Raw genomic sequence first — 70,117 nt, 5'->3', positions numbered from 1 at the left:
GTTGTTTTGGGACCAAACCAGGTGTCGTAAGAGTGCATGCTCAGGGTTAAGTGCTGGGAGATTTTTATTGGCAGGCAGCATCCCAGAGTCTGTTTTCTTCAGGTTTCTGTCAGAGAGGGGCCACATTTCCCTTCTCAGCTTCTTTCCCATAGCCCGGTAATTGTGTGCCAGAAGAATTCATCTACCCTGCTGTCCTCTTTCCCCAAGGCTCTCCCAGCCATGGCAGGGAGTAGGCAGGATTGTTAAATGATTAATTGCCTTTGGTGGAGTTATTTTTAACCTGAATCACTTCAGTTACTGAGTTCATAGCACAGCCCCAGAAGCACTTCTGTTGTCCGACCCCAGAAGGCTGAAGCGTGGAAGCGGCCTGGGAATTGGTGGTCAAGGGATAATAGGAAACTTCTTCAGCTGGCTTCGCTGCCAAAGCCAATCATCTAAATCCCAACACTCAATACAAAGTTTACAAACATCAATAAATGGCTTGGCTCTGACTTTATAGGGAAAGGGGGAGCAAGGGAAGGAGCTTCCGCCACTGAGGTTGCCCAGGTCCGCATAACGGGATCAACAAGACGCGGGGCAGAGCCCAAGTCCCTTGCGTCCTGGCTTAGCTCTAAGTGCTAAGCAAGGCTAGGGAGGAGTGACCAGCCGGCACAGGACCAAGAAACGTGCAGCTTGTTTAAAAGAGAGGAGGAATATCTTTGGAATCTCTCCACATGGAAATAAATCATTGCAATCCTCCCCAGCTCACAAGACAAAAGAAACTTTTTTTCGTGATCGTAATTAGCAACACATTGTACTACCACAAAGGAGTTCTTTTGTTTGGTATTTTGCAACAGAGCAGAGCAAGTTTTTTCTCCTCCTGTGCCACCCACTGCCCCTTTTGCCCTTTTGTCTCTCACCCCCTGCACCCCAAAAAAGGTGGAGAAATGATATTCTGAATTCCTAAACTGAGTTTTTCTACCATTCTTTGACATAATAGGAGCGAGAAATAGGGAAGGATTTGAAAGCTTTGGCCCAGACGAAAGATTCTCCTAGACCCCAGGGAAAATATTCTTAAAGGTGAATTCTCTGTCACTCTGTGGCAGAAGGATGTCAGTTGACAGTATCAGAACTAGTTTAATATATTTTTTTCCAGATTTTTTTTTTTTACAAACAAATCTAAGTGCTAAATCAACTGCCTTTGTTGCTTAGAGGCTTCTTACTGGTATGCCTACCCAGGGCTGCATTTCAGGTAACGATAGGCTCGCTTTGTGGTGGTTTTTGATGATCAGAGCTTCAGCTCTTACAGAGAACTAGTTCGTAGTCCTTCTGAAGACACACATGCTATTGCATGTACATCTGCCTGAGGCTGCAGGGACCCTGAACCAGGAGCTCCAGGCAGATACCAAAAACTGCTGGTCACTCCAGTGAGAAGAGAGGCAGTGCTGCAGCCTGGCCAGTTGAGCTCTCTTTTAGAAAGTATGCTGACCCCGGATTATCTAAGTCTTCTCTTCAGTTTGTCCTTGAGAGACAGGGAGTTCCAGATCCATCCTCTGAGTGGCCCTGCTCATCGATTCCCTTAATCTGCAAAGTGGGTGAGGGCTCGCTCTTGGTAGCATTGCTCTTTCGAGCTAAAACCCCCCGTCTTTGCCTTAGGAGCTGAGTTTAATTTCAGGGTGAAAGGAACTGTGCACACACTTGGTAATAGGTTAAGGTTGTTCTTTGGGTCCAGGAGTGATTAGTTGCATGAGAATAGAAAAATGTTTTTCCTGTTTGGTTTAATTAGCATAGAGCTTACGTTTCACATAGAAATTTGACAGAGGACAACAAATGTTCCTAATTGTTGGCCAGTAAAAACAAAGTAAGATGGCTTCAGCCATTGGTTTGATGTTGTATTGCCCAGGGAAGGGGAGTTTGCCGTCAAACCCAGCAGTCTGAATTCCTGGCTGAGAAAAACAAATCAGTCCAGGAATCCACAGAGCAATAAGTCTTCAAAATCTGAAAATGGCATGTACCTTTCAGAGTGCTGAGGCTCCCAGAGCCCCAGAGGAAGTCCTTGCCTGCCAGATCAGGCCAGATTTGTACAGAAATTATTCTCAGCCATAAAGTTTGCTTGTTTAAAGGGCCTGATCCCAAACACCTTGTCTCTGGGTCTGCAGTGTGGCAGAATGGAGGTTGCCTCTGCCCTTGATGGTTAGCTCTGTTCCGCTGTTTGATATTATATTAACAAGGCGGAGCTGGGCTGTATGGAAATGTATGTATTTAATTTCAGCCTGAAGTAAAGCTTACTTGTTTGCTCCTCAGAAGAGGAGTCCTGCCTGGAAACATTTAAGAAACTCCTGCTAACTGCCTTTCCTGTTACCTAAGCCTAACATTGCCCCCACCCTGTCTTCAATTTTACTCCAGTCACGTCAGAGTTGGGTTCCTTTCCCTAGAGATCTGTGAATTTTAGACTTCTTGTGGTGCAGTTAGATTGAAACTCCCCCTGACAGAATTGTAGAACCAGGAGTTCAGGGGCTCTGAGCTGAGCCCTGCAGGCATATTCTGGCCTGGGTACGCTGGTGCTGGTCCAGGACAGCCTGCCGAGGTCGTGGCTCATATTCTTGGGCACAACACCCTGCGAGAGTGGCTTGCTCGCACTGTGTGGGCTACTAGCTTGGGACTCTGCTAGCTCAGGCATCACTTCCCCAGGCTCTGTTTTGCTCCCTAAATTTAAGAATTGGATCTTGTGTTGATGGATGTTCTGCTTGTCCAGCAGCCAAGTACGAATTACTGCTGCTTCCAACTGCAGTCTGCAAGCCAAGAGCTAGACCACATTAGCTAGGGAACCACTGCGTTTCCTGCCAGTCACTGAGTGCAGCCTGGGGCATCTCATGCCTGAGATGGATAGGGTTCAGCTGTTGAGAGGAAGAGCCCTTCCAGAAAAGCTGCTTATGAAGTGGGGCTGGATGGAGGGACAGAGAGTTCACAGTTTTGAAGTAAGCGTTTGGACACTCTTCCGTTCTGTGATCCAACCCAGCAGAGTGGTGTGGGATCTGATGAGTAGCTGCGGGTGGTGTGTGAGGTCAGATGGCAAGAGAGGGGCTGTGGTGATGTGCCACAACCAGAGAACGTGCCTCCAGCTGGGCCCACACTCGGAGGAGCCCCGCTACAAGGCACGCTCCTCAGCTGCAAGCTAACACCATGGTCCCTCCTCATTGTATGAGCCAGCCTACGGGATATCCTGTTTTGGGGGGAAAAGAAAGCAAGGAGGTCTGCAGAATGAAAGTGCCTGATGGTCTGATGAATTGTAGGCATGTAAGATTCTGCCAGAGCAGGAGCACAGGCCCTCGGTCAAAGCAAATATTAAGGGATAACAATGAGAATGCAAATCTGAAAACGCCCTGATAAATAAATGTCAAAATCACATAGCTCTGAGTTTGGTTTTGATTTTCCTGCTGGATCTACATTGTACTGCTCGCTTAAAGAGTAACTAATGTTTATTTTTGTCCTGCAGTGTGTATTTAGGGAGCATCTTCAGAATCCAGCCAACAATTAGTAGCATTTTGAATGCTCTGGCACTTCGAATGGCAGCAATATAATAAAGTTCCGCTCTTTTTATGGTACAAATGGGTCCTGATGGTCATCTTTTTCTGGAAAAAAAATCTCATAACTGTATCTGTCTTCCTCCTTTTTTAGGTCAGCTATGAGATCCTGGCAAAAATCCCCATCCTAAAGAGTCTTCGATACAAAGAGAAACAGACAGGCAAGGATGTTACCCTCCAAGACGAACATCCAGACTTGGCAAACGCCAACAAGTCAGCAGCGTTAAATGAGAAGGCAAGGCCTGGAAATACAAGACCGCAGGCTGCAATGGGCTCGGCTCAAATGGGACAACAGTATGTTGAAAGTGATTCTTTAAGTCCCAGATTAGAGGGATCTGGCACGATTACTACTGTGTATGTGGGGAACATACCTCCCAGCGTAAGAGTGAGCGAGCTGAAATATGCTTTAAGGGAATTCCATGCAACTCCTTTAAAAGTGAATTGGCAGGGAGCGCAGCACAGGGCTTTTCTCGATTACAAGGATAAAGCAGCCGCGGAGAGTGCTGTATCCTCTTTGAAAGGCTTGAGCCTCGGGGGTAATACTTTGCGAGTTGAGCTGGCCAAGAATCAGAGAAACAAAGGGCAAGTAGAAATCAATAGTTAGAAATTAATTTGAATAGAGGGGGAAAAAAAAAGGCGTGTTTTTATTGTTTTGCAAGAAGCTGACCTAAGTTTTCAAGGTTATTAGTATAGGCTCTGATTTCTGCAGGCTAAACAACAAAGGCAAAGCCAGCTTTTGAAACAAATGAGGCATACATCTCACAGCTGACTTGCCTGCCCCATTCCTGCAGTTGTACGTGCAAAGTGCATTTGTCAAGATGGATGACAGAGGAGCCTTTTCTCTGAATGGTTGTCCACAAAGTACCCACGTTCTGTGCATTTGTTTTTCATTGGCCCTGGTTTGATTTGCTCTTCAGAGTGTACATCTGTTAGGCCTGGATCAAAAACCTACCCTTTGGTAGCTGCGCGCAGCCACATGGAGCGAGGTGGTTATGTGCTGTCATCTACAGATTGTACCTGCAGATTCGTGCTTGTGAGCTTTAAAGCCAGCTGCAGAAAATCTGTCTTAAAGGTTACAGCTATGTTTACTAAGAAACGGTGTTTGCCTGATGTGAGTTTTCAGCATATTTTTCGTAAAAATGGGGGAAGGGACCTTGGCCTATTTGTGCTCTTAAAGAACTGCTGTAAAAACACTGGCTCAGCCCCCATGTTCTAGTAATAACTATTAACATAAGGTGGAAGAGAAGGTAGCCCCCTTCTCAGGTTTGTTTTGTTATTTCAGCCCTCTGTAAACTTTGTATGTTTTATTTCAGTCTGGGAGAGGAAACTTTCTCTCCCCTACTCCTCCCCAAAACACTTCAGGTGCCTTTTTGATGGATGTAGATAATTATAAAACAGATTATTTTCCTGATTGTCTTGTCTCTTATAATGTGGTGTGATTCCATTGCCTCTGGGAAATTACATTAATAGATAATCATTGTAGTGGAAATGAAAAGCAGACAAACCACAGTCAAAACTTGTTGATGATTAGTCCAGTTCTTTGAAAAGTTGCTGGAGATAGCGGCAAAGCCTGTTCTTACTGTGTCTTTGTCACCACCAGTGTGGTCTTCCTGCACCCACAGCAGCAGACAGTGATGAGCATTAGGGAGCAGCACTGACAAATCTTGTTTGCAGAAGTGCTATCAACTACTAGCTTAAAGTAAGTTTTTACACACACATGAACACTTACAGTGTAGAGGAGAATGATGATTTATGTGGTATGGCTTTTATTATATTTTTTTCTTCAGTTCTTCATTCCTGAAAAACAAGCTGAATTTTGGCTGAACCATCCTTTCTAAACAGAAGCAGTTTTGCCATTGATGCTGGGCACATAGTCAAAGTAAGCATCGAAATGGATTTTTTTTTTAACATATAAGTTGGAAACATTTTTAGCCTGAGGGTACTGTTAAGTATATTTTAAGTACATTATTATGCCTCAAGGGTCAGACATTTCATACAGTATTAAATAAAAAATTCTGTTATCATGAGCTCTGCCCAGGAGGGACTCAAGGAAAGCATTGCTTCAACTTCCTGTAAGGTCAGCAAAGGAGAGGTTTCTGAAGAAGCAGGGCTGTGCTCTTAAATGCTCTCTTTTCCTCCAGCTCAAAATTATTTTCAGTGTCACTTAGTATGAATTCAGACATGAGCACTTCAGGGGCCTCTGCATCTTGTTTCGGTAGTTGTGTGCTTCAAGGATAGGAGTCAGGGGTTATGCTACTACTAAAACATACTCATTACATCATTGGCTTAGAAAGCAGGGGAAAGAAAATCAAAAAATAATTACACATCACTGCTTTCCCCTTCCAAATGATGGCGAGTTAAGCAACATGATCATGTGATGTTTTTTTCGACTCTCGCAATACTGCTTGCATTGGTGATGATGCCCAGGTGACCTCAGCAGTTAAAAAGCATTATTCTGCCAGGGAAAACTTCAGTCGTCTCTAACTTCCCCTGTTATATTGCAGGTTGAACCAGCCTTCTCTGGTTTGTGGGAATTTCATCCTCTGCCTTATTTCTGTGTTTTTAATCTCTGAAGTTTCAGTGCAGATAAGAATAACCGCTGTTGATCTCATAGGGTTTTTTGGGAGGAAAATAATGGTTTTTTGCTTTCACTGAGGCAGAATGAGTCAAAAGAAATTTATAAGTGATAAATTATTTGTATTCATGTGTAAATACATACTTGAAGGTATTCCTAATATATTTTTTTATGCTAACCTTGGTCATCTCTGTTTTTTGATTGCCAGAAACCACAACATATAGTTCCAGGTCAGCTGACCTCCAAAGGTAATGAAAAAGAGGCATTCATACCGGTTTTCTCTGTCTTCTCCTAGTAAAATCTTACATTATGCCAGGGGAGTTACGTTTGTGGTTCCATAGCCTGAGCTGTGCTAGATCTATATCCGTGTAGCCAATCTATGTAATTATCTTCCAGCCTGTCACTTTTTTCAGTCTTATGCTTTGTGAGGTCACATTTCACAGCAATACCTAATAACCTGTTACTTTTCCCAAAAGGCAATTAACAGTCCAAACCACGCTGCTGGGAAGATATTAACTAGACAGAGATACATAACTGCAGTTAGGCTCTGAAAAGAAAAATAATTACTATACGCTTAAGATAATGGACAATTCATTAGCATTCCGAATGAACTGGAATAATGTTGACGCTGTGATAATATCCAATTTAAGTAGTCCTTTTTGATCCAGGTTGTTAAATGGCAAGGTCCTCTAGGCCTTGGCATCGTAAAGTCATTAAAGCTTGTTTTTAATTCAAGGTAGCAGCTGCTCCAGGTCAGAGTTTGGCAGCCCACTGCAAACCCATCTGTATCAGCAGCTTCAGCAAATCAGTAGTAACTAGTGTGGGTACAAGTTCACTTGTCATCTCTGCATCAAGAGCAACATCATGCAGGAACGAATTAGTACAGGCAGCTGCTGAAAATAGAACCTGAAGCTACAGAAGGCTCACCAGGGTTCAGAGCCTCTGCGGAGGGTTTAGTAGTAAGAGGTTATATGAAGGCAGAGCAGTAGTCATCAGAAATCAGGGGTGGCTTCCCCATACTCCTGCAGGTTTAGGGTGGGTGCTTTACTTTCACCAGGGTTTTCTGTTGGCAAATATGACTGAAGAACGTAACCTCTCCCTTTTCGAGATGAAAAATCATAACAAGTCCTAGCGCGTTTATGGATTGATATAGTATTCCCACAGTGAGAACCAGAAGTGATGTTGTAGGAACTTAAGTATTTACATTTTGAAAAGAAAAAAAAAAAAAGCAGCATGACTTGCAGCAAAGCTGTTCTACAAGCTAACCTGTGAGATACACCACTGTATAGCTCATACTGTCTGAAATGCACTGTATATTAACACATTCAGTAGGAGTTTGACCTTGCACATGCTGAAGTCAATGTGATTTCTGTCTTGGCCAGCAAGAGAAGCAGTGACAAGGACGATGCCCTTACTGCCGCTTGGGAAGTTGCTCATCTTTAGCTAAGAGACATTTCAATGCAAGATGCTAAATTGCTGTTTAATTAAGTAATGCAAGACTGCCCAAGGCACACGCCTACACGGTTTTCTGGCATCTCTAGCTGTATGATGTGGATTTTTTCTTGCAGGCTGACCAAAATTCTACTTGGGGAGACAGCAGATTTTGAAGAAAAAGTGAATGGGGCAGTTTGCATCTCTTAGATCTATTGTTTCAGGCTCTCTGCACGGTCAGGAAGACATCAGTTATACATGAGTCACTTCTGACTTTTCTCTGAATCCACAAAACTGAAATATAATGCTTTTTAGTGAATCCTTAGACTCTGATCTCATAATGAAACTCGAGGAACTGAAGCCTGCTTATGTTTCACTTTGGCCCAGATCAGGACTACGCAAGATATTTTAGCAACAATCAAACCACAAAGTCCGTGCCCTGAAGAATTTACAGTCTGAATTAACAAGCTTTAAAGATGCGAACTTTTACTAAAATAATAACTCTTCATTTTCTGCTGGTTGTATTTGTGGCCCTGGTGCTAGCACCTAGGATGAACTTGGCTATATATACATGGATAAGGTTTGTGCCTAATCTCAGGTGGATATTGGCCCCTACAGTCCCTCTTTATTGCTGTGACTGAAGCGCTAGTCTAGGACTGTAGAAGCCTCAGTGCTTCAACCCTGTTCTCTGTAATTGCCTTTTGGTGACCGCTCATGCCCAGAACAATGGAGAGAATGTACTTCTAAGCACTTAACCCCCAGTCTCCTTCTGTATGAATGGTGGGATATCCTTGCTTTTTACGACTCTCATGATAAAAACATTTACAATGAGAAAGAAGTGCCTGGGTGCTGAAGGAAAAAAAGAGGTCTGAAATGCCTGTGATAGATGTGCAGTCTGCATTTAATAGGAAATGAAGTGATCCCTAACACAGACTTGATTTTGGTTCACTTGCAGCAGCACAAGAGCCTGTGTTTCACTGCTGTGTGATGAGAAGAAAAGTTCAGCAGTACAATGGGAAATACTTTACTGAGCCAACTTTGTTCAGAAGTAATTAAAAATGAGGTCTTTCTATTCTCTGTGCAGCCTGATGTCCTCGCTTGTCATGTGGTTCGATGCATTCTTTCCAGCTCCTTTCATGGCACAAACAAGTTAGGATGTTGTTATTGCATGCCCCTCTTTTTAAGGGTTCAATGGGGAAAGATGCTGAACAGCTCCGGAGGCTGGTCAGCGTGAGCAAACCCAGCTCAACTTTCATGGCAGCTGAGAGGGTGCAGAGTCCGGCAGCGACCACCCTAGGTGTTACAGCGTGTGTGTATGAGCTTCCCAGAGTGCTTCTGCCCCCTCTGCTCATCTTCTGTCCCCACTTGTGGGAGAGATGCAAAGAGAAAACTATCGGATGAATGGAGCCTCCACCAGCTCCATTAGGCTCGAGAACATGGTCACTTTGGAGGGGATTTTCTTTTGTTGAATGATATTAGTCACAGCGTGGTGTGTGGCACAGAGCAGTGAGGCAACATTGTGATCTGCTAACAATAAAAACGAGGTGGCTAAATGCCACTCAGCACTGAAAACTATACAATCATGAGGGTTTTCCTTCAGACAGCTATGTCCATGCATTTCCTGGAACAAGGACAAGGCCACACAGCTTCAATCCACCAAAGACAACAGCGAGTAAACAAGCCATCTTGCTGTGTAGTCTCCTCTGAGTGACAAGAATCAGAGATTGTTTGTTTCCATGGAGAGAAAAAGGAAAAAAAAAGTCTCAACATCAGGGTGGGAAGACAGCAAAGCCTGCTCCTGTGTCACAGCCAGGTCCCCATCCAGCCCTCCAGTGCCTCCATTCACATTTGTCCCTGGTTCCCTCCCAGAAAGCAGTCTTTAAGGACAGAGGACTTAGCTCATTATCATTGGAGACCAATAAAATATCTGGGGAAAGGGATGGTTAAATACTGGCTTCAAGTCATGTCTTTTTTTTTTGTCTTAAATTTAATCGTCTTATAGTGCTCCAAAGGGAGAAACAAACGTTTTTAAGAAAATGCTTCCATTGAAAATCTAGCACTGGCTCTGCATTTTTCTCTATAACTGCAGCAAGGGTTGAGGAGGGGGAGGAAAAGCATGCGCTGGGATTTCTCTCATTCCGGTTCCTTAGAAGGAACAGCCCCATGCAGCAGTTCTGGCTCTGGAGGAAACATCTGTGACTGTGACCATGTTAGTCAGGGAAACGTACCCGTCTGTGAGGTAGGCTCTTGTGTATGAATGCCTCTATTTCCTCATTGCCATCTATTAAAGATTATCTCTCTACAAGAAAAGTGCACCATTTCCCATGTTTTTATGTATAATGTCTGCAATGCCTGCTGTAAACATCATGAAAAGTTTCTCTGCCCCTCCACTGACATAGGTAGAAAAGTCACTGCTTTTCATCTTTCAAAGCACTGCAGAAATGTTTAGGGTCGTGTATCCTGCCATTGTTCTGGGCTGGGCATTTCACTGAAGTCACTGGGAGAAATGACTTCAGGATACGGACCTATCTAGTCAATCTTTATGGTGGCCCCAGTAACATCCACGTTTTACAGATGGAAAAATGAGGAAGGTGGAACTGGCTCCTGCTAGACCAGATGTGACTGGTAATTCCCAGCACTTGAGGAAACAACTGGCAGGACAGGTTAGAAACTCATCAGAAGCTCTCTCCCTCAAAAAATAAAACCAGCAGGGTGACCTTTTGACATTTCTATGTGACAGGTGGGCATCTTGTATCTTCCCAACGGAGCTGCAGCGTCGCAGCCACTCTGCCTCCTCACAGCCCTGCTGTGGTTGGGGATCGTGTGATCCTTTGGATCCTCCTGCTCCAGGAGAGCCTTCTAGTCAGTCAAAGCACTTAACTGCAAGCCTCTCTCCAGTCCAGGGACATAAATCACGGCTCTCTTATCCCATGAGACAAGATGGGGGACAGAAACTGAGCTCCTTTCCCTGAGACGTGCCTCCTCCAGAGGTCTAGCAAGTCAACTATGTTGTGGTCCACCCATCCCATGCAGAAACATGTGGGGCTAAAACGGGGCAATTTTTTTCTTTGAGGAATAAGGCAAACATTCAGGACTGTTAGATGAGAGGAAAAAAAGGCAGGGAAGGAAGTGAAACATTCATGAAAGGTTGCAAAAACCTCTGCATTTCCAGGCATTAGTGTATCCACTCCTGCCACTCCTTAGTATCTTTGAGCAATCCGTTAGAATAAAGTTAATCATTCAGACAAGAGTAATACTTAAAGTTTTTCCAGAGGGATATCGTGTTTTCAGAGTCTTTCCAGGCACTTGCACTGCTCAGATTCCAAAGTCTGGTGTTTCCACCTCTCTGAAGGAAGCGATTACTCAGGTAGTTGATCTGCAGCGTCTTTTTCTTTACCACCGTATAGGAACACAATCGCTGTAACAAGTCCAGCTCCAAGTGAACTCTTGGTACTCTAAGTCCCTGCAAAACTTTCCAGGCTCTGACATACTGCTTTCTCAGGTGTGTTTGCTTATTTTTTCAGTAATTAGCCTGAAGCTGAGCTGAGCCACAGAACTGCACTTTCTGTACCATTCTGGGTCTTTCAACTCCCGCTGCCTCAAATAAAGAAATGACTATGTCCAGTCTCTAGTATTCATGTCACTGTAAGAAATACTGAAGTGAGGTGGCACTGCTAATGTCCACGCATCTCGTTCCTTGATCAAGCAGATCTGATCTCTTAGATTGACATTTGCTCTGATCTATGTTCCTGTGACCATGAATTTCAACCTCTGACCTGCAGGCTTCTTGGGATCTCTCAGAGAACCTGCAGGAAGTGTCTGAGAAGAGGAGATTCATGTTTGCCTCAGATAACGGGGAACTGGTCTCAAAGAACCTCTCATAAGCCTGTGCAAATAGACAGCTCTCCATCCTGGAAGATCAGTAACAATGAGCTTTATTCCTTCTTTTATCGTTCCTTAATAATATTCTGATTTTAGTTGCTTACTGGGCAGGATGAGTACTGGCAATGAAAGTTCTTTAAAAAACAACTGAGTTGCATGCCTCTCCTCACGTCTTGAGCCAATCTGATAATTGTTGCTATGAATAACATCAGCTCACAATTGCGGAGCTGCTGCTAGCACTCTGGGCATCTCCTGCTCATCATGGGGGTCTCCTTCAGCCAGACGCATGCTCCCCTGCATCAGTTATGTCGCTGAGGTCGAATCCCAGTGCCAAAGACTTTTTGGCACAAACATGCAAATGCCAAGCCTGCAGGAACAACCCTAGCACTGTCTTCCTGCAGAAATTGGTATCAGGCAGGAGTTGTGCTTGTAAGCACGCATGGAAAGTGAGCAAATGTCCAGGTTTGGTCTTCTGAAAGCGTGTGGTCTTCCAAAATAAGTCAAAGTCCCCTTTTGAAAAAGTTCCCTTTTGAAAAAGTTCACTTTTGAAAAGTGAAAATTACTGTAAATGAGATCCACTGACGCGTGTAGGTCCCAAACTTCTTGGATTCAACACAGAAGTCAGGCACCCAATTATCCTGGTGAATCTGAGCCTTCACCTGCTAAAAAGTACAGACCAAACTCAGAACTTGGCCTTCTAAATACCCTTTAAGATTCAAAGGATCTATTTCTACCAGCAAAGTGTCCAAAGTGCCTAGTTTGCTGCTAGTCTGCGTAACCAGCCCCATCCAAGAGCATCACGTGCTGAGTATACATGGGATTCTCTATGCAACCCCATGCCACATATCCCCATCCATCCCACCTGGGGGTAGAACAGGCCTAACCCAGAAGCATCCCATAAAAATGGTTTGTCCGACGTGCTCAAGCGCCAACGTTTCGATGCTAAATTTGAAGATGCAGGAAAGGGCCGTTCACCTTCGGAGCTCCGGCTACCAGAAAGCGGAAGGAAAAAGAAAAAATAAATAAATAAATAAATAAATAAGGAAAAGAAAGGAAAAGAAACCTCAACCCCAAGCCTGCAGCACCCACCCCAGCAGGGCGCACGGAGGAAAGGGTGGACGCCTCCCGGAGCGGTGCGCGGTGCGCGGCACCAGGTGGCGCTGCCGCCAAGGGAACGGCTCCGCGCCGCCCCCGGGCCCGCTCCCCCTCCCCAGGTGCCGCCCCCCGACCAAAGGAGCCCAGCATCGCCCCCCGACCCCCCCCCCCGGCGGGGACCTCAGCCCCGCACCGCCTCTCGTGGGGTTCCCAAGTGCAGCTCTCGCACCCTTGGGGCTTTCCGCGCCCTGCCCGTGCAGGACCACCGTGTGCCCCCCCCCAAAGCAAGCAGCTGTGCGCACACGAGCGTGCAAGGAACAGGGCAGTGAGTGTGCACATCCAGCTTCGTGGCAGGGGAAGGAAACGCCCGGGAAGCATCAGGGCCACCAAGGCTCCTTGCCACCCGAACGCTCTGCTGTGGCACCACCTGGCCCTGCTGCCTGGTGCCTTCTGGGTCCCCTTGTGCCACATATAGTCGGAGGCACCAGGCCTGTTTCTTGCTGTGCGTCGAATTTCAGCACAAGAGCCCTGTATAAAGCTCACGGGCCACCGCAGGGCATCCGCAATGGGAAACTTTCCTATAGTAGAAACACCAAAAACAAAGAAAACCAGGTAGTTTTATCACCTATGGATGGGGCAGCGGGTGATGAGTAGTGAGCAGATCCCTGATGCTCAGCGGAGCTACATCAGCTGACTACGGCTTGGAGCTGGACAAGGGGAGGCTGTTGCGTGAGCAAATACCGTATTTCTGAGCAAGCCTACTTCTCCTCTCCTCTTACAAGGCTCCACCAGTGTTTCTGAACAAGCTTATTTCTCCTCACCTCCCAGCAGAGCCCACCCGACCGCACAGACATACACGCAGAGCTGCTACAAAGGGGCCGGTTGTGATAGCAGCTAGGTTTTTTGCCATCCGCCGGGACAACACATGCAGGGAAAAAGCAGGTTTGTCTCGTGCAGAACAAGGGCTGGGGGCAGGAGCCCGTAGGGTTTCATCCTCTCCTCCCTGGTGGAGGTGTCTGAGATGGAGAGCTGCCTGTTTAGACTGCGCTCACTGGCTTGAGGAGTATGTGGCGTCCACGGTATGCGGTGGTTCTGTTTTTCCAGGTTTGGCGGCATGGGGCAGGGGAACCGATGGGAGGGAGGAAAATGAATCACGCGAACCTTTGTTGGGGACCAGATATCAAACTTTGCTCAGGCTGGACCCGCGGATTGCAAGGTGTCTGCCTGCCCTTTCCATCCCCTGCAGACACCAAGCTGTGAGCGGATCGATAATACACACAGAGGAGCAAGTTCAACGTGAATCTGAAGGATGAAACGAGTCTTAGGAGTGATAGTGAGATTTCAAGGAAGGAAAAACCACTTGGCAGAGACTGAACTCCTCACCCTGAGCCTCTATCTCAACCACACCTAGCGCAGATATGTGCGTCGGGAGCGAAACCTCAGCCTTCAGCTTGTACGTTAAAAAGATGGTAACAACACGGCTCACCTCCAGCAGGGACGGTCAACAGTGCAGGGAACAGAGGGAAGGATCCGTCCAGAAAGGCGCAAAAACAGGGGAACCCCAGTAAATGTTGCACATAGTTCGCCATTAGCCTAAGCAGACCTACCCTTGAAAAACAAACACCCAAAAATGATAATAAAAAGAAAAAAATCCCGGAGAGAGGCCTCTACCAGCTCTGACAAAGCCTTTCCCACCTGCTTTAATTAGAAGAGCAATTAGAAAGATATTTTGTTGGTTTGTTACAGGCTGAGTTTCCTTTTAATTAAATTCATTACATTAAGCTGGGCTAATTAGCGCGCCGTAACCTAATTTGCCTGTAAAAAGAGAGAAATACCCGACGAAGGAATCAGATTTAGCCGTATGCATCTCATTTTTTTATTGTTTTTACTCTATGGCTGGCTTCGTAGCATGAGCTGATGTGGGCACGTTGGCCTCCGGGTATCGTAAAAGGGGAATTGCCTTGGGAGAGGGGGTGACAAACCCCACTCGGCAGCCACCGGCCTGTCCCCATCCTTGTCCCCATCCCCGTCCCCAGCCACCCGCTGTCCCTCAGGCACGGAGGGTGCGGGTCTGTCCCCGCCGAGCGCAGCGCGGTGACCCCGCGGGAGCCGCTCCAGCCCCCCGTTCGCCCGGTTGAATTTCTTATTTTTATTTTTTTTTAATTATTTTTAATTTTTTATTTCCACGGCGAGGGAAAAGCCTGCGTGCACCTCCGCGGCGCTGCCCCAGCAGACGCGGCTTTGCCGAGCCGGCCCGCGGCCGCTCTCCCCCTGCCGCGGAGGTTCCCCGGGTGCCCGAAGCCGCCGGGGTCCCGGCCGGCCCCGAGGAAGAGGAGGAGGAGGAGGAGGAGGAAGAAGGAGCCGAGAGCTGGGGCTTCGCAGCGACCCGCCACGTCCCCCAGCAAGAAGCAAATTGCTGTCGGGCACCGCGTTTCGCTTTCTCCTTGGGCAAGGCGATAACAGCAGCAAAAAAAAAATTGAAAATCGCCTCCGATTTGCCTCCCCTCCTCTCTTTATTCTTCTCGGAGTTTTTTGCCCCAAACACCCGAAGGTTTCCGCGGCCGGGCGGCCCCTCCGCGCCCCGCGGAGCCCCCCGACTCCTCAGATATAATTACGCGTCTTACACCGCATGCTCGTTTATTTGCTGCTCATACAATCGTGAAGCCCATGTACAAATAACATACATGTTTTATTTCGGTTCGATTTTTTTTTTTTTTATCCTTAGGGACGAAACGTACACAAAAGGGCAGGGCGGAAAAAAAAAATAAACCAACAAAAACAAAATCAAAACCAACCACATAATTACAATTTTATACAGTGCAGAAAGAAATTAAAATAGGTGTCACCGAACTGTACAAAGGGCAAAAAAAAAAAAATAGAGGGGGGACGGAGGGGAATAATCCTTCATTATATATATATTTCTATAAAAACATATGGAAGATTGTCTTTACACAAAGACCATAATCGGTTTAAAATTTACAAAGGTTAACTAAAAAAAAAAAAAATCTATATGGCAAATATTGCCAACAGAGCTCCACCGCTTTAATACTGATCAACTGAGACTACTCGTGTCTCGATTATTAGCAACAACAACAAAAAAAATGTAGAATAAATAACAGAATGAGCATGGCTGTCTCTTTTCAAAGTGCCTTATTCTCTCTGCATAGGGTCTGATCCTGCAGTCTTTATGCAGGCAAAAAAAAAATTATATATATAGTTACAAAAGAAAAAAAATCCCTCTGAGAGATTTTTGCCCGCTGTGTGTTTGCCGGCAAAGAAACAAAACTAAGAAGATATTTCTCGGAAGTAGGGGCTCGAAGTGAGACGGGACCGAAGGGCCGGGCCGGGAAGCCCGGAGGCGACCGAGGGGGCAGCGCGGAGCGGCCGCGGGCACCGGGGGGGTCCTTGGAGCCCCCGGCCCGAGCCGGCTCTGTCCCTACCCACCGGGGTGGTGGCATCGCTCAATGCACTGACTTAGAAAACGTGGTTAGCAAATTCTTTTTCTTCTTTCTTTCTTTCTTTCTTTCTTTCTTTTCTTTCTTTCTTTTTTTTTTAAAGGAAATAATCAAAACCTCATTTGTCAAACTCTTAACCCAAACTCGCAGTCGGGGATTTCGGGTGAGGAGGCGGCGGTGGGTGTTTCGGGGGGCTGCTTTTGCTTTTCCTCTCACCCCAAGCCGACCCAAGCGGAGAAGCAGAAGAAGGCAGAGACCGTCTCTGATTGAAGACACGTGTTGGGGCCGGGGCCGGTGCTCGGCCGCCGCGCACGGCGGTCCCCGGGGCTCCCGGTCCTTCCTCCCGGCCCGGAGAGACCCCCCTGCACCCCCAGGGTCCGGGGGGGGGGGCTCGGTGCCCGGGTCAGGCCTCGACGGCCCCGGGAGGTGGCTTTTCCGCCCCGTATCACATAACGCACGGCTTGATGTCCTGGTATGTCACTTGTTGGTGGTAATAGGAGCCGCTGCCCGCCGAATGCATGGAGGAGGAGGCCATGGCGTTGAAAGAGAAGACGAATTCCTTTCTGTCGCACATGCTCGGAGACTGGGAGTGATACCGCGGGATGCCTGCGGGACAGGGGGAAAAAGAATTGTCAGCCGTCGTGGGTACAGTCAGTAAAAGAGGTTGAGCACGGCGGAGAAGCCGCCGCCCGCGCCTCGCAGAGCCCGGTTGGGAATTTGGGGTTTTACACCTCAATATTGGGGCAGGTGGCGACGAGGAAAGCTCCACGGCCTCGGCTCTCTCTTAGCCGGCCCGAGGAGACTTCAAGGAGATGGTTTGGGTTTTGTCTCGGGTGGTTTTCATTTTATTTTAATTTTTTCCCCCCGCTTTTTGCGCCCTCGAGGGTGCCGGGTGCTCCCCGCGGGGTGCGGAGCGGGGCAGTGCGGCCGCTCTCAGCCCAGTCCCGACGGGCCGGCCCCAGAAAGCGGCCGGAGAGGCCGAGGGCGAAAAGCAGCCGAGGGCGGAATTTTCTCTGCCTCTTCTGCAGCCGCCTGGGGACGTAAAAAGGCCCCGAAGTGTTGGGGTGCGCTCGGGAGGAGCCGCGGACCCCGGGCCGGCGCTGGGAACCCGGGCGATTTTGAGGAGCTGCTGCCCTCACGCTGCGGGCAGACCCGGCGCCTTCTCCGGGCGGCTTTTTGCTCCTTTTTCCAGCGATTTGGGGTTCGTTCAAGGTCTTTCCAAGCGAGCTGTGTACGGCAGATAACCACCGGCTCGGTGGCGGAGCGGGGACCGAGGCGGGAGCCCGGCGGGACCCCGCAGACGGCCGCTGTCCCCGCCACGGCCCGGCTCGGCTCGGCTCGGCGCTGTGCCCGGGCCAGGCCTCGCTGTCCTCCCTCCAGCGCCTTTCCGCCCTTCCCTCGGCGCTCCTGCCCCGCTGCCGCTGTTTTACACCCTGGCCGCGGGGTTTTTCTCGCTCCCCCGAAGGCGCGGGGATGCTGCGCAGCCCCCAGCCCCGCTCCCCGCACCCCGACAGCCTCCCCGAGGGGACTTTGGACCTCCGCACGAAGGCCAGCCCCGGCCTCCACGGCCCTCCGCAGGCCTCCGTGGTCCAGCAGAGGCCGAAAACACGACACCCCCCCTCCGGGCCAGGGCAAAGCCTCCTCCGGGCAGCAGCAGCGGGGCTACGGGGGGGCCGAGGCCGGGCCGAGGCTGCGGGGCGCGGGGAGCCCCAGCCTCCGACTTCCGCATGGGCGGAGGAGCGGAGGCCGGAGGGAGGCGGCGGGCCTGGAAAACACAGCCCCGAGGAAAACACAGCCCCGGCAGGAGCGGGTCGCGGGGGCGGTGGGGGCCGGAGTCGGGAGGAACCGGGTGGCGGGCACCCCAGTGGGGAAATCCCCCCCATTTCTCCCTCCGACGTCGCTGGGAGCCTCCGGAGCCCTCGATAACCCTAACCCTAAGGCCTCGATGGAGGTTGAAGACCGGAGCCGTGCTCCCCGTCAGTCGCTGTGGGGCTGCCGGCACCCCTTCGTCCTCCCCCCTCGCCCCTTCCCTGCCCCGTCCCCGCCGCTCTGCCCTCTCCTACCTATTCGCTCCGAGCCCCGGCACCCCCGGCACCCATCCCGGGCCTCACCTTCCCGCAGCCCCGCTCCTGCCCGAGCCCACCAGTCCTAGGCCCGGGGCAGCCCCCGAGGGAGCGGAGCCCGGGGCTCGGCGGCTCCCGGCCCCGCAGCAGCGACGGGGCGAGCCCCGACGGCACGAACCGCCCGGGCAGCATCACCGTGGAGCAGGCCGGTTCCCCCGGGAAAGGAGGCGAGGAGCGAGGGCACGGCGGCCTCTCCCGCGGCGGGGGGATGCCTAAAAACGGTCCCCGACCCCCTTCCCCCCCCCCCCAGCTCCGCCGGCAGCCCCCGGCCGAGCCGTCGCGGCGGGCTCGGGGCTCTCCCCACGCGTGTCCGCGCCTCACCTTGCAGCTCGGCGGTGTTGTGGCTGTTCTGGTGCAGGTAGGACTGGTCGAGGGAGTGCGTGGAAAGGCTGGAGGAGAGCGGGTTGGCCGTGGGGTTGCAGGGCGACAGCGGCTGCTGCTTGATGTAGGAAGCTCCCGTGTTCAAGGCGGCCGAAGCGGAGGGAGCCCAAGCCGAGGCCGAGCTGGAGTAGACCGAGTGCGGCTCCATCACGCCGCCGCCGGCGAGCAGCGGGGAGGCGGGCACGGAGCCGTCGTGGTGCGGGTATTCCCCCGCCGAGGAGCCGGTGCAGCCGCCCATGTAGGAGTGCCCGCCGTTAGCGGGCAGGTGGGGCACGGAGTGGCCGGCCAGCCCCATCCCGTCCACGTTGCCGGCCAAGTGGCCGTTCATCATGCCCAAGCCCCCCTCGAGGGAGAGGCTGTTGGGGGGGCACGAGAGCCCTCCGGCCGAGCCCTGGAAGCTGTAGCTGTCGGGGAGGTGGTTGAAGCTGAGCCCGTTCATCATGCTGTACATGGGTTTCAGCGCCTGGCATTTCCTCCTGAAGCCTCGGGGCCGGCGGCGGAACGAGCCCTCCTCGAACATGAACTCGCTGGCGGGGTCGATGGTCCAGTAGTGGCCCTTGCCCGGGCGGCCCAGCCCTTTGGGCAGCTTGATGAAGCACTCGTTGAGCGAGAGGTTGTGGCGCACCGAGTTTTTCCAGCCCTGGTAGGAGCCGCGGAAGAAAGGGAAGCGGCTCTGCAAGAACTGGTAGATCTCGCTCAGGGTCAGCCGCTTGGAGGGCGAGCTCTGGATGGCCATGACGATGAGGGCGATGTAGGAATAGGGCGGCTTCTCCGGCCGCCGGATCCCCGCGTTCGTTTTCTTCGCTTTAGGGCCGCCGCCGCCGCCCGCCGCTCCGCCGCTGCCCGCAGCGCTGCCGGCCGGCCCGGGGGGGGCCCCGGGGGCGGCGTCCATGGCCGAGCTCTGCGGCTGCTTCTCGGCCACGGAGGACATGGGGCCGTAGCTGCTGTGCGCCGGAGGAGGAGGGGGCTGAGAGGACAGAGCCTGCTGCGCTTCTGCAGTCATCTACGGCCAGGTCCGCGGCGGCCAGCCCCGGCCCTCCTCCGCCACCCCCCCCCGCGCACCCCCCCAAAAGGCCACGCTGCTGGGGGCTCGCCGCGACGGCCCCCCCCCCCCTTCCCTGTGCCCCCCTTCCTCCTCCTCCTCCTCCCGGCGGGGTTTGTTTCCACCGGGAGACTTCACCCCTCGGCGGCTAAACAAATGGCAGCGACCCCCCCCCCCCCCCCTTTTCCCTCCTCCTCCCACTTTATCCCTAAATCCGAGCCCGGCGAGCGAGAGGCGGAGGGCTGGGGGGGAGGCAGCCGGGGCGGGGGGGGGGGGGGGGGGAGAAAGAAGCCGGGCTCGGTGCTCGGAGGGAGAAGCCGCCCCCTCCGCTGCCCCCCGGGCTGCCACCGCCGCCGTCCGCGTCCCGCCGGGCCCCCCCCCCCCGTTTAGCTGGGCCGGTGCCTCGGGGAGCTGCTTCCCATCGCCGTGCCTGCCGAGTCTGCCCCCGGCCCCGCCGCTCGCCTTTTACTTTTTATCTCTCGCCGCGGCCGTCTGCCGCTCCTTGACAGACGTAAGAGCGCCCCAGCATCTCCCCGCCCCGAGCGGCTCCCCCACGCCCTCCCGGGCGGCCCCCTCGGCCCTGTCCCGGCCCCCCTCCGCCGCCCGCTCCCCGCCGGGGGGCAGCTTTTAAAGAGCCCTTTCCGCGCCGCCCCTGCCGCATCCCCGCCTGCACAGCGGGGGGGGGGGCTTTGCCACGCGTGACCGCGGCCGTGCGTGGGGGGTCCCCCTTTGCAGCCCCCCCGCCCTGCCCCATTTCCACCCCCCCCCCCCCAAATTCCCACCGTCACCATCACCCCCCCACCACCACCACCAAGAGCCTCCTCTGCTGGAAACCACGGGGGGGAGTGGGAAGGGCCCCACGCGTGTCGCGGGGAAAGGGGCCGGGACGCGGCAGGCCGGGCCCGCGGGGGCAGCGCGCAACTTCCGCGGGGCGCGCAGGGAAGCGGCGGCCGCTCCCCGGGGGCTCGGCGCAGCGCGGAGCTTCACCCACTTTAAACCCCCTCTTCGTGCGCTCTTTTAAGCTCGGCGGGCCCGGGCAGGATGTTTATACTGCGCAATGTAAACACGGGCTCGGGGGTGCTTTAATAAAAAGAAATCGGCGAAAAGTCCCCGCTGCCGCGCGAAATGCCCTTCCCTGCCTCCGCCGCCGGTCCCGGGATGGGAAAGGGCTTCGGCCCCCTCGCCCTCTCCGAGGTTTCTTTAGGGCTGGGTTGTTTGGGGTTGTTTTTCTCTCTTTTTTTTTTTTTTTGGGGGGGGGGGGATGTTGTGTATAAATCTGTGCTGAACGTTTGCTGTTGAATGCCAGGAGCCTGATGCTCAGCTCCGTCGGATGCCACAGGCACACACACACATGCGAGGGGTGGGGGGGGGGTGGAGGGGAAGGAGAATGGGAAGGAATAGTCCTCAGCCCCCCTTTTCTCCTCCTACCCCTTCCAAAAAAAAAAAAAAAAGCTCCTGTGAGCATCTTCCCATCGGGAGAGCTGTCACTCGCTCATCAAGGTAAGTCCCTTTAAAGCTTTGTCACCTTCTTGCTCGTGGAAATCTGCGCTCCGGGGGGGTGCCGGGCGGGTGGGGGGCACGGCTGCAGGAATCCGGGCTTTGCCGGCTGCTGGCTAGGAGCGGAGCAGATGTGCTGGCTGCTGCGGCGTTCTCGCTCTCAAGATTGGGGAAAGGAAGAGAGAAAGGAAGGAAAAAAAAAAAAAAAAGAAAAAAGAAAAAAGAAAAAACTGCCCCCCCCCCCTTGCAGGCCGCACCGCAGGGCTGTGGGTCTGCCCCGCTACAGCCTGCGCAGTGAGAGAGGGGATCCCCCAAAACCCCCGTCCTCCAGATTCGCTTTTAACGTGTTTTTTTTTTTTTATGATAATTTAATACCTTTTAAAGGAAAGATAGATACCGATCGGGTTTCCAAACTCCCTTCGCGTTATTCGCGGGCAGTTGTTAGCAGCCTCCAGGGCGCCTGTCACATCTGTGATACAATCAAGAGGGATTTAACATCAGGGGCTTTTTTTTTTTTCCTTAAAAAAAAAAAAACCCTCTCTCCTTCCCCTTCTCATCGTCTGCCCCCTCTCCGCCAAATAAATCCTCCTGTTCCCGGGGCAAACGAGGAGCTCTGGGGATGGAGACGGGCAGGGCGAGCCCTCAGAGCGCCGTGCGGGGCAAACCCCGAGCCTGGGGCGGACGGGGGGGGGGGGGGACAAGAGATGCCCGTGTTGGGGGGCAAGGGGGGGCTGCTATTGCTGGAGCTTTTCGCTGCAGGCAGAGGACAGGAGGCTGCTCCGACTGCCCGGGCCGGCCGTGGCCGCTGCTCCCTTCCCGGCCGGGGCTCGGAGCTCGGCAGCTACCCGGGGGGGGTTTGGGGGGGCTGGGGGGCACAGCACAGACTCTGAGCTTCGCTCCGCATCGAATGCCGCCCCCCAGGCCTCCCAGAAAGGGGGTTCTTTGCTATACAAAGCTCTGCGACTGAATTCCCCCCCATCCGCCCCCCAAAACACCCGGGGATGGAGGTCGGAAAACGGCACAAAGAGCTCGCGTAAAGCCCAGCACCGCCGCAGGCAGCGTTTCCACTCGGAAATAAACATCTCCGAGCAAGAATCTCCCCGTGGAAATCAAACCACCCCCCTCCAGACAAGCCCAGTCCCCGCACAAACGCCCTTTCCCCCCTCGCCCCATCTTTTCGGAGTGTGAAGATTTGATTTCCGATGTATTTATTAGGGCCAGCAAGCATTAAAATGGAAATATATTGCCCCCGGTTTTATAGGCCTCGCAGTGGGAATAGCAGAAAATTCGGAGCGTTTTATAAGGTAAACCGAGCCCGTGCATTGGGGAAAGGAGAAATTTGGGGAGGAGAAGCCGGGCCGTGCTGTGCCTGGGGGCTGTACGACCCTCGGCAGCGCTTGGGGGGATAACGGGGACAGGAACACGGCCTGGGGGGGGGCGACGGTGACACTTTATTGCTTATAAACCCCCTCGCAGGTCCCAGCGGCACTTTCAGATTCCGGATCTGCCTCGGACGGCCTTTGCGGAGCCGCAGAGCCGGGCTGGAGCCAGCCCCGCAGCAAAGCGGGACGCGCTTTTGCTCTTGTTTGCTCTTCTTTCGGGGGTTTTAATCGGGCCCGCCCCCCCAAGCCCTCGCCCCGGGGGGAGGGGGGGGGGAGCGAGCAGGAAAAAAAAAAAAAAAAAAAAAAGCTCATCAGGAGCAATTAGCCCTGCGCTAATCCCGGCACCGTTTGGGGCCCGTTTTGCCCGGCACGGCCCCGCCACCCCCCCGGCCCCCGTCCCGGCCCCGCTGCGCTTCCCAAACGGCCCCATCCCTCCCCCGGGCCGCAAGCCGGCCGTGTTTTGTGTAAAAATAGACAAATCCGAGCTTTCTTCCTTTTCCTGCGCCGAAGGTATTTTTACTAGCTAATTGCTTAAGTGAAGTCAACTTTGCGAGCAGGCCGTGTGTAATCCGAGGCTGGAAATGTATATAGGTGGTATTGTTAGAGGCGGGCTGGGTGCTGCTCCGAGAGGGGCCGGGGTGTTCCTGCGAGCCCGGACCACCCAGGGCGAGGGGAGTGACCGGCCCGTGTCCCCCTCCCCGCTGCCCCTGCTTTGCATTTCCCCCTCCCGGAGGACCCCCCCCCCCCCCCCCGCTTTCCTCGGCACCGGCCCTTTCCCTCGGCTGCTTTTTCAGCCATCCATCCCCGTGGCCGCCGGCCCCGAGCCGGCTGCAAATTGATCCCTAAACGTTTATTTAAGGTCGAGGGGCTGCGCCCGAGAGCGGGGCCGGAGGCAGGGCAGGGGGCTGGGGAGCGGAGCCCGGCTGCGGAGTCACTGCGGAGTCACTGCGGAGCCGCCCGCAGACAGCGGAGCGCCTTTCCCCGGCCCCGGGGGCTGCTGCTGGCGGCTTGGCAGCACGGGGGGGGGGCGAGACAGGTTTATTCGGCCCGCTACGGAGTGGGTAGCAGGGCCCCAGCCTGGTGAAACCCCCCTTTCCTTAAAATCGAGCCAAGTGCCCCCCTCGTCCGCTTCCCTCCCGGCTGCACCTGGGTGCAAAACGCCCCCTCCCCAGCCGTTCCTGCGGGGTGGGGGGCCCGGCACACGGCAGCACTTCGCCCCACGCGTGTCCTTGTACGCAGCTCGTGTCCCGATCCCGGGAACCCTCAGCCCGGCCTCCGGGACCTAGAGGAGTTTTTGGGAAGGAAAAAGCCGAAATCGGGAGCGGGTGCAATGCGAAGCTGCCGGAGCGCCTAAGCCGGCTGCGGGGAGGTGCGGGCTGTCTGTCAGCCGCCGTGTGTCGGGCAGAAGTTCAGGCTTTGGTCAGAAAGGAAAAAAAGGAAAACCTCACACTTTTCTCTCCCCCTCTTTGTCTCTCTTTTCCCCCCCTCTGCCCCGTCCTCAGCCTGCCCCCCCCAACCCCCAACCCCCCCCCCAAAAAAGCCCACATTTTCCATGACGTCCTTCGATGAAATATTGCAGCACAGGAATTTACAGCCCTCTTCAGCGCAGGATTTTTTTCGTTTTCTGGCAGCACCCACTCCCCGCGATGCAAATCGCTTCCAGCGATAGTAAGCTCCGAGCGCTACCACTTAGACACAATCGCTTCCCACAGAGATCTTTAAAATATCTCCGGGTATTTATATCCCTGCTCAGGGACGGATAGCTAGAATACTTTCCCGGAGGGATGCTTTGTGGCTGGCTGGGGCTCAGAGCTGAGCACCAGGGCACCGAGACAACCGGCGGGGCTGAGCCGAGCTGAGCTGGGACCCGGCTCGCTGCAGCGGGTGATGCTCCCGGACATCCCCGCTAAAAGAGTTCGCCCTAAAGGCGGCCCGCAGTGTAAATCCAGGTGTAAATCCGGGCTGGCATTATCGTTGAGGCTTTCTCTCACACAGTTTCCCTGCAGGGTTTTCTTCCAGTGACTCCAATCGGAGCTGAACTGGAGGTCCAGGAGGTGCGGCGGGGGCTCAGAGTGGGTCTTTGGGGGGGAGAGGTGGGGACATCAGCCATCCCCGATAGAAACTGAGCTGCTCTGAACGACGGGCTACAGCAGAAAACGTTTGAGAATTATCCCCCCTCGCAGCCTTTCCCCGGGCACCCAGCCGCACTGTGGCCGAGAGCCGCCCGGGGGGCAGATAAACAGGGACCCCCCCGCAGCCCCCTCCGTGTCAACGCTTCCCCAGCTCGCCCCGAGCCCCGGGAGCCCAGAGCAAGGGTCGGATACAAAAGGGCCGAGGGTTAAAAGGATCCGAACAACCCCCCCCGACGGGAAGGCATCCCGCTTCTCCCAGCTCCTGCTCAGAGCGGTGTGGCACGCAGACAAAACTCAGCTCTTGGGTAGCCATTTCCAGCTTTTCTAGCCCCAAAGTCCGGCGGTTGAGGGGCAAAATGGGGACGTCGATGCCTGCGAAACATTTCGTTCCTCCGAGCCTTTCTTTTGGGGCAGGGAATCGCCTCCGTTCCCCCTGCCCCGACGGGTCCCGGAGCGAAACGCGCGGCCGGGTGGAATTGGGGAAGTCCCCTCGGACCGGGGACGGCGAGGGGCTTCCCTGGGACCGGCCACCCCGCAAGCCTCAGCCTTATTTCCAGGCTTATTCACCTCGATTCGTTGTTTCCTTCCCGACCCGAAAGTAAAATCCCCGACGAAACGGCCCGTCGAGCCGCAGCCCCTTCTAGCACAGGGCAGGCGAGGGCCATCGGCCCCCTCGACGGGCTCGTTTCGGGGTTCCCTACAAAACTCATCTGCATGGGGTGTCACAACGGAATAGCCAAAATAGAGGGGAAAAGGGATTTTTTTCTTGCACGGGTGCGAAACGCCACGGGGACGGTGTAATGCCAGCCTAAAAACCAGCCAAGCAGGCGGCTTCGTGTCCTCCTAAACAGTACGGGGAGAGGAGGAAAATAAATGGGGTATGGGAGGGGGGTGGCTTTGCTGTCCCTCGGTGCTCGGTGCCAGGGGACAGCGAGGACACCGGGCTCCGAGGGAGGAAAAAACCCGGGGGGGACCCGCACGGTGCCGGGGCCGTGCAGCCTCCCCGGTGCTGCGGGAGGGGTCCTCGGGGGGAGAACGGCTTTTTGGGGAAGCATCACCCGGCTGTGGGGGGACAGGGGGTGACAACCCCAGGACAAGTGTCCCCAGCGTCGGGGTGGAAAATAAAACCCACGCTGAGCCCTGTAAATCAGGCGGTGCCCCCTCCCGGGGAGAGGGGTGAGGGCTCGGGGCCGTCGCCGTATGCCATGTGTCGTGTCACCTGTCGTGACGAGAGGGGCGACAGGGGTACAGGGATCCGCCAGGCCATCCGGCAAGGCGACCCACGCAGGACACGGAGGTCCCCCGTGGGGGATGCGGCAAGAAGAGCGGCTTCCAGGGAAGGATGCTGAAGGAGAGGCGAGGCCTGTGCCGGGCTCCCTGGGGACCTGGTCGTTTGGGGAAAGCCCCAGGCGGGGCTCGGCGTGCCGGGAGCCCCCCCGTGTGCCAGAGGGGCTTCGTCCCTTTGTCCCCTGCCCGTGGGGTCCTGCCTTGCCCTGCCCGGGGACCGGCCAGACCTGCCGCCACCTGCCAAAACTAAAGTCGGGGCATCCCTGGGGGCTGCGGGGGGAACAAGAACGCCCTCGGGCCAGGGAGAGGTTTAGGGTTAGGGTTAGGGTTAGTGTTAGGGTTAGGATCCCCAGGGCATGGGGGGCGCAGGGGGCGGGCGGAGGTGGCCCGGGCAGGCAGAGGCCGGCGGGGCTTTGCAGGGCGGTCGGGCTACAGCCTGTGTCCGAGGGGGGAACCGCCAAGGGTTTTTAACCTCGATCCTATAATGTATCTCGCACCTCAACCCGTTTTCATCCCCCCACTCCAGAGCCCAAAGGGGAATGTGTTTTCGGGACTGTTGTTCATAAACAAGGAGGAAAAACCCCGCTGGAAACCATTGCGGCTCCCTGCTCGTTTGGCCACTCTTTGTCAAGAGGTGCGGAGGGCTTTCCTGGGGTAAAAAAAAAAAAAAAAAAAAAAAAACTATTTTCCTGGATTCTTCTTTCAACTATTTAATTCCCAATTAACGATGTATAGCTTAATTGCGGGACCCCGGCAGCTCTATAATGCACCAGCGGGCTCTGGAGCCACGTTACGGGATGCTGCAGATTCGCGCCCCCTTCTTTGCTTTACGATTATCAGCGCAGAGATAAAAAACGCTAAAAATTGGTTAATCACCTTTCCCACTTCATTAGAAAAAGAGAAGAACGAGTCGTAAAACGACCCCTTTTACACGGCTGGTCCCCCAGCTAAATATTATCAGCGTTTTTTTTTATTTGAGGGGTGGGAGGGAGGCTTTCAAAAATATTCTGCGGGGAACAGCGAGCTCGGTTGGCATCCTCGGGAAAGGTGCTCAGTGAATGCCTGAAGCACCCGACCCTAGGTGGAAAGGCTTTCCGGAGCACTGAGGATTATGCCCTGCAGTTACACGGCTTCTGCAGCAAAGCAGCTGCTTTTTGTGAGAATCAGGCTGATAATGGGGACGGGCGCATCCATCGGCTGTTTTTTGGGGAAGAGGTTGTGCGTGGGTGAAAGTCGGGGAAGGAAAGGGGAAGAATCTCTGGAAAAAAAAATCAAAAACCAAAACCAAAAAACCAACACCACTGCGCAGATCTAGCCACAAATTCGAGCAACGAACCCATGCGTTATTTTGTTTTTCCTGTTTTCAAAATCGCCCGCTGAACCGTGAAACGTCGCAGCACGTTTTGCAGAACACCCTCAGCTCCGCGCTCTTACTCTCCCTTAAATTCCAGTTCTTAAAACGTGCAAAAGCATTTTGCATCTAACCCCGGTAAAATCGGTGAAAGAGGGAGCTTCTGCCTTCCTTTTCCAGATAGAGGCGTCCAGTGCCTTTCTCCAGCAGATTTTGGGGGGCTACCTGCTGGGAGACGCTGCCGCAGGGCCAAGTTACCATGTAAAAATTCTCCTTACAGGATTATTCGTTTCCCCTCTGGAAACGACCTAAGTGGGAAGCTCAGAGCCCCGCGGGGGCTTCTCCCAGGCGGAGACCCCCGGGCTTAGGGATTTTGCTCCCACCCCAGCGAAGGGCGAGGAGCTCCCGTGGGTGGGGGCCGGGGGAGCCCCGGGTGCCCTGGCCGGGAGCAGCCCCGGGCCCCCCGTGTCCCTCCACGCGTGGGACGGGGAGAGCAGCCAGCGGGGCCGTCGGGGCACGGTGCTGAGCCCTTAAATCGCATCGAAATCTGCCGTCCGTGGAGCCCTGGTTTGGGGGGACGGAGCGGGTCCGACCCGCGGGGGCGTCCAAACGCCCCCCATTGATGCTAAGCCGCGGGGACGAGCAGAGATGCGGGTGTGCGGGGGAATTAGCGCTCGCACCTCGGGAGCGCCTTTCCCTGCCTTTCCCTTCCCTTCCTTCCCTTTCCCTTCCCGGGAACAGGGAACCGGGCTGCAGCCGGAGGGGGCCGGGGGCCGAACTGGTCATAGGTGGGGAGAGAAAGGGTCCTGGGGGAGAGGAGAGGGGGAGAGGCAGGGTGAGGAGGGAGAAAGACGGGAAAGGCAGAGAGACATGTGGAAAGGGCTAGGGCAAGGCAGGGAAAGGGAGAGAAAGGGAATGAAAGAGAGAGACAGAAAGGCAAAGAAAGAGAAAGAAAGAAAGAGAGAAAGAGAGAAAGAGAGAAAGAGAAAGAAAAGAGAGAGAGAGAAAGAGAAAGAGAGAAAGAGAGAGAAAGAGAGAAAGAGAGAAAGAGAGAAAGAAAGAGAAAGAAAAGAGAGAAAGGGAGAGAAAGAGAGAGGGAAAGAAAGAGAAAGAAAGAAAGAAAGAAAGAAAGAAAGAAAGAAAGAAAGAAAGAAAGAAAGAAAGAAAGAAAGAAAGAAAGAAAGAAAGAAAGAAAGAAAGAAAGAAAGAAAGAAAGAAAGAAAGAAAGAAAGAAAGAAAGAAAGAAAAGAAAGAGAGAGAAAAAAAGAAAAGAAAGACAGGGAGAAAAAAAAGAAGGAAAGAGATAAAGAAAGAAAAGAAAGATAGAAGGAAAAAGAAAGAGAAAAAGGAAATAAGAGAAAATAAGAAAGAAAGAAGGAAAGAAATAAAATATAGAGCGGGAAAACAAAGCAAGATAAAGAAATAACCACCACTGTAAAGAAACTAGAGACAATAAGGAAAATAAACAAAGAAAACAGAAAAAGAAATTCAGACAAGGAAATGAAGATAAACAGAACGAGAAGAAGAGACGGTGAAAGAAAGAAACGGAAACAGAGAGGGAAAAAAGGGAAAACAAACAAATAAGAAAAATAACGAGAAAGAGAAAAAATAGAGTAAAAGAACGAAAATGGGAAGAAGGAAGGAAAGAAAAAAAGGATAAGAAAACGAGAAAATGAGAGAAAAAGTAAAAATAAATGGAGAAAAGGAGGTAGAGGAAGAGAGAAAAAGAAAGAAAGCGAGACGGAAAACAAGAGAAGGAAAGAGGGGAAGGGACAAGGGTGTCCCGCCGGGCACGCACACGGCGGCGTTTCCCTGGCCCGGGGGGGACAGAACAGCCCCGGCCTCGGGGCTTCGGCTGCTTTTTTTTGGCTGCTCGGTGCTTTTTGGCCTCGCTCATCTCCTCCCGGAGCGGGGACGCGAAGGGGACCCCGGCCCCAGCCCCGCTCCGCGCAAGTTGCGCGCCCCGCTCCGCGCCCGCTCCGCGCCGCCGGTGCCCGCGCCGAGAGCGGCGGGAGCGGCTCCTCGTTTACTTCCCCGGCTTAGTAGGTGGCCGTGTATATTTTTGTTGAAGTAGTGTTTATGTTAATGAAAAAGGCTGAGATTACAAACAGACCACTGAATGCCCGGGATGTTGCTGCCGGATTGGTCTAAGCTGTGTACTTTAAACCTAATCAGTTTCTGGGAGCAAATATGATTTTTTTTTCCTTTTTTTTTTTTTTTTTTTTCCTTTTTAGTAGAAACACATTTGGGATGTTCGGGGAGCCCCGTGCCACCCCTGCCCCTTCCCCTCCGCTTTCGGAGCTGTGTTTCCCGGCGCGGCGGGGACGGAGCAGGGCTGCAGGGAGAAGCATCAAAGCAGCTCGCAGAGAATTAGCCGTAAAAACAACGAAAACGAGCCCTCGGCTCCTGGAGGCGGGCAGGGGAAGGGGGGGCTCAGCTCGTCCTCCCCGAGCCCCCCCCTGAGCCCGCAGAGGGGTTTCTGCGTCCCGCTCGCAAACGGGTGCACATCCCTAAAACCTCGGCTGTGCGGGCTGGGGCATTGTCGGGGGTTTTCCTTGCCGGGTGGAGCTCAGAAAAACCTGAAATCTGTTCCAAAAAATCCCCGGTAATTTGCCATTCAGAATAGCTAAAAATATATAAATTTAAAAATATAATATAATGTATTATAATATAACACAATACAATAGAGTACAATACAATACTGTGCAATACGTATGATACATATATATATAATTCCAGTCTTTTTTTTTTTTGTGCAAAGTGAGCAGTAATCAAGTAATCAATTGCATAAAAATAAAAATAATTTTATTTTTTTTACATGTTTTAGGGAGGGAGAGAGCAGTGACTTTGATTTCAGAGGCTGAATTTTGGGGTCCATTCGATTCTGGTTTTCTTAGGAAAAAGATGTCTCCAAAATTATCCCTGGCACCCCCCCGTTTCTACCCAGCCTTTATTTGTGCGCTTGAACTGTTGCTAGCGATAGTTAAAAAATCGGATTTTGACAGCCTTTCTTCTGCCGGTCGACAATTTGCCAGCTTGCAGGGATGCACCCTGGGTCCCAGCGAGAGGGTTTCTTTCCTCCCCCCCCCCCCCCCGGGAGCTTGGCGAGCAAACGTGCTCGCAGCTTTGGCATCTCCCTCCTTTTCAACACTTTCCTTTTGTGGGCAAAAGCTCTCAGCCGAGCAGCCTCTCCGGCACAGCCAGGCAAACCTGGAGGATTTGTACGCTCGGATGTTTTACTACTGTTATGATTCCTCATTGACCGAAGTACAAAGAAAATCGCCGCGCAAACAAGTTGCCCCCTGAAGGGGGACGTGAGCAAAATTTGGGGCGAGTGAAACTTTAGCAGGGAAGGGATGTAAGGAAGCGAGGAAAAACGTGAAAACCCTGCCCCAAGGTTTCCCCAAGCAATGGCAGCTTCACTGTAGAGCTTCAGGGGGAAGATTTTTCTCCTTGTTTTGAGTGGCCGAGGAGAGCCCCCAAAACAGCTTTTTCTCCCTCAAAATATCTGGGGGGGAATCAAACCATTTCCTGGTGGAAAGGGGACATTCCCAGCACGGGGCTTAGCACAGAGCCAGGGGTGTTCCTTTGTTCTCTCCTGGCACCTGGAATTAACCTTTTTTTCCATGATGCTTTTCTTTCTTTCTTTTTTTTTGGGAGGGGGGAAATAATTTTTCCCTGGCGACATCAAGCAATGCAGCGGAGGGCTTATCAAGGCAAAATAAATAAATAAATAAAAGAGTACAGCAGATGGCTTTGGAGAAAACATCACCAAAATTACACCAGAGCTGTTAGGGCCAGGTAGGCCCTGTGGAGGTGCCTGGGGTGGGGGCAGCAAGGTGGGGGGCCTTGGGGTCCCCAAGGCGCTGGGTGCTGCGCTGGCCCCTGTGCCCCTCGGTGCACGCAGCCCCGCGTAGGGACCAGCCACAGGATGTCCCCTGCCCCTGCACACCCACGTGCAGATGTGTTCTCAGGGATGCACGCACACGTGCACACACGTACCCATACACACACGTACCCACAACACACGCACAACCCCTCCAAACCCCGCGGTTGAGCGCGCCGCTCTCCTGCAGCCCTAATGATGCTGCAGACCAGCTATGCGGTGTGAGGCGAAAGCAGATGAAAGTGATGTCACATTAATGTCAGCTCACAACTCGAGCCCACACAGCCTTGATTGCTCTTATTAATCTTGCCAATTTGTCTGTCAGCACTTGGCTAATCCCTAAATAGCCTCCCAACAGGTGCTTTATGCTTCCGCCACATCCCCGCTCCCCGGCACCCCCCCCCGGGAGCCCCGCTCGCCCTCCCCGGTGACACCGGCTTTCTCCTGTCCATCTGGGAGCGGCTCCTTCCCCCGGGAGGGCTGCAGGGGAGAGAGGCGACTTTGCAGATGTTGTTTAGTCTGTCCAGAGGGCTCGGAGCTGTGGGCTTCCCAAAAGGAAGGGAGGAGATCCTGGAGAAGCCGGGGGGGTGCCGGGGGGACATTACCTGGTGGTAACTGGGGGCGAACCAGCCCCTAGCATGGGGGTCAGCCCCACGTTGCTGTCAGAAAACATGTTTTCGGCACCCACTGCCACGATTGCTCCATGATAAGAAGTTGTGTTGTTTTCGTTTGTCGCGGCTTTGGTGGTTTTATTGAGAGGGGAGTGAAGATTAAAACGAAAGGTCCAAACTGGAGCTGCAGTGGAAAAGCCACATTACACCCTAAGAGTTTTATCCTGCAATTAAGCGGAGGGTCAAACATTTTCTTTCCTATGCTATCAGAAAATCCACTGGTTTATTACAGTGTATATTTAGCCAGAAGTACCCGCGGAGTATTGAGAGGAAGACTGAAATTATTGTGCTGCAAGGCTCCAGCTTCCTTGCACTGCTATTTAGTACAGTAGCCTTAAACACTGGTTTTGTGTGCAGGAAACCCTACTGACTACTAGAGCGGAGTCCGAGCTGCTTTCCTCTCTCCACAATAAAAAAAAAATAAAAAGTTTTATTTTTATTTGGCAGCTCAGCTGCATGAGAGGGTTCACACGCAGCCTGCAAGCCCTGTGCACCGCCGTGCTCTCCTCCCCGTTTCACCTGGGAGATGCTCTCCGCTGGAGGAAGTGCTGCCAGAGCCGGCGGAGCAGGCTCCCCTCTTACATCCGAAGTTGGCTCAGGTTATTTCCAACCCTGCGCTCCACACAGCAGGAAGGAAGAGCTTTCGGGAGCATCTTCAGCCATTTCTCCAAGAGCCTGGTCCAAAGTGGTCACCAAGGGAAGCAGATCCACTAATTGAGCTCAGGGCTGGTCACTGTTAACCCTTGGGTGCTTCGGATCAGATCCTAAAAGCTCTCGAAAAGTCCCATACATGACTGCAAGTTCTTTCACTCCATCCTGACCTGGATTTATTATCGGCAGACAGATAGATTTTTTTTTTCTTTCTCCCCAAGCCATTTATTTCCACCAATAAGACTATCCATCACGGGGCGCTGGAACCGACCTACGATCCGAGGATATTCTTAGATACGCAGCATGTCAGGAAACGGCTAGCAGCCCCACTTGTTGCAAATATTTGGACGACCGAGAGGTAGGAAGGATTGTCCAAATGTTTACTGAAGGCTGTTGATAGCCTAAGGATTTATAACTGGCGTATAATGTCTGCCCCCACACAGCTCCTCTAGCAGGTGCATCCAGTTTCAGCGTGACACATGGTATGTGTGCGCTCTGGGAAAGGGGATGCAGGAGAAAGCAGCTTCGCAGCTCTCACCTCCCTTTTCCCATCTCCATTAAGGTTTGGAGGCCAGGGAGAGGCAAGATGGGAGCCCAGGATCAACTCCAGTGCTGCAGAGCCCTGACAGCAATTCAAAGCACCACTATAATTTAAAGACAAAACGCAAGCATTGAGTGTGTTTAGTTAGAATTTCCTAAGTGAAACCAAGGCTCTGAATTATTGGGGCCCATTGGTATGTTCCCTGTCGCAGTCCTTCAGTGCTGTGGTAGAGGGAATTCATGACATCGTGCTAGTAATTGTTCTTGCCATTTCACTTCCTAATTTCCACCACCTGGACTGGATCTCTTTTGTTTCACAATAAGCCCTAATTACGGCTGCGGACACCTCAGGAGTGCTAACAGATTGGCTTTAACTGCTGCTGGTGTCCAAGCAGCTACAGCTTTTCGGTGGCTTTCAGGACCCTGCTGGAAAAGCCCTGGTGCCTGCAGCCTGGTAGCCTCTAACCACCCTTCCCTCCCAGCCCAAAAAGCACATCGGAGACAGACCAGGCTGTCTGCCTAGAGCTGGAAATATAGCCAAGGAAAGTTTCAGTGCCTTGCCCAAGGCCATCTGGTGATACAATGGCAGGGAGAGAAAGGTCAGCCCCATCACCTTGACACCCTGTCCTGTATAACCTATAACCTGTATAATGCCACTGCCTCAGCATTGATCCATGGGATCCAGAGAGACCTCATAGGGCTCCCAACCAACCTCTGCTCACAGCAGGTCCATTGCCAATGTGAGGTCGAGTCAGACGTGGCTTTGTTTAACTGAGCCTGGAAAACCTCCAAGGACATAGTCCGACAAGCACAAATACGGGGAGCTCAGGCAGCAGAAGCTGTCGGTGCCCCCGTGTCCATCCCACCAGGCTCTGAAGCTCTGCTGTCAGAGCAGCCGCTACAGCTGCAAGCATTCCTGCTACCACATTATTGGGAATCATATGAAACGGGAGAAATGAGCACGGAGCTGAGTCACTCACGTCTGCTAATCGCCTTTCCCTCAACTATTTAGTAAATTTGACTATGCTAGGAACATGAACGCATGCATTTAGCATGCTGCAGATGCCCAGACAAAGTGCTTTTCTTAGTAACGAGCAGCAATTGTATCTGCTGCAGAAAAGCCTTTAATTCATTACAGCCCCGGACCAGCAGAGTTTGCTGACTGCTCAGACGGGGAGCACAATGGCCTTATTGTTTCGCCAAGGGGAAGATTTCCTAGTTGTACGCTGTTGCATAAACTGCATGTTTGCTATTTGTTACCTGATTCATTTCAGTGAGTTTCCTTAGGTAGGTTTAAGACCGTTTGCAGCAGTGAGGGGAACTCTTGTGGCCAGGTTATCAGCGTTACCTCTGCTGGGCTTGTTGGAAAAGAAGGAAGAGGACCTGGTGTTCTCCAGGGGAGCAGAAATTGTGTAATAAGATATATGGGGAAAAAAAAGTTGGAAGTGCTCAAATTCCAAAGTCATCTGCTGTGCTCAGCGAAGGATTTTTTTTTATGTATTGAAAGAATTCAGCCCTGGTTTTGATGTCACATTCCCAGTGTGACCTTGAACATGGAGTCGTAACTCAGACTAATCCAGACTCTTCTGTCCTCAAACCTATTTCTCAACAATCACCCAACAGGGTGGAAATGTGTTTCCTAGACAAGGATCTTGAGCCATCAACTGGCTCCAGGCCGAAGGCACCGGGGGAAGAACCAGCCACATCTGGGAAAGTGTCTGGCTGATGGCTCCAGGATCTCACTGGGGCTGGTGGCACCTGGACCGGGTTTCTCAGGAACTTGCACCAAAGGGGGGTAGCTGCAACCTCAAACCTTCCCAGCAGAACAGAGGACCTGCTGCAGGTCTATTCTCCAGCCTGTGTCCAGCAGTTTTAGGAGAGGAAGGCCATGGACTTTGGAGTCTGCTTTGCCCTTTTTGCATTCACTGCGTTCCTCTCAGCTGGCCCTAAGCAGCTTCACTTGGTGTTTGCTGATTTAGGTAGGGGTCTGCTCTCCTTGGCGGGGTGATTAATCCATTTTCAAAGCCCTGACCCTCCCCAGGCCCCAAACAGGGATTTTAAGCATCCCAGATGGGTTCTTCTCACTCGGAAGTGTTGTTGCTGCTTTTTGTCTCACCTTTTCTGCTGAAGCCCAACCAGGAGGAGGTTGCAAAACCAGGAGGATTTGAGCCAGGCTTAACCGAAGCAGAAATAAATTAGCTCAATCCCTGGTATGTTCCAGTGTGTTCGGGCTTGGAGGCTGTGAGCGATGGCTTGTGGTCCAGACCAGCATGGTGCTTTTAGCTATATATAATTAGATGTTTTTCTAAAGCAAACCATTACTGACAGATTGAAAGGGTTTTATTCCGCAGGATTTTTCCTGCCTCGCCTGCCAGGGAACACGCAGGCCTCATTCAAACTCCGCTTCCTTGGTGTAAATCACGGCGTGGGGCCACCTTATCTCCAGCAGAGAGCCAGTGCAGGAATGCTGCACTGCTCAGCCCTCGGGCCACCCACCCCTGATCCCAGGCTCTAGCATCTGCTCCAGACCCAAGCCCTGACCCCTCAGAGACATGTTTTTCGCAAGGTCAGGAGGTTGGGTGGTAAAAGGGGAGTGGGGAATAGCAGAGAGACGGTGGAGGCTGGCTCTGCAAAGAGATTTCAGGGGGATGTTTACACTGGCCATTAAGTGCAGACTCGGAGCCTGTTCTCCTCTCCAGACTCGCCACCCATCTGCACTGCTTGCATGCAAGCACATCAGGCACAAAGCTTCAAAGCCCTCTGGATGAGGGTGGCCCATGCACGCTCTGCACCCTTGCTCTTCGGGCATGCAATTTGGGCCCAGCAGAGCAAGGCAGGGCCAGGCGAGGCAGCCAGCCCCGCTAGCCATCACCTTATCCCTGGGTCCTTCGTAGGGTGACAAGGTTTTTAGCATGGCTAAAAAAATACAAACAGAAAAGCCATACGAAATGGGGAAACGCAGGAGAAACGGCTCTGTCAGAGAGAAGGAGATGGATGTCCCTCTCATCTGGGTGGAGACACAGCTCTGCATAGTGCTTTCACCCAGCACAGAGCATTTCTTTTCTTTTGGTGTTGTGTTGTGGTGATTCACCGCATCCTAGCTTGTCAGCAGAAAGGATTAAAGAGGATACTATTGCACCGAACGGACAGCCAGGGTCCATTTCGTACGCATTGAGGAAGCCTTCTCCCCTGCATGGAGATTGTCCTTTGGAATTAGGGAAAAAAGTTATTTTAGGCGAAGTCGCTCTCTAACATTTCTGTCTGCATCTGTTTGGAAGGAGCAAGTAACTGGCTTCATCCATGAAATAGCTGCAGAAGGGGTTTCTGAGCACGGTCTGTCCTGTGTCTGACGAGGCTACTTGTATGTGCATCACACCAGGACGCATTTCAATAAAGAGGGAATGTTCCAAGCAAAATTCTGATTTTCTTAAACTGCTAAACTGAAAACGGGTCATTACTTTTTGCACAGCCACTTGTGTATAAATCTTTCCCAAGTGAAGAGGAAAATGTCACTTCCTTTCCTATCAGGGCTGGTCTCGACATAGGAGATGGAGACTCTGGGCCATTGTCCAGTGAAATAAGGTTTCATTGTCCAACAGAGTGGGTTGCACAGTGAATTCTTCCCTAACTACTCATTAAAGCGAGCTACCCTAACTCCTACTGAGCCTTCGGAGTGAGTGGCTCATTTTCAGGACTGAATTACTAAGCCTGCTGTCCGGGAAGCCAGCCCTGTCCATTGCTCAGCCCAGGCTGCACCTCCCCGGGGCTGGGCGCCATCCCCAGCAGTCCCATCCCTACCCAAGCGAGCAGCCTCGGGGCCAAGCCACCCACCACAGCGTCCCTGAAAGCAGTTCCCATTTCAGCCCTCGCTTTCCCCCGTGACAGCGCATGGGAGTCTCCCTCCCTCTCTCCCTCCCTCCGCCCTCCCCGGCGGTGCAGCTGCTCGGCTCTGCGAGGGAAAGGCTCCCAGATGTGCTCGGGAGGGAGCGGGCAGAGCCCTGAATTCCACTCCGTGCCGGGCGGACTCTTTGTATATTTTGTTTTAAGGAGAAAATATGCATCAAGTCCTTGGAGAAAGGCTGGGGACCAGGCACGTCCCTGTGAGCACACCAACCACGGGGCAAGCCATCCGCCCTTGGCTTTCCTCTGCCTGCAGGATGGCAGCTCTCAGCATCACCGGCAGCTGAAATCCATCTGCATCACCCAGCAGGTCCCTAAACCCTTCCCTAGAGATGAGTCGAGGCACCCAGACCCTCAGAGAAACTGGGAACTTCCACAAAAGTCAGCATGCCCTACGGCACCTGAACACCAATGTTTGAAATTTGGGGTATTTTTGGCTCATGAAGCACATGCCACATCAGATCAATAAATACTCACACACTGGTAAGGGCTTTATGGATTTGGTTTCCTTGCACTTCAAGCACGTTTAGCTGTGGCACTTGGTAGCTCCATGATTATTGCGTGAGACAATACGTTTATGAAGTGTTGGCCTTTACTTAGTTAATCATTTCATTGATGTGTAATATAAAAATAGTATGAAACTAATTGTTTCTATGGAAACAGGAACCCAGCAAATTATTTCATATCACAGCTTGGCAAAAGAAAAAGAAGAAACTGCTGTAATTGTTCCCATTAACGAAAAGCGAAGGATTCATGCTCAATCTCTGCTACACTCTGCTTCACTTCTGCTGTGAATTAGGGGACGAGAAGTCAGCACAGAACCACATAAAAAAGCACTGAAACAAGCTGCGCTTTATTGAGTATTTGTAGTTCTGCCACCAAAACAATTTCCCTTCTGCTTTATAGGTTTCTGGCCAGCAACTCCAGCGACTGCCACGGCCACGCTGCTCATTTGGGGATGTCGTGCACCAGGCTTCAATCGGGTGCCAGCCGTGTGGGGTGGAGGCATCCCACCCTGACCCTGCTGCAGGACCGGGCTGCGGGTGGAGACAGGACAGCCCTCACCCCCTGGGTGAGTGCCTGGAAGGTGTAGGAAAAGCCAGTTTTTGGAGCAAGTGATGGGGGCAGCCCGCCTCGATGTGGGCTGCACTGCAAGTCAGCCTGCGTGTGCCCCAGATGACCCAAAACTCATATTTATGGAGGTTTTCCCCTCTTCTATTAGGGCGTATTGATGACAGTCAGCTCTAGAGTTTTGTTGCTTTAGGTAGTCCCCAGTGACATGGCACTAAAGGAAAACTTGACTTTTCCTGTTCCCCAAAGCTCCCACCATCCTGAGATTTCCTCATCCTGGCAGCTCCCAGCAAGATGCCTCATGGTCCAGATGTCATGGACCATCACTTGCACGACCAGCCCACCTGGTTTTAGTAGGATTAATGCCTCAACAACGCCATGGGGTGGCCCGGCTGTGCACTTTCTGGAGGTGTGAGCCTCCCGTGCATCCTCCCGTCCCCAGGGTGAGGCCACCTTCACCATCCCCACGTTTACCCCAGGGCTCTGCCCCCAAACCCAGCCCCACCGTGCACAGTGATACAAGAGAACTGGCAGCACAAAGCCCGCCCTGATTTCCAGCCCCATGGCCACCCAACCCTATCGTCTTCTCTAGAAGAACTGGGCGACACAGACCTGCTGTGCCCCAGGGTACCGCTAATTACCGCTAATTGCCCCACTTTGCTATCTCGCCAGCCTCACCGTGAGCAGGGCTGATAGGATATCAGCAAGATAAGGAGCACAGGTAACGGGGCTGCAGTGGGGTTATCTCTGCTGGAGGAGCTCCTCTGGGGACACCACGGCCCTACAGCTGTGCAGGGGGGAGCAGGGACTGGCATGATCCTCTGAGTTTTTTGGGAAATGCTACAGGGGGGTTGCTGGCTGCATGTGCAGGCACTAGCAAAGCAAGCTGGCATTCATTTCATAGTAATTCCTTTAAATTTACTTAGCATGCAGTTTATTCGTTTGAGTTGTTTTTGCTGTTGTTAATTTAACACTGTGGAAATGAAGGCTTCATCATTTTTTCTTTTTTTTTTTTTTCTTTTTTTCCCCCACAGAGAAATAAACTCTGTTCTTTGACCAAATGCTGTATCTCTCCGATCGTTTATTTCTCACCATCTCTGCTGGCCTACTTGCAGTAGTTCAGCTCCTAGACTGGCCTCAGCACTACGTAGGAATTATTATTAGCACCTGCTTGCCAAAGAGGACACTTGGAGAAGGTGCCATCGTGGTCTGGAAATACTTTTGCGATTAAATACTTGACAATTTTGCAGAGAAATCTTGTGTAGGAAATGTATGTCACACCACCTGTGTTGTCTCCACAGCATGTACAACACATCACACCTGGCAGGTACAGCACACTGGTACGTGATGCCACATCAATACCTACAATTTATCTTGTGCTCGTGTGTCTCAGTGCTTGCTGATGCTACGAAAACCTCGCTGCTGCATTTCCTAGATAAATCAGCAGAGTCAGGTGCATATACAGCTCATGCACGGCTGTCAGCAGCAGCTGGGCACATCACGCACCTTGCACATCCTCTGGGTGCTCTCACCTGCACCATGGAATATTTTCCATGTCCATCTCCACGTGGAAGAGCAACACAGGAGACTCACGAAGACGGGTAGGCAGGCAGACAGAGCACTTTCTTCTTCAAGGTACCTCCATCATCTGCTTTTCCTTTCACTCTGCGGAGTCCAGTCCGCTTTCACTTTGGTTCAAGTTACCAGAGTTTCTCAGCCTGTTACAATAAAGCTCATAACAGAGTCTGTGGCCAGCTCTTTCTTTGATAATTCCTTTCCCCCATTTGTTTATCTCAAGTACTGAGCTTTGTTCCAGGCCCAAAACCAAAAGCCTTTCTACCCTGTTCTCTTCTTGACTTGTTGCAGATGTAACGAAATAAATCTTTAGAAAGAACAAACCTTCACTTCCTCTCTCCCGTCTGATGCAGTCACAAACCCCAGGAAAGAAAAATAAATCACAACGTGAGCTCGCCCGCTCTCGGAGGATACCACATCTCCTCCCGTAGGCCACCGTTCAAACCAGGTGCATCCATCCCTTGGAGAAGTCAGACAGCCTAGCATCAGGCATCGAACCAGCCCCAAAAACAAAGCCACGTGCACTGCCAGGCACCCGTCCCACCAGCTTTCCACGTTACTTATCCCCTCCGTGGTCTGATAGTGGGGCAAAGACCTGGGAACCATGAAATCCCTAGTTTGAGCATGGCCAAAGCCAATGGTGGGTAAAAACTTGCTGTGATTGGGGCTGATGTGATGCTCAGCACTGGTCGTGAGTGTGGCCACGACGCCACTGAGGTCCTGGGGCTTGTCCCTTGGGCACAGAAGGCAACGTGCTTCACTAGCCAGCCACACAGCCCCACTGGCTCTGCCCCTCTCATCTCCCCTGACACCCACCTAATGCATTTCAAACCATCACCGGAAAAATCAGCTGTATGATGTGTTTGTTTTTCTAAATGGCCCATGGCAAAGAGGTAGAAATACACCTCCAAACAGTGTTCCTGCCTGTCCTGTAGGAAGTCTGCATAAAGCTGTGTTGATCGTCAATTAGCCACTACAAGAAGGTCCCTAAATGTGACCAGGTTCCAGTGGCTGTCTTCACTTGACACAGGTCTACGTTAAAGACAGAGGGGCTTTAAGTCAGGGAATGCAAACTGTATAAAAGGGATAACCTGGATTTACATCAGGCAGCACTAGACTGTCATTTCTATTCCTTCAAGGATATTCATAGGGAGATGTACAGAACCATGAGCTGTGCTGAAATCAGAAGACGTTTGGGCTACCCTTCTGTCCCCAGACTCCTTTAGTCTGGATGAACTGAGGTTTTTCTCCTCTTCATCTTCCTTTTTTTTTTTTTTTTTTAAACAAGAGATCTTTGCAGCTTTGAAACAACCCGTACAGTTAGCGTTGAAGAAAGTGTAATTAGACACTTTGAGAACTGGAAGAAATTAACTCCAACCACAGACCGTCACTCAGACCATTATTTAATTATTCTTTCCAAATGTGCAAAGTACTTAGTTTTAGAATAACAGGAAAGAAGCCTAACTCCTCACTGGGAGCGAAGGCTCTGGCCGGGGACACGTGCACGGAAAGCCACCAGCTTTCCCAGCCAGGGGACATCGATGGGGACTGACCCTCTCGGCCAGGTCCGTGAGGGATGCGATTGCCATCCCACAGCCCCGTGATGCTTGCACGGCTGGAACGGAGTCAACGGGAGCGCCCAGCCCGAGGTGCAACGGGCAGCAGGAGAGAAGATCGCCTTCAGTTTCCAACATGCCAAGGAAACCGCTGAGAAATTGCTGTTTTCCTTCTTCTACAGCACCGGGCAGAGCCGTCGGCTCACCCTGCACTGGAGAAGCCCAGCTAGAAAGAGATTATTGTGATTTCTGCCTGTTTCTTTCCCAACTACAAAAGGCCCCATTCATCCGGGCTAATTTTGACGGGAGAGCAAGGGGTATCAGTAGCATGAACTGTATCTGAGCGTCTCAACCACATTTCAGCAAGCCACGCTTGTTGGCCAGTGAAGCCCGGTGAAATGGATATCCTTGCGTTTGAAACATTTAGTGGATCGTTTCTCTGCTTCTAAACAGAGGTATCTTTTCTGGCCGTAGCAAGTTTGAAAAGCCCTGACGAAGCAGGGACGGCCGTTTTCATGGTAAAAACAAGAGGCCATTCAAAAGGTGGGGAAAAGGCAGTCCTGGTGGTAGATCCATCCTTCTGCTGCTGCAGTCAATGCACCTACATTCATTCACCCAAACACGCCACATATGTGCAATGAGGCCATGTCCAGAACAGTGAATCTCTGCCTTATTTCAAAGGGCTGAACAAAAATATATTTTTTTTTTCTTAAAAAAAAAGAATACGTGATGCTTGATTTGCTTAACCACTAGTTTTTGTGGAGCACAACTGGGACTGCCTGTGTGTGTGGGAAGAGCTACAACATAATTGCTTTCAGCAGAATATCACTGCAGTCTATAATTAAAATATACGAGGTTGCCAGTTTCAAAATTTTTAAGTGATTTCATCTGTATTTGGGTGATCACATCTCTCCGAGTGGCTCATTTAAAATGATACTTCCAGTTTTCAGTGCACAAAATGGTTGCCGGGTGAAAAACAGTTTTGCCCTCTCCTTCTTGCCAGTCTCCTAGAAAACACCTAACGTGGGCTGGGAGGCAGAGCTCACACCTCGCAAGCACATCCGAGGACCAGGGAAATCCTGGGGGAAAGCTGCTCGTGAAGTGCTGCTCCAGAGATGGAGCAGAAGGTGTCGAGAAAGAAGAAAAAAAAAAAAAAAAGGAAAAAAATGACTAACAGAAAAATCTGGCACCTCCTAAATCAGAGTGACAATTTCAGCACTGTGTTTACACAGGGCAGTAAAATAAATTGCCTGAGACTGATTGTACCCACATGCCACTCGCCAGGCAACAGGGATGTCCCCTGGTATCAGAAAACAAACTTGAGGGCACACGTATCAGCGGCGATCCTCACTCCTGTGACGGCATCAGGGCCAGCACTGCTTCATCCCCAGCATAAATAGGTGGAAACAGCAGTGGAAGAGGGACCTGCCACTCCTCCCTGCCACAAGGACCACGGACAAATGAGTGATGTGCATTCAGGGTATCCTCAAGCTTTGATAAAATAAGCCTGCATGCTCATGAGCCCTCGTGGTCCCATTCGGTTTGCAGCCACGACCTTCCCCGAGCCCCAGGCAGAAGGGAAGGGACCTGTCTGCATCCTCTCTGCAGCAGGAGTAACGGCAGGGGGGTGTGCGCTGTCCCCTGCCTGGCTGCAGAGGAACAAGGGCTGGTCCTTGGCCAGGCTGGGGAAGCATAGAGTGAGCAATGTGGACACTAAGTTACCCTGCTTTTTTTAAAAAAAAAAAAATATATATATATATACACACCCTTGCTTTTAAATATATATATATATATTAAAAAAAAAAAAAAGGAGACAAACCACCTGGAGGAGAGTTTTGAGCAAGAGAAGACACTACAAGCACGCTGATTGCAACACGCCTTCAGGACATCCTGATGCCACAGATATACCCAGAATAAATTCTGCCCATATTTGGGTCACTTTGGGGCTTTTGGATGCAAAGCATCTCGACGCCACGGCTCTCAGCAGAGCGACAAACCAGCTGGAGATGAGCACGGCTCCCTCCGACACGCCAAGGCCGGCCGTGCCCTGCCCCAGGCAGCAGAGGTGCAGGCTCACGGCTGCCCAAGGTATGCACGACACGCAGAGGTTTTGATCAAAACGAGTCATGTAGGAAGGCGAAGACGATAGCATCACCGTTATAATTGTAATGAGTCACAAATGCTATTTTGATGGCTCCCTTTGAAAGGAGTACCCAAAACCCAAGCGATTTAATTAAAGATCTCCGAGGCTTTGTAATCAGCACGGCCACAAATGAAGGCACATCTACTTTCATGTGGCAGAATACATGAGTAGTTTTCCCATTAAAATTAAAAAAAAAAAAAAAAGGAAGAGAAAACAAAGAGAGAAAAAAAAAGAGAGAGAAAAAGACATTTTAAAGGGTTTTGTTTGTAACAACACCAGAACATGACATGAAGGACCCATGTCCCCCATGTGATAGAAGGACTGTGATTAGCTCAGATAAAGCACAGAGCGCTCTTTTTTTTTTTCCTTTTTACAGTTCACGAATACATGCATTACCTCACACGTCAGCTTAACACTGAGCACATCTGCAAGGAGTTCTCAGGCAAATGCATTTGGGAACACGAAAAGGAAGCGACTCCCTGAGAGCCGCAGATGCTGTCAGGTAGTGAGCAGTGCAGTCCCTGACACCTCCCTGCCTCCATCCCTGCACCAGCGACGGGGCTAGCAACTTGCTCAGCAGTAGCCGGTGCTGAAGAAGAGTGGGATGAAGGCAAGGCAGCTCTACCACAGCCCCAGGGTTGTGTGTTGGTGGCAGAGCACCCTGAGGTGCGGTTTGGAGGGGGGGGGTACATTTGTGAACGCATCACAGACAGAAATTTCAGTGGATTAGACAAAGAGGTGAGAATAATCCAGGATTAATCCAGGCAGAAATGTAATAATTAATAATCCGACCCACTCACTGAGGCACAAATGAATCCCCAAAGCCTTTCCCTCTGCAAACCAAACGCCATCTCCTTGCACGGGGTGTCTGCGCTCAGCCAGCTCAGTTTCAGAAGCCTTTTCTGAATTTTTTTTTCGGAACCAACGCCTAAAGGCTGGATGCAGAAGCAGCCTTTGAGGCCGCTGAGATGTTTAAACCAAAGGAATAGGATGGGTCGCTCAGCAAAACAGTTTGTCTTCTTGGCAAGCAAGCGCTGAGCATGGAGCAAGTGAACATTTTTTGACCTAAGCGCGCACGGGGCTGTGACCACCTGGGACTGATCTGCTTGGAGGAGCAGGAAACACCCTGCGGCTTGACCCGATAGAAATAGCTACTGTTTCCTTTGCATCCCATGGCTGCTGTGCCTGTGAGGTGCACACTATCCCTGCGTGCATCCAACATTCGCTGAAAAACATCAGGGAAATGGCGGGAGGGCAGATTAATCCCGCTTGCGCTGAAGAAGCCCATGATTAATGCAACTTGGATGGTGTTGGAGGAAGGGGGATGGCTTAAAAAGATGGAAGGAAGTCTGTGGCTGTCCTTAGTCGATACTATATATGGTATTTGGTCAGTTCTGCTTTAGAAGCTGTAGCCAGAATCACATTTTTATTGTATTTCTTTTTAAAGCAGAAAAAAAAAAAAGGTCAAATAACTTCACCGAGCTCAAAGAGCCCGTGGTGATGGATTGCGCTGCGGTGGCAGCTGCTAAGCTTCCAGCCCTGCCGGGGGGCACCACGCCCCCCCCTGCCCCCTGCCGGACCAGCCAGCCCTTAGCCCGGGTGGCCCATCTCCCTTGGGACCCTTTTCCCTAATTTTGACCCCTGTGGACAGGCTCGGTGGAAGTGTGCTGGGTTTGACCATAAAACCTCGGGATGGGAGCTGTAGGGTTTGCAGGAGACAGCTTTGAGCTGGCAGGAGGGAGGAAGGAAAGGGGTTTCTTCTGCTGTTGTCGATGCCTGTCACTATGGCATGGGTGACATCAGGACAGTGGCAGCGCTAGAGGCTGTACGGGCAGTGATTGATGCTGTTCTGGCTGCCCAAGGGTGCTGCTCACGGGCAGTGAGATAGCTGATGGCCACGGATGGATGGGGACACGTGGGACAGCACAGCTCAGGCAGACAGCAAGGAGACAGTCTCTGCCTACCTGGGAGAAGTCCCAGCGGATCACAGCTCCTTCCCTGTCCCATCTCACTACCGAGAAAGCCAGAAGCTCACTGCGACTTACCTCCAGTGCTCCTTCAGCCTGCACAATAGCTCCGGTTTATCTACCAGGATGGGGCTTTGCTAGAAGGACAGGTCCAACATTTATTCCCACTACAAACCTGCCATGCTAGCTGGCTGATTTCTCAGGGCACACACTATTTTCTTGTCCCAAGTCCTCTCCAACAGCCCTGGCTTAGGCTCCAGAGCATCCGGGGTCTGTGCTTTTTGCAGAGCCTGACAGCCCCTTCACACTCTGATCCAAGCGGCACTGATAACCAGGGCTGCTGAAAGCGCAGGAACATCCCCCCTTCCCTCCACTCCCCTTTTACATCTGCTCTACATTTGCATCTCAGAAATTAGAGAACTTAGTTATGCGGAATTACATAGCTCGGGCTGGAGTATGGAACTGATTGGGTATTCAAGCTAAATAAGACGAGTTTAAAGATCTTTCCAGGAAATTGAGTGGAACACCCAAACTGACATTCAGTATTAAATATTATATTTGTGCAGTTGCTCTTTATAGCCCGTTGGCATTGAACATCTGGGAGCACGATTTATAACATACAGAAACTGAATACCTGCTCAAAATTATGCTCATCAGAGCTCAGAAATTAAAATATTACTCTGTACACTCCGAGCCAGTCCGTTCCTAAAAGGTAGGGCTATTAAAATATGATTAGTTGAGCCATGTCTGGTCTCAGAAATGTCATACACCATTACAACTGAAAAGACTTTGATGCAATACTATTGGCAAAGCCCCCTGCTCGATCAGCAGTGAGATGCCAAAGAATGAACCTTGCAAGTACTTGCCCCAGCACCAGAAGGGGAATCAAAAAGAGAAGGGGAGCTCTTGGCTGTAAGGACTGGTTTGGGGCTTCTCCTTCAGCAAGAACTGGAAGATTGAATGTTGTTTTTTTTTTTTTTTTTTATTTTCTCCTGATGTGGAAAGAGCCCTGCTGCCCTTTTCTGCCCGTAGCATCAGGCTGCTTCATCCTTCCCCGGGGCAGAGGCGGGGGTCCTGTCGCAGTCCCCGGCCGTCGCAGCTCCTGGCCCCGCCACCGTCGCGTCTCCAAGAGAGCCGTGTGCTCCGTGGGTGGTCGGGATTGCATTTCCCCCTCGCCGGGGAGTAAATCCAAGGAACAACCACAGAAAACCTGCAGGGAGCGGGCTCAGGTTGGGGTAATTACCATCTTCCGCTTCTTGCAATGCAAAAAAGGATACACATATATAAAATTATATATATATATATATATAAAGTCTTTTGGAATTCATGATTGTCTCTTCTAATGAGGTAGATTGCTGGAATCACGGCACTGCACAGCATTGATAGCTAAATATTTCTGTGCTGAAATCTCTGCAAGAGCAAATTACTCTAGGGCTAGGGTTCAAATCTGGGGCTGGCCACAGGCTTCAAGGTAATCGTCTGCCCTGGCAAACCCACGGCCAGGAGTGGGTGCGATGCTCTGATCGGACAGTGTGATTGCAACAGCAGCAAAATCCCCCAGAGCCAGCCCTTGTCCTCTTCAACTGAAGACATTTCCCATAGTCGAATGGCTCTTTTTTTTTTATTTTTATTTTTATTTTTATTTTTATTTTTATTTTTATTTTTATTTTTATTTTTATTTTTATTTTTATTTTTATTTTTATTTTTATTTTATTTTATTTTTTATTTTTATTTTTATTTTATTTTTATTTCCATTTTTATTTATTTCCATTTGTATTTATTTATTTTATTTATTTATTTATTTTTTTTTTTTTAACAGACATCCTAGAAAGATGCAATTTGGAAAAAAAAAAAACAAAAAACAAACAAACAAAAAACCACACAACAAGGCAAAAATGCTGATATTTTCCTTCTGGCCTCAGGACCGAGACCCCAGCCCCATGCCCCCCCTTTTTGTGCTCCCTGCCCGCCCTGCAGCCGCCCAGCACCTCCTGCCTCGAAGGCAGCGCCGTGTGCCCTGGCCCGGCGGGAGCTGCTGCTCCCTGCCTTTGTCAGGGCTTATTACTCCGTGTTTTCACACTTATCCCCAAGGTGTTGAACTCGCCCTGAAGGTTAATTAGTAATTTATTGCGCTGTCATCAGTTCGAGGCTACTAATGGCTTCAGTTTAGCCCCAGGGCTTTTGGTTTTTTCTTTCCTTTTCTTTTTTTTTTTTTTTTTCTTTCTTCCTCCCCTTCCTTTCCTCCTGCCTGGTTTGTTGCAGCCGGGAGTTGCAGTGCACGGGAAAGAAGCAGAGCTACCAGGAAAAGCACCTGGAAATGAGGTCCCAAGGGGCAGCCGAAGATGGGGGGGACCACAGCAGCCCCTCGTGCCCAGCCCAATCTGCAAGAAAACGATTTAAAGCAATGTAGGCAGAAGAGCAAAGCCGAGGCTGTGTCTGTGGTCAGCAGCATCCCCTCCTGCCCCAGCAGGACACGGGCAGGCAGAAGGCAGCCTGCCAGGAGGGGGACACGCGGAGCCCATCACCCTGTCCTCTAGGCCCCTGTTTTTGTGTTATGCACAGCCGCAAGGATTTGCTGGCGGAGCAAAGAGAGCTGCTGTGGTTTGATCCGGCGAGGGCTGGGGGCGGGTGGCACCAGGGAGCTGTTTTGCCCTTCCCATAACGCCCCTCCAGCGTGCCTCAGTTTCCCCGTTTCTTTACACAGTGGTGGCAGAGCCCAGCAGGACAAAAACTGGCTGTGGGATGCCACCATCGCCTTTTATTTGAGAAAAAAAAAAGCTTTGATCACTTTTCTTCGAGAAAAGCCCTCTGACATGCAGCTCTCCATGCAATCTGGATAGCAAAGCACTCCCCCCAAACCCACGTGGTAGCCCCAAAACCTCTCTGCCCACCTGGATAAAACTTAAATACTGCCCCAATCCCTCTTTGTCCTGCTCTCTGTTGTTTTTTTTTTTCCCCCGCCATCACAGTGATACCAAGCAGAGCCCCAGGGATGGCACGCTGGCTGTCCCCTGCAGTGTCCCCCTGTGTCCCCACCAGCCCCGTCCTGTCGGTGGAGCGCTGCCTGCGAAACAGCCGTGCACCGATTTCTTTTTTCTTTCATTCTTTTTGGAAAATAACCACGTTTCCTGTGTTTATACAGGCCATTAGGTAAACCGGCCGCAGGAAGGGGGGAGCGAAGGGATGCGAGATGGGGGTGAGGTCTGTCTGGGGTGGCTGTCCCAGCGCCACAACCCACGGCCAGGTCACTGAGGGATGGCTGCATGGAAATGTTGCACGAGTGTGTCCCATCAGGGATGAGATCTGTGGGGCAGGTGGCATTGGGTGGCCTCATGTGGGTGCTGGGGACACTGGGGCAGCAAGAGCGGGGTGGTGCCCGGGCACCTGTGGGTGCTGGCTGGGCTCCCTGTGCAGCATCCTCCCTGCTGGACCGGGATTCAGCAGAGACAGGGCTTGGGAAAAGGGAAATCGGATGATTTTAGGAAAAAAAAAAAAAAGGGATAAATCAGATCTCATCAAGAATACAAGGGTTTCTTTCAACCTAAAGGCTGTGACAAGTCTCCTGCAGCATGTGCTGGGAGTAGTCAGGTGGTGGAGCGGGGGCAGCAGGATGCGTGCCGCCTGCCCAGCTGTGGGACTGAGCATTTGCTCACACCACTGCCAAGGGATGTTTCAGCCCGGGGAGGAAGGGAGAAAGGTGTGTTCCTCAAAGTGGTGTGACCTGACTCCACCGGAAAGGAAAAAGGTACGGACATTTCTTTGGATTTCGATGAAAAAAATAATTTTTTGAAAAAAATATCTATATTTAGCCTTCGACTTCAGACACAGTATGTGGATTCCTATAGTAACATCTGCTATTCCCCTCCCCTGTTTAATTTATGGCCATTAACTTTAGGGCTAAGGACAGTTTATGGAAAAAAACACCTGCTTTCTCCTACTCCCAGGGCAAGGGTGGAATTTTCTCTGACTCTGCATCCTAAATAAAGCTCCGTTCCAGGCCCCGATGATTCATAGCACGGCTCACGCACACATGCCTTATGTTAGGAGGCCCTGTCAGATGCTCATGCCCCTCTCTCGAGGACTTGAGCAGAGGCTCTGTGCAGAGCTCATTTATACACATCACCGGGGCCATCCGCCGGGCCTGGGGGAAACCTGAGCCCTGGGGCTGGCTGCCCTGGCCTTGGGGTAACACCATAAAGGCTCTGTCTGCCTTACGGTCACTGGGGCTGCAGTAAAGCCACCTGGTTTTGGCTTACTCATCTGTTTTCGCTGCATCGTGCACCTAACCCAGCAGGCTCCATCCTTCCCATCTCTTTTCCAAATGCACCTTATGCATGCACCAAGCTCAGCCTTTGCCCTGCTTTCTCAGCAAGTCACTATCTCAACACAGATCCCTGTTTCTGCTGCTGTCACGAAACATTGCCTTCCCACGATGGAGCTTCCACTCACAGCCGCTCATCAAGAAATAAAACAAATCAGCAAGGAGAATAAAAAAGAAAAAAAATGTCAAAATGGGAATTATTGGCAGGGAATGGGAGATAAAACCTGGATGCTCATCCAAGCTCTTATATGAAAACTGATAGCTGGAACTGGGGTGGCACACAGGGACCCCCCATGCAGCCCAGCACCCTGGGCTGGAGCATCCTTTGCCTCACCAGCACCCATGGGACACCCCACACAGCGGCCACGTCGGCTCCTCGGCCTCTTCCCGAGCGGGGAGCAAAGCGAGGTGGCGGCGGCGGCGGTGGGGAGAAGGCTCTGAGTAATCTTGTAACCTTTCCTTTTAGTGTTTAAGAGAACCGGAGTCTGTTTACAATAAAAGGGGGTGATATTTTTCATCCTTCCAAATGGAACAAGGGTTATATAAACAAAGTAACCTCAGACACAGCAAACACCTGCTGAAGGGAACTGGCTTGGAAAGACACGCACAAGCTATCTGTCCATCTATCAAGGCCTCCCGTTGACTTGTGGTCAAGTTCAAGTCGAAGTGCACGGCTCAGATCTGCTGATGGGGGAAGGCTGCGATAAGCAAAAGCATTAGTGAATGCCCGTGGTTTTTGCTCAGGAGGTGAGTGGAGGAGCAAGGAATGGCTTTCTGCCACTTGAAGCCAAGGAGTTTAGGTCTGCATGTTCCTAGATAATTTCCCAGCCAGCTTGGAGCAGTTTTCCCTGTTCTCTGGTATCTCACTTCCAAGAAGAAACCCCAAATCAGGAAGTTATGGAATAAACTGTCACAAATCTCCCTGTCTTCCTTCTACTCCCTAGCTCAGGTTTCAGTCCTGCACCAAAACATGTAGGCTTTTATTTCTTCCAAACTGCTGTGGTTTTGATTTTTTTCCCAAGCTAATCAAATTGAACACAACTGTGTGCACATAATCCTACAGGCCGGGTTTGAAATCATTAAGCTCGTTGGCTTCAGCGGTGTCTCGTGGTGGTGAGCCCCACAAATTAATTGTGCATTTCTTGCCACAATATCAGGCTACATCATATCTTTACTAATTACCAACCTAAAGTGACTAAATCAGCTATGTCACATCCTTTTATTTCGCATTTTTTTCACAAAAGCTTGTCAAAAGCCCACTTCCCTCAGCAGAAACGTGCCAGGAATGTCCTACACCTGCGAGCCAGCCCCGGTTTTAGGAGGAGCTCTGAAGCAACGCAAGGGTGGAAGGCATCCAAATCCTGGCTTGGTCTGCTGGCAGGTCCTCTTAACATCCCTGGATCTCAGGAGCCTTTTGGGGAGGATAATCCAGGAGAAACCCAGCGATTCTTCCTCTCCAGTGGTGCTCAGGCTTGCTGGACATTGCAGCTGCAGGACACCAGAGCGGAACCAAGGGTGGAAGCCCTGGAAGACCAGCCCTGATGAAGGATCAGTCCCATAGCCTGGGGTGGTTGGCAGCTGGATGTTTTTTTTAGGCTTTGGCACCTTCCCATGAAGTGCAGAAGACATCAGCAGGAGGTGCACTTGATGACTTGATTTATTGCATAGTTTGATTGGGATTGACGAAATGAGCACAGACTTCTCCAAAACTGAGCCGGAAGAAGGTGTGCCCTTCTCCAGAAGCAGTTCCCCCCGCCCTGAGAAGTGATACTCCCCGTGAGCCAGGAGAACAGGAATTTTCAAAGCTATTGTTCAAAATCATCAAATTCATCAGATTCATCACGACAATTTCATCCTTATTATAATCTTTTCCCCATTTTCCTGCCCCAATAGCGAGGCAGGGAAATATTATCTGTTCCGGCACACCACGAAGCAGATTTCCCAGCTTGCATAAATCAGCATAGCTCCATCGAAGGATGCAGGTCAACTTGCACCTAATTGGGAGCCTGGTCTTGGATTTTGACATCTCGGATTTTGGCAGGCCTCCCCTGATGAGGCTGAGGAAGGCTCCAGCAAAGCACAAACTACCTGTTTGCCTGACATCCCATCCCCATTTACAGCATAGGACCATGTGCACTGGAAACATGGCTGATAACACGCAGAGAAAAATGCTGTCTTCTGCCTTGTGCATGCGGTTGTAACTCTTCCGAAAGCCTTGCTAAAAAAAAACATTTTTTTCACCTGTAACGAGAGACGCTGTCTTGCTTTGCCTGGGCTCTGTAAGTGCGTGCTGACAGGCCGTGTGTAATGTCATCTCCCTGCTCTAAGCCCTGTTCCAAGTTCGGAAATCAGAGAGCTGCTCTGCTGAAAGGGGAGGTGGCTATTTTGTTTTGAAAATTTTGCCCCATTGCCTGATTTTTCAGTAGCTTTCAGACTCTGGCAAAGGCAAAATTTGTCCCAAACCCATACAGAGCACCCAAGCCAAGCAAAACAATAAACTGGGCCCACCTTTATTTCTGCACCAACATAAGACATGGTGTTTCTGCAGTACAGAGCAGAGGAGGTAGCTTTTGGTCCTAGCCTACCAAGTTGATACACGTGCTTAATAATCACCATTAATGGAGGTCAAGTTGTCCTTCAGGCCAGCAAACATCTGTGGTTACTTGGTATCCCATTCACTATCCACCTACCGTAGCCTCTGCACTCATTTCATATGCAAATATCCAAGATTTTGCTTCGCGTGTACCTATATTTTATAAAATTAATTAATAATCACAACCCACTAGGGTCAAAAAAATAGATGAATTAAAGACTAGAAATGATTTTTGAGCTTGTTATATTGTGCAGGGCTGAAGGGTGGTATTTCACCAAGACACTCGCTACCCTGCAGTATCAAGCCTTGGACACAAACACCTCTTCTTAATTTGCACCAGTATCTCTTATCTACCAAGACCACAGCATTTAATTAGCAAATAAGAACTGCAATTTGTTTTCCTGGTGCTGCATGTAGGACATGCTTTCTTCCCTGTTCCTTGCTCTTTTGGTTTATCAGTCTTTTCCTGTAAAACTTTCCGTGTATATGTTGGGAAGGAGACAGTAAGTCACAAAGCTCTTAACATTTTCTCTTTGTGAAGAAATCTGGCATTTCATCTTTAAATACTTATTCCACTTGTTCCTTGGTATAGTCTTAATATAGCCACTTTACTGTGTTCCAGTAACAGCCAGGCACCATCTCACAATAGTGACTCATCTTCTTGTCCAAGACCATACATATTCCTTACAAAAACACACCGCTGAGTGCTCTTCAACGTTTATCTCATCTCCAGAAAAGGGAGGGGCCTGGTATCATTAGGTCTGAGCCAGAGTTAGCATCCAGGTTCAGATCCCAAGTTCTCAGCTCACACTGCATTTTCTAGAAGGGTCAAATCCGAGCACCCAGAGCTTGCCTCTTGGCTCTGCTCAGAGGTTTTCGTGACGTTTCCTGCACAGCAGTGGAAAAGCAATCCTGTTTTGGGGGCTTGGATGAACCAAATAGAGCAATGACACCAGGTGAGTCCAGCATACGCTTTGTAGGTTCATTCCTGCAGGAGATTCTTAAGGGACAGGAGGATGATTGGGTGCCCTACAGCCCCACATCTCAGAAGTTTCCCTGCCAGCAGGAGTCCTGGGAGGAGGGAGCAGGACTTCAGGACTTTGAGTTTCTAATATGACACAGTAGGATTGACTTGCTATAGATCAGGTCAGACCAAGTTCTGAGCCCACTTCCACTGATTTTGCAACATTGCAAAAAGCACCGACGCTAGCCAAGTTGTTCCCATATAAACAAGAACAAAATCAAGTGGATGAAACTTGGATCTGGACAAGGATGCTCAGATCCAACTCGTTGGCTTGAGCTTTCCTGTAATTAACATCCAACTTGGGCAACGAGAGCAGCAGAGCAGAACTTGCATGACTTTCTCTCCTTCCCCAGCCTGTCCAAGGAGTCATCGTTGTCCCAGGCAACAACCATCGTTTCTAACACTCAGTGCTTTCTGTATTTACACATACACACTCCCTCAAGGTCACCTTTTGGCTGCTTCTTTCCCCCCTCCTGGAGTCCAGCATTATCTCTGCTGATTGTTTCCAATTATAACACATTCTTGATTTTTTGAATTTTCAGATAACATTGAAACTTCTTCCAAGCTGCTTTGTCTTCCTGCCAGTACCTTTTCAAGCTGATGGGAGATGCATGTGTCTTGTGTCTCACAAGACTGGCTTCTAACTCTAGGCATGTGGGCAGAATACGGTGATTGTGCCAAAGCATTACATCTAACAGCAAACTGGGCTAATACAAAGGAGGCTGTAAATGAATAGCGGTTCATAATGTATCAATATTTTCAGTTTGTTTCCTAGGCTCTTACAAAGCCAAACAGTGAAGGCACAGACTAAGAAAACAATAACAACCACAGGCCGGAATAGGATAACATCTCCCCAGGCTGCCTCTTACATGTTCCTGCGGGGCAGGTTGGCTGCCTCCTGGATGGAGCTCCACGCAGTTGTGGGTGGCAGCAGCCACTGTAACTCGAATTCAAGCGCTAATGCAGCATGTATCCAGGTGGTCCTACCACGGGCTTCGCAGGATCACAAGTCTGGACCAGCTCCAGATGAACAACTACTGCTGTTCTGTCCATATCAATTCTCTGGAGACCCCAGCTGTAGCCATTACCTCCTGGCTCTGTCCCTCTGTCTTCACCCTCCCTTCCAATTCCTCCTCCCAGCACAGCAGCAGCAAGAGCCCAGCTTGGCTCTGCTTCCTTTAGGCAGCATCACACGGCTTTGCCTAAGCTGATGAGAAACCCTGAGCTGCTTTCTGAAAACCCCGCTCCCTCCCAGGCCAGAGCATCAGGCCCTCAGTGGCTGCACATCTCGCCGAGGCCACCAAAGCCAACGGAGCTGCGCAGAAACACGCCACCTGACTCACTTGGCTTTGAACCTTTGATCGTTGACTTCAATGGGAAGAAACTCGGGGCCTCCGTGACTTTTTGCTGACCCCAGAAGAGTTTAAGCAATAAGCTGTTCTCTTGTCATGTGCAACTCCCGTAGGATCTCTCAGTTGAACAGAGCATTAGCGTGTGCAAGGTAAGCAGCCCAGCACTTGGAGAGGACAACAACAGCGCTAGGGCTGAGAATGCTAATTGTTCTCCATCGCCCCCGGTGATTTTAGCATTTCATAATTCCTCCGCTGGCTGACAGCTGGATTCTGCTCTAATTAGAAACCAGTTGTAGTTGAAAAATCAGACATTTCCTGGAATTTAAATAGCCAATTTTCCACTAGTCAGAATCCAGCGACACGATCCTACAGTTCCATTCTAAACATGCTGGAAAAAATCATAGGAGCATGTTGGATAAGTAGGGAAAAAGGGACTTTTTATGGCTTGTCTTTCCTGCATTCAAACACACACATTCCTAGGTCTTCTATTCCAGCTAATCTTGCAATTTTTTAAATTTATTTTTATTTTTATTTTTTTTTATTTTTTAAGGAAGGAAATAATATTCATTGATGAAATTGTAATTCAAAGTTTTTAAAAGGCAGCATGTTCTTAAACATCGTGGGTAAATCTGCTAAAGACAGGATTGACAGCTGACTATATAATTATTCATTTGTGCCTTGGGAAACACAAGGAATAGCATGCCTTTATTCATTATCAAAGCACAATAAATAAATCCTTAACTGGTTGCTGCAGGATTGGTCCAGTTTCTCTCTGTTGCGTATTGGTATGATAATAAAGGATGCAAAACTCCAAACTCCCAAGTCTTCAGCTATTGAAAAGGCAAAAGGAAAAGGCCTTGGACAGCTGCTGGTCTCCAGGAAACACCACGAGCAGAGACCTACGGCCCTGCATCCTAATTACATCCTTGGGGAGCAAGAGAGAAGACAGAGCCCCGAACACTCACACCAGTGGAGGCAGTAACGGTAACACCATTTGACAGCACATCTTCTCAGCTGCTTTATTCTCTTCCAGAACCCACAAATGCGTTTTTCAGTCTATCTCTTGTGGTCATGGGAAAGAAATAACCCTTCAGCTGTAAGTGCTTAAAGGGGGTGATGCTTGAGTTTGCAAGCAGCCTGAAAAGAGAGCTGGTAGAAGTTTGCAGAGCCTACCTGTCCCTGTGAGCTGTGTACCATGACCTTCTGAAGGGATGCCACTTAACCACATCTTTGGCTTAATTAAGAGAGGACAACAGCAACTGGAAAATAAGCATCATGTACTTAAGTGACCTTTGAAGCTGTGACTGCATGAAGAAGCTGCCCCAGACTGGAAACCATGAGGCAAGGGATCGGAATTCATTGCAACTGGGGCATCTGCATACCAAGTGCTTTCCAGAGAAAGCTAATCTATTTGGGAAAGAAATTACTTAATCAAAAAACATATATGTTTTGTTTTCTTTTTTTTTCTTCCCCTTGGGGCAGCTGGGCTTTCCCCAGAATATCCCATTCTCATGGTCCTGTCTATTTCAGCATCACAACTGAGGGATGTATGAATGAAATCCACTACCAGAGTCTTCTGCCAGAGTCAAAACCCCTCCTTCCTAGAGGATGGATCAGAAGAACACCTCCTGCTTGCCAAGACAAAAGCTGTGCCAAAGGACCTCTATTTTGCTCACTTCTCCTTGAGGAACAGGGATTCCTACACAGCCCAGCCCCGTCCGTCCTCAGCCTGCGAGGTGCCAGCTGCCCCCCTGGGAGCACGGTGCTGTGCACAATGGTAGTGGATTTCATTCATACACCCCTCAGTCGTGATGCCAATATAGACAGGACCATGAGAATGGGATATTCTGGGCACTGGGCTCGGGGAAGGCACCTGCGGTGGCGGCAGGTATTTGCACATGTAGACACGCAGAGACAAACCAGAGGCAGCTGGAGACCTCTCTTCTCACAGCACTTGCACGTCTGAGACCTTACAGCATCACCCCAGCTCGTTTAAAGCACAGGTGAGAAGCTGTGGTGAATGCTCTGGAAATGACACAGATCATCACGCTCTCTAGTTTGTCCCCAGACAGCATCTTTTCCAACGTAAGGTTTGCCAAAGGCATTTAAAAAACTTCCTTGGCCTTCAGCGAGGAAAAGGGAAAATAAGGAAGAACACCTGTTTTAAGGAATAGGAGCAATTCTGGAGAGCATATGCAGAGGCTTCCAGAGGGGTTTTAAAATGGACTTGTCAAGCAACTTAAATGGAAATGTTATTCCTGAAGTTTATTCTAAGATTTGTGCATACTTAACCCATAAACCCACAGCAAACAAACACTGTATAAAAGCCCCATGGGTAAACAGAAATAACAAAACCCACATAGATCGCTATGGCTGTGTTGGAGGAAATCTTTTTGGAAGAGGCTGCTCGACTCGTTTTCAGTCTTTCTGCCAGTGCTCAGTTTTATATAGCGCACAGGAGAATATATTTCATCCCGTGAAATTCTGCTTAGCCAGGGTACAGGAGCCCGCTCAGCAAAATCTATGGTGCCAAGCTAAATGTTAGCCCGGTTATTAGTGCTCGAAAGGTATGTGAAGATTTTTAATAATAAGGAAGGCTAAACAGAGATGTCTGTTTTTCATAATTGCACAGTGCTCCCAAGACAGCTGTTCAGCCATCTTGAAAATCAATGTTTTGATGCCCTTTGAACCTTCTTTTCCTGTTGAGTGTCTCTCCTACAGGTTGCTCCCCAGGATGAAAACAATAAAAGCAAATATATAACAGTAAAGGCCTGAGGTTAATGTCTTTAACAAGATAATGTTACTTAAGGGAACTGTAAACCAAATCATTCCTAAATTCCATTTGTTCTTTGCAATCTAGGATATATTATGAAACCATATGTGTGCGTATGGATGTGTATGCAATGTGGAAGACTTTTTACAGTAACACGACTGCGTTTTCACATTCTGTATTTCAGTTTTCCCATATCACATGGATTGCTGAGAATTACTATTATTCTAACTATTAATTGCTTTATTAATACCGTGCCATTGGAGCTGTGTTAGAAAGGATCACACAGTTGCGTGGCTGGCTACAAGTCTAATGTAAAAGATCCAAAAAAAATTACACTACTTCTACCAAGCAGAATTTATTTCTTTGGATTTAATATCAAAAGGCATTTCTTTCCAACTAACTAGCACATGCCCTTAATATTTTTTAATTTTCACCAGAGAAGAACTTAGTAAAATTACTTCAAGCTGCATTCTTTATGTATATTGGAACATAGAGAAAAAAAAAAAAAAAAAAAAAGAAAAGAAGAGAAAACAGGAAAGGATAAATATTCTCCTGATGCACATGTACTGTTTTTATACCCAGTGAAAATTTGTCTCAAGAAATGTTCAGGTTACTCTCTCCAGAAGTTACTTTTGCAACATTCTTAGATATTCCCAGCAATTCAATTAGCTTCAGGCAAATTTGATATGGAACAAGACTCTGACCCTCTGTGTGTGTTTTTTCTTGATTTTCATGAAAATGTTAGATATAAATAAGTGCAGACCAAAGGAGCGAGACTAGTTTATTTAACTTTATATTATCTACAACACTATAAAACCTGGAAATAAAACAGAAATATAATCCTACCAAAACATTTTGGAGGTTGTCCAGAAAAATCTAAGGACACTTGTTTCTACTGATATCTACATCACTGGACTCATTTCCATTAGCACAAGTTAATGGAAATTTCTGCCAGTGGGAATCAAAGGCTATCATAATCGCTCCACAATGACATGAGTCTCAGCTCCACATCCCTTCAAACTGCAAACCTATGCAGATGCCAAGGCAAAGGGTAAGAGAACTGAGGATGTGGCCACCATGAAACAAAGCCCTGACAGCTCTGGAAAAGCTGCCCTGAGACCATGTCTTCCCCTCTTTGCACAGCCTCTTGTCCCTACCCATGCACAGCACTTGTGTGTCGGAGGGCAGCAAGTATTTGGCGTGAGGTCTGCTGCAGGGATCAGGCAGGAGGGTATTTTAATGCAAATCAAGGATCTATCCAAGTGGTCAGGGTGGAAGAGAGAAAGCCCAAGACCATAAAGCCAAGGGCCTGCATCTTTTGCATCCTCGCATGTCGGGTTATACATGCCTTCATCAGTGCAGTATCCAGAAAGATGTAGGAGAGAGATGCTGTTTAAAAGCAGCAGGCATTTTCACACATATTTATGAAATGCAACAGATTAGCAAGGGCACAGATTTTCCTGATACAAAATCTATTCCTAGAGCTGATTGATGGTCTCCTGTGGAAGATTAAAGGAAGACTTACAGTCACAGTGTGACTATAAGAAAAAATGGCAAAAAAAATCACTGTCACTAAGCATAAAGTTTTATCCTGGGAGGAAAACCTGAGCCATAGCTCGGAGAAAGAGTAAGCTAAAGGGAGAGGGTGATGATTTGATAAACATCAAATTATGAGTGGCAGACAAGGGGCATAAGGAACAATTTTCCACTATTTCTTAGAGTCTGGAAACTTCAATTTAAATGATCATGCAGTGGTTTCGTAACTTTTTTTTTTTTTTTTTTTAATCAATGGGTCTGAAGAGTCAGTGAGAAATTCCTGGAAGGAAGACCCATTGGAGGCTCGGAGGCTCTTGGCTCCATGAAACAGGTGCAGTCACAGGCAAAGGAAAAGTCACACCAGGGTGGTCTTCAGACCTCGCTTCCCTTTTCCTCTTTCTTGGGTGCTGACCACGAGGCAGCAGCAGACACGATGCTGGGCAGACCCAGACTGAAGAGTTCACCTCTCCCTCCAAAAAAAGACAGTGTGAACAATTATTTCCATTTTAAAGATGGGAAAGCAGAGGGATGCACAGATGTCAGCTGGCAGAACCAGAGCTCTGTGTTTTATTAGACAGCAGAGAATCGCTGTCCTCTCCACTGCCTGCCCCCCCCGGGGTACCTCTGGGTACAAAAATGTAACCTTGAATAAAATTGGCATATTTAGATCTAAAAACCTTTTGGCATTTCGGGTTTGAGCTCTGTTTCCTCTGATTAAATTTTCCTGTTGTTTAGCAATTGATTTTTAAAGAGATCATATACCTTAGGTTTTCCCTGTACATTTACCAGAGTGAAAAGAACCTCATTAGCATGGGATTTGGGATCCCTGGATGGGGAAACATATGTATTTGCAGCATTTATGCCAGAAAGACAAACTGACACTCTATGCTAATAAATATATTTTCAAACAACTGCAAAGAAACATTTACTTTGACCTCCCAAGGACAGGTTTTTTTTAGATTTATTTTTTATTAAGAAAAAAAAAAGCCCCCAAAATCTTTTAATCTAATCTTGGCTATATTTTACCTTCTATTGCCTAAGGGATACAAGATTATTTATAACAGGAAACCTTTGATTTTTGAGCTTTAATGCTTTTGCAATGTCCCCGTTCAAACTTACCAAAAAAAAAAAAAAAAGTGTTGATTTTTAAGCAAACAGCAAATTGCAGCATGCACCTCGGGCTGAGTGTCCTGCTCACCGGAGTTACCCCTGCCACCCCCGTACTCCTAGAGCAGAATCAGGCCCTTGCAAAGTGTTTTGCTCATCACCCTTCAGCGATACAAACTGTGGAGCACGCGAGAGAGCAGCATCCCTTTCTGTGCCTTACAGGAACAGCAGGAGACGTGGTGACAGATGCATTAAGGACCCCCCTGGGCATTTCTCTTCCCATTAGCCCGGACAGAGCGAGGTTTGTGTGCCGGGTCAAGGCAGGGAGCGAGCATTTCCCTGACAACAGCACAGCTGAGGGGTCCTCCCCCTGTCTTCCCGAGCCCGGTGGAAAGTTTCCCACTGACTTCAGAGGTTGGAATTAGGGCCATGAGAAACATGTGGATGGCACTAGCCCATTTTTCTGCATTGCAAACTATGTGTGCATGCAAGAGTAAGAGTAAAGCCCAGCCCTGCCTCCTTGAGAGGAGCCTCGTGTCTTCCCCATCCTCTCCAGAGCCATCCAAATGGCTATGAAACCGCACTTGAATAAGTCTGTTTTCTTCTCTCTTAGAAGACCTTGGTCCACTCATCTCCCTTCAAGCTTTTCCCGTTTCTTTTATCTTTAGTATCACCTCTCCGGTCCTAAAGAAGGAAGCTCCTGCCTTTCTGAGTGACAGCTGTCAGTCACTGCAGTGCTAGCGTGGCCTCAGGGCATCCAGCAGACACATGGTGTGCTCATGCCAATTGCTGTTGTCTTCAGTAAAGTTGTCCCTGCAGGACAATCTGCTGCTGACAAAATTTCAGCTGGATGGGGGCCCCTACAGCAGAGAAGACCTCGGGATCGGGTGTTGGATCCCCATCTCCCCATGATTTTCTTTTCAAATTTAAATGAAAAGCCTCTTTGACGCCTCCGTCCTTATGAGGGCTCAGAATAATGGCATGTTTATTATGAGAGATTAATTCTTCTCTCTTGGAAATTTCTGCTTTGATTCCTCTAATGATTTATAAGCTTGCTGAAAGCAAAATGAGGGTAAGAAGCTGCTCGGTTGAGGAGATCTTACTGCCAGGACCTGTCACTTCCATCTTGGGTTACTTTCTACTCATATAATGTACGTTGAACAACATGGGTAAAAATGGGTGGGGAAGACAGAAAAGTTTCTTTGCATGCTTTAAAGAAATATATATACATCTACGTATGTGTGTAGATACAATTAGGTCTTTGCAAAGGGTAGAATGAAAGCCAAGCTCAGCTTATGAGGGGCAAATCAAATTTCTGCACACAGAAAATTTCCTCTCCTACTACATGCAAGTTAAATGGGAATTTATTAAAGGCACTTAATCAGAGCCCCGATAATTCAAAAACCAGCAGCTTCACGTGGTGCCTTTTGAACCTCAGCTTAATTATGGCTATGAAGAGCATAATAATGGATTTTCTTTTGCTGACAAGCTGATGACAAAAACCAGAGCCATCACTTATGCCCAGCAGAGAATTCCCTCTTGCAGGAGAGAAATTGGTAAAGCTAATTATTATTTTTATTATGAGGATAGGAACTTACTCTTGTGGGGTCAGAGAAGATGTGGCAGAGAAGCAGTGAAAAATGTGGACATCAGGTCCCACGTCTGGCTGAAGCTGCAGAGCGTTGTCCACACGTGGGTGGAGGCTTGTTCTGGTCTGCTTTTTGTACATTTCAGAGGCGGCCAGCTATCAGCTAGGGATCCAAAACCACAGACGAGAATAAATCTTCGAAGATCACTTTTAACTCGCAACAGTTAGAATAATAAAAATAAGAAGCCTGCACCGAGCACCGGCAAACCCATTCCTTTATAAGTTTACTTCTTTTCTTTCCCCATGAAAAATGATGGTTCTCCCTGCCTTTTCTCTACCTTTAATCCCAGCAATGCTGCGTTTATTCTAGTTGACCATGTACTTTCCTTCTCCTCTCCCTCCCTCTTGCACCAGAGCACTAATGAATGGGAACATTTTTCTTGCTTCCAGAGACCTTGCAAAAGGTTTCAAAGTAAATTCTCTGGAAGCCCAACAAGAGCCCACACTTCCCCCTGTAGTGCATTCATGGCGAGGAACCCAGCGAGGAGAATCACCGTGACCCCATCTTCATCAGGAAAAATAAATACATTTTCTTCCATCTGAGCTGCAGTTCTGTGTGGAACCGTTTAAGCCTTTCCTGCCACCTCCAGACACTGAGGTTTGTAATTGAAATCCCGAAGAACAGAGTTGGCCAGCAGGCAAGAAAGAAACTGTCACCCCTTTGTATCTGCTTTGATTTTGGATGATTTAAGCCGTCAACTGATCTTTGCTTTTCATTAATATTTAATATTTTTCCCTCCCCCCTGAGCTGGGCAAGGTGTTACAAGAGTTACTCTTTGGAAGCAGGAATGAAAGCTTCGATCGACCATTCTGTTCTGCTGAGCTACCTCCAGCCCAGCCTGGAGACATCCCTGTGGGGGGACGGAGGAGAGCATCCGGCACTTTGGGGTGCGTGAAGTGCTCAAATTTTCTGCCAGAAAGCACCCGATCAGTGCCAGCTCCTGTAGAAGGCTTTCCATTTTGATGCCTGCCTGCAGGAAATCAGGGGGACCTGAGCAACCTTGGCTCAGCTTCAAAGCTGAGCCTGCTTTGACTGGCACCAGGGGACCTCCAGAAGTCGCTTCCAAGGTAAATTATTCTGTGGCTATCACAACTGCCTTGGCCTAGGAATCTCAATATTCCATGAGACGGCAAAGCCCAGGGGCAGGCTCTGACCTGCAAACACCTCATGGCACAGTGCCACGCTTGCACAAGAACAGAGGCTTGGAAGCAAACATCATCAGGTTCGGGTGCAGGTTTCAGTCTAGGAACGAGGATCCCGATTTGTTGCATCTGCATTTGTGGGTCACACAGCTGCAAAATGCTCCAGACCAAAGGGATTCAGCATGTTGTGGAAAATGAATCTCAAATCAGGAAAGTGGGGAGAGGGAGGCTGGGAGGAGCCAGCCTGGTGGGTTCCAAAAACCTGGAGGCATCAGGCTCCAAGCCTCCAGCACCCAAACTTTGTCTGGGGTTCCTCCAAACACACCCCGTGCCTGAAAGGAACCAAAAATCCCTTCAAAGGACACCCACGTCTAAACAAGAGGATGGCAGGTACCGGCAGAGCTGCAGTAAATTCCTGCAGACCTCCTGGCTTATTTACGAGGCGTCTCAGGCACTATAAACGGCTTTACTTTTTTTTTTTTTTTTTTTGTGAACCGTACCAGGAAAGGAGGAGGGGAGCAGGCCTAAAACAAGGAAACTTGGCTTGAGAAGACACCCAAACACGTCAAGATGAAGAAGCTGTGCAATGCCTGGGGCAGGCGTCAGGCCCGTCCTCCGCTCCCCCGTCCCTCCTCGACTAGTGCTGGGCTCCCTCGTGCGTTACGGCTGGAGGGGGAAGGAGAGGAGGAAAGCAGCAGTAATGTTCATTGCTATTTACCTTGGCCTCACACTTATCCACAACAGGCTACTCATCTGCCTGCTCTAGGTGACCCTGACATAAGCCTTGAAGGAACATCAGCAAGTGATATCCCAATTAAAGCTAGCTGGAAGCTATTCAGCACATATTTTCCCCTTTCCAAGACAGCAAGGTTTTGGCTAACCGAAGACATTTGGAAGAGGTCTTTTGTTTTTCCTGGGCACAGATTTTTGTTTTTATTTATTTCCTCCTTTTTATTGGTGAAGAAAAATGGATGCCCAGACAATTTCTTCAGCACAGCTCCTCTTCTTTATTTTGGCTTTCTCTGCTGTTTATTTTCATTTTTTTAGCCAGTTTGGGACTGTGCTTTTGAAAGAGTGAAACCCTCCCTAGATATGTGGGCAACAAAATGGGAAAAAAAATAATAAAAAATCTTGAGTTATGAGCAACCCTGCAAAGCTCAGCTGACATCAAATAAAGCATTCAGATCCATCCTCTGGGCTCATCTGCTGCCATCACTTGGTACTGCATACACTCAACACTTTCTGATATCTGTTAGAGGCCCCCTCCCAAATGTCAGCCCTATCCCGAAGTGGTTCCCTTTGCACGCCCTCCAACCTGCATGCCATTTTACCTGTGAAGCTAGAAATGACTCTTGTTGGCTGCCAAGGAAATCCTGCATAGCTACAGACATCCCAGAAACGGTTTAGTCCCTATACTGGATTAATTTTACAAGTGCCCTTTCCATGTATGCCTATTAGATGCATTTGCTGCATAGAAATATGTCTAATGGTTCTTTATAATACATCTTGGTTAAATCTGCACCAGCCCTTTGGTTAACTGTCTCTGAGTAAAGGAGCAGACAGCTTTTTCCATGAACAATATCAGTGTGGGAAGATCTCCAGGCTGCCACAGGACATCATGGGAAGCTTTGGGAGAAAACAACCAAAATGTACTGGATAGAGAGCGCTCATTTTGGTCCTTCCAGCTTCCTTTTCCAGATCTAAAGATCTTCTTTTTTACTGTCTAGGATTCTGAAAGTTTTGATGCCATCTTAGGAAAAAAAAGTCTCTGTGTACACAGATTTGAAAAAGAATATATGAAAAGACTATCATCTTGCTGCACTGTATATTCTACAACGATGAGCACTTTAACGAATGTAAATAAAAACAGCTTTTCCTCTTCTGACTTGTCCCATGAAGATTTAGTTGGGCCTTCACGTAATCCATGGGATTTCTGAAGCTTTTAGTTTTAACTAAGTAATTTGTACGGCTGCCTGAGATGCTTCCAAATGTGCGGTAACTTGATTTTGGTATGCTCCCAACCACCTAATTAAAACCATGGAATAGAATCATTCGGCTTAGGTGATTTTTAATTCTTCTTTCTTCCTCCTTTTATTTTTTAATCAAAAGAAATCTTCTGAGTCACATATCTAAGGGATTATTCTAAACAGCACTTTGGAAAGGGCACACACTGGAAATCCTATATAGCAGCGGAGGAGTGTTGTCACGCATGTGTGTAGAGCTCATTTAGACTGGATGCCAAAGGTTATGGTACACACAGGAAAAAATCAAATTGCTTGTGATCCTCCTCTTACTGCAGCATCCCTTTCAGAATGATGTAATGAGGAAAAGAAGATTTCCCCTTCCAAAGCCTTAATGAGGATTTTGGAACAACTGATGAAGGAGCAGCCCTAGGGGAGCCCAGGACGGACGTCAGACGTTGAGGAGCCCTGGGAATTGGAGCATAACTCCAGCAAAGCCTCACACACCTTGGGAGCATGCCACAGTCTACCCTTCATGGGGATAAACTCGAGCAACAAGATGCAAAGTCTTTCCCCCAGCAGATGCAGTCTATTTGGAAACAGCAGCCTGCGAACAAGAAATGGCTTCTCTCTTCGCAGTGTCGATATAGCCAGCAATCAAGTTCTGGGCCCTTTATTGTAATTGTTCAGCACAATAACACACAGATTGAAGTTTGGTTTTCGCGGTATCTGGCTAGGCATGTCGACCTGATGTGGATCAAAGGCTACATGGTAGAATTAAGCAAATATAATCAGTGTAATATGATTCATTCTTGTCCTGCTGAGCAGATGTTTGAACAGATGTCAGGTAAAAAAAAAAATGTGCTGGGGAGTTAGCGCATTATTTTAAATTAGTGCATTTAAGAGAAGGGAGTATCTTTGTTAATCCCGTTTAAGGTGAAAGCGAGTATTTATGACTTTTGTTGCTGGGAACTTATCCTCCCTGTGCCTTTTAGTGGCCAGCAGTCACTGGTTTCCCTATCAGAAACACAGCACTGCTGGTGGGCTAGGACGCTTGCCCATCAGCTTGCTCCGCTTAATTCTCCATCACCTTGGGAAACAACGTTTTACATGTTAAATAAAGAGAGGGTTAAAAACTTTGAGTCACTATTGGCTGACTATCTGAGGAAAACTTTCCGTTTGGATTGTTATACAGTTACCATCATTATATTCTTGGGAGCTTCCCAGGGCCCTTTTTTTTTTTGCTATTTGATAAACATACCTGCAGAAACCTAGCTTTTTCTGGCATTTCTAGGTCAGCAGTGAAACTCAGAGAGTCCTATTTTACACCTAATTAGTCACAGAATTAGAGTAACTGGGCAAAAATTTGGTAATTATTGAGGCAATGCTAAATCCCCCACACACATTTAGCTGTATATTTGCAGTCACGGTAGCCACACAGAGATCCCACCACCCAAACAGAAACCCATAGGCACTGTTGGAGCAGGCCTCGAGCGTGCACGCTTTGCGTGGCCAAGAACATTTCTGCAGTGTTTAAAAGCTGAACCTCCTTTGTTAGTCCAGCCTCCACCACCTCTGAAACTTGTAGCCGATAAGGAGGTCCTTGGAAGAGTGCCTGGAGATGACTAACCCATCTCACATCCTAGATATTTGGAAGAAAACTGCCAGGCCCGCAAGAGCAGTAGTGCAGGACAGGTTGGAAATGAATACCTGACATATCCAACGAGATTTTTATTTGATTAGATTCCAGATTTTAGCCAGCTGATGGGAAAAACTCGGGTCACGGTTGGCTTTTGCTTACCAGCTCTATTGGCCGGGGAGCTGACGTACTCCAGTAACTGCCCTTTAAAAAGGAGAACGCAAACGCAAACTAATAAATGGGGAGGTTTGGGGTGACTTTGCTCCTCCACTCAGCACTTTTCTATCAGAGAGGAACATCAAGCCCTTCATCTTTGAAGGTCATTAATTTCTTGAGCGATCCTGGATGGCTTCCCTACACATCTCTATGGAGATGATTCTTTTTATAACCATCTCATGTCATAGGGAAAGCTTCTCCAGCCAGCACATTCACTCAGCCACCAATGCTGCTTAGCGCTCACCCTGTGATGTGGCTTTGTTTGCTGCATCTGGCTATGCAGAGGCATCCACATAAGGTTATTTTTTGGGAGAACAAGCAATTCCACAGCCATATTATCTTAAAGCATCAGCGCTTGGTAAACCAGGCTCCAAGAGCAACCCTGAACCTTCCTATTAATGTGAATACTTCTATTTTATTCCCTCCTCCTGTTTACTTTGCCATCAGAATATATTACAGCTCTCCCCATTGCACACTTCTGTCCTGCTTTTACCCAGGAGTTTCATCATGATGCCGCTGGTGGATCAGGACCATGGGGATTATTTTAATTTTCAAAAACAAAAGAGACAGAGAAAAAGAAATGCTCCAGGCAAAATTCTTGCACACGAAGTGCTCTAGGCCTAAAGGTGTGATGAAAGCATAATCCTGCACATAACCCTCAGTTCTGCTGCCTAAAATAATACTCCAGGATGCTGGCAGGGGAATACTGCGCTTCCTGTGAGTGTTTCAGTTCACATTCTCCCAAAAATAACACAGCGACTGTTAACACCTGCACTTTTCAACGTTTCCTTGCTAACAACAAGGAGATTAATGGGTTCCATTCAAAAAGACCTTTTTGACCTCATTTATGATGTTGAGAAACTCAGGAAATTGCTCGCTAATCCAAACCTTGATAATCCCAGTATTCTTAAAAAAATAATAATAAAATCACTGCTTAAAGCATATGTCAGGAGAGGCAGGAGGGGATCTACAGGGCGTCTCGGCGGGTGGATCCCTGCATTGCACACAAAGCCAAAGAACAGCCTGGGGATGCAGGGGGAGGGGTTACCAACCTGCCCAGCACCACAGACCATGTGCACCACTTCATTTGACCAAGATTTAACACCTATTTTGGAAAGCTGAGGAAGATGGGCACCCAGGAGAGGTTCCAGCAGCTCCCCAGAGCTCTTGGCAGGATGAGACCGAGCTGATCATGCAGGTGGATCCCAGGGTGATCCAGAGCCATCTGATCCAGCAGCTCCTGATGGCTCAGGAAGCTTGCATGGGGACTGGGAACTGCAGGTTGGACTCTTCTGGACTGGTTCAGCCTGGCCCATGGCATCACAATTTGCAGGATCTTAGCCTGGGATTTTCAGAGGAAATTCTCTTCCATTTTTTCTTGAACAGTTTCAGCCTTCTGCTTCTAATTTTGCAGAGGACTGGGAGGTTTTTCTGTTTCTTTTTTTTTTTTCCTTTTTCTTACTGCAAAGAGAAAATGGACCCAACCCCAAGATGCTGCCAAAGAGGTCCACTCTTGAGCAACATCCTGTCCTGGACTCTGCAAAGTACAAATACACCCACATCTCTGCCTGCCTCTGCTTAAACAGGCATTAACCCAGCTGCTCAAGTGACACCTGAGTGTTTAAGACAAGTGCATACACAAGCCAGGTGAGGGATAAGGATCAGGACCTGCCCAATACCTCTGCAACAGGAGAGAAAACAAGAAAAAAAAATATAAAAAAATCACCCTCCAGGTTCAGAACAGCCCAGTCACCAGGGCTTCTTCAGGGTGGCACCACTTCTGCTGGGGGACATGAAGAGGATGCTCCTATAGAAAGGAACAGCCTCAAAAAAAAAAAAAAAAAAAAGAGGTTTGTACAGAACAGAGCCACTTCTATCTTCTTTTTTATTTTCCTACAATCCTATGCTGCAACAGGGGCAAGGCAAAGAGCAGCAGGCAGATACAAGGCTCCGGCTTTCTTCTTTGAGCAAAGCTAACAAGATACCTTCACTGTCAGGGAGGAAAAGCACATCCAGAGGGGTGAACCCAGCCCAAAGATCTCCTGAAACTTCAGGTGGCCAAAGCCAGGCAACACATTCCCAGTGCTGGTGCTCCCTCCCTGCTCAGTCTGATCTTCCTCCTTGGTTCCCATCACCTCTCTCTTGTTTATCTATCAACCTTAAACAATCATTTCAGGTCTCTGTCTGACCACCAAGAGTGTCTCTGTTTGGTCCAATTAGCAGTCTTAATGAGCTCAGACGTTATCTTCAGCTTGTGCTGGTTTAAAGAAGCTTTCCACCCTCCTGTAATGTTTAGATTTATCAGTCTGAAAAGTCCACTTGAACCAAAGTGAATCACCCATAACAACCTCTCTGCTGCTTTCCCAGCCTGGCAGATGCTCTTGGCACAACAGCACTCGCATCGCCCCAACTCAGTAATTGTTGTGCATGAGACAACCACTGGGCACGTCATGCAGGGCAACATCTCACATGGTCCATCAGCTGAGCTGGTACAGCTGAAGACATCTGTCTCTTCTCACACAGGAAAAAGAAAAAAAAAAAGAAAAAAGGAAAAAAAAAAAAGACTCTTTCACTGTGCACCAAAATGGATGCAGAGCTCTTGCACAGTCACCCACCCAGACCCAGCTGCAAGCACACGGGGGCTTTCTGGTGTCCAGCCATGGCAAACACAGAGGAAGCAAAAAGAATACAACACACTTAGCTGCATCCCAAAATGCTGCCATAAAACACTTTCCATAACACCTTTTCCAGAGTTAATTTGTGCAGTGCCCTGCAGAGCCCAGAGGCAGTAGCAGTGTTTTCCCCGGTTAGCATAGAGTGCAATATTATCAGGTGTGTGAGCAGGAAATAACAAAGTACCACTATTGTAGGGATTTTTACAAATTGTACTAATCGTGTTGTTTTGTAGGTACCAAACAGTTGGGGAGAGGGAAAACGATGCTGTCATTTTAATTCGTTTGCTTAATAGGAAGTTTTTAGGTGGTTTCAAACAATTGGGGCTGAGAAAGTACAGCTGATGTTGTGTGTGTACACAGCGATTTGCAACCAAAACGTGGAAAGGTCAAAACATTTAAGGCTGAGAGCCTGAGCCCATTGTTCAGGAGCCCGGGTTCCCCGTGGACCTGCAGGAAGCACAGGGTAAAGCTAAGGCTACCCTTGCCAAAGTTTCTGCAAATATTTTCCCAAGCCAAAGGTTGTACACTGCTTGCAAAATAAATAAATAAAATAACAGCATTGTCAGCATGTCCACTGGCACAAGGAAAAAATACCTTCAGACAATAAAGCATGTGCGTGTTTTCCAAATGATGATGTACACGCAATGTAGGAGTCTTGGTAGGGCATTCTGATCGAGAAAGGATGGAGCTCTGATCATGTCATTAGAGATGCTAATGGCTGTGCAAAGGTGGCCTCCTTGGGCATAAGCATCTCCCAGATCTAATGAGTAATTTCAGCTGGGAAACTATCCACACCTTCAGCACAGTGAGAGGGATTTAAACTCATTTGGTTACAGTGTCTCCCCTTCATGTCGCTTTCTTGGTTGGTCATCTAAAATTAAAAGAAATCTGGTCAAAAGTGAATAGAGACTTTACCATCTCCATCTGACCTGTTTATTCTCAAGACAACACCAAAGAATGAGCCCTGTCACTG

The 70,117-nt window shown here is 49.7% G+C and overlaps 2 protein-coding genes and 1 long non-coding RNA gene across 16 annotated transcripts in view; 2 read left to right on the top strand and 1 right to left on the bottom strand.

The window, feature by feature from the left end:
* MTHFSD (methenyltetrahydrofolate synthetase domain containing) overlaps window positions 1-9,205 on the top strand; it is a 19,535-nt gene extending 10,330 nt beyond the window's left edge. For 2 of the 13 annotated variants that reach the window (XM_080552201.1, XM_080552206.1), the window contains exon 8: window positions 3,658-4,974. In XM_080552201.1, coding sequence (XP_080408327.1) covers window positions 3,658-4,167 — 510 coding nt within the window. In that variant the 3' untranslated portion in view covers window positions 4,168-4,974. Of the gene's footprint in view, window positions 1-3,657; window positions 4,975-5,350; window positions 6,317-6,346 lie in introns of those variants that run through there. The other 11 variants (XR_013938262.1, XR_013938263.1, XR_013938264.1 and 8 more) reach the window with 11 other exon arrangements.
* A 5,961-nt stretch (window positions 9,206-15,166) lies between these two features.
* On the bottom strand, window positions 15,167-20,222 carry FOXF1 (forkhead box F1). The gene is made up of 2 exons (XM_080552215.1): window positions 18,446-20,222; window positions 15,167-16,607 (listed from the first exon to the last, which is right to left on the bottom strand). The coding sequence occupies exons 1-2, from the start codon at window positions 19,506-19,508 to the stop codon at window positions 16,447-16,449; spliced, it is 1,224 nt and encodes a 407-aa protein (XP_080408341.1). The 5' UTR covers window positions 19,509-20,222; the 3' UTR covers window positions 15,167-16,446.
* A 90-nt stretch (window positions 20,223-20,312) lies between these two features.
* On the top strand, window positions 20,313-39,813 carry LOC308176486. Of its 2 annotated transcripts, none has more exons than XR_013938277.1 (3): window positions 20,313-20,741; window positions 37,751-37,916; window positions 38,950-39,813. It is a non-coding gene; the product is annotated as an uncharacterized lncRNA (long non-coding RNA). The 2 variants fall into 2 exon arrangements; XR_013938278.1 differs by lacking the exon at window positions 20,313-20,741 and adding an exon at window positions 20,820-21,047.
* The last annotated feature ends 30,304 nt before the right edge of the window (window positions 39,814-70,117 follow it).

Source organism: Anser brachyrhynchus, assembly GCF_964034855.1.
Source record: "Anser brachyrhynchus genome assembly, chromosome: 12".
Taxonomy (NCBI): Eukaryota; Metazoa; Chordata; class Aves; order Anseriformes; family Anatidae; genus Anser; species Anser brachyrhynchus.
Note: the sequence above shows the minus strand (reverse complement) of the source record. Positions and strands in the feature narration are given on the sequence as shown.

What these genes read in the sequence shown, in the direction of transcription:
- FOXF1 (XM_080552215.1), bottom strand. Translation starts at nt 19,508, where the DNA reads ATGACTGCAGAAGCGCAGCAGGCTCTGTCCTCTCAGCCCCCTCCTCCT. An exon ending in CAACACCGCCGAGCTGCAAG is followed by an intron (nt 16,608 to 18,445) that starts GTGAGGCGCGGA and finishes CCTGTCCCGCAG; the next exon opens with GCATCCCGCGGTATCACTCC.